Source organism: Mercenaria mercenaria, chromosome 11, assembly GCF_021730395.1.
Source record: "Mercenaria mercenaria strain notata chromosome 11, MADL_Memer_1, whole genome shotgun sequence".
In the NCBI taxonomy this organism is placed as follows: Eukaryota; Metazoa; Mollusca; class Bivalvia; order Venerida; family Veneridae; genus Mercenaria; species Mercenaria mercenaria.
The window spans coordinates 72,121,361-72,193,449 of NC_069371.1; the positions used below are offsets into that span (position 1 = coordinate 72,121,361).

Below are 72,089 nucleotides of genomic sequence, written 5' to 3' on the forward strand. Positions count from 1 at the left end.
TGTACATTTTTATAGTATTACAAGATACAGACATCCACTTAAATGACAGAATAATGTTTTATACAAACTTCAACTACTGAAGAAAAACAGCTGACACAAAATGTTCTATTACACTCGAGATGACAAGAATTTGAGATAAATACATTAAATGAAATGACTTAAAGACACATCTGACACTTTTCTATAAGTAAAATTTTTCCTATGGACAAAATTTCTTTAGACTTTGTGTACTGACTGAGGATCAAGTTTAAAACGGAAATATGTATTAAAAACCAGAGGTACTGGTGACTGATCTTGAATTATCTGCCCTTGAAAATCAGAAAATGCTAAAAAAAAAAAATCAAATTGTAATGGCAGATACTTAAAGATTAAGGCAAGGGAACTATGCATTTCAATTTATATTTCTGTTTAATTCATCATTTGCATTCAGTGTACAAAGTTAAAAGAAATTTGGTAAATGGGAAAGACCAGGACTTTGATGTCATTTTGTCATGTTCATAGTCAAGGACATTTGCCTCAGTGTATAACTGACATAGGGCAAATTTTCTTACCAACAGAATTCTTCTTTAAACAGTATTTGCTGACAGAGAATCAAATCAAAAACAGAAATATAAAATAAACCAAGTCATAGGTACCCAGCCTTGGTCCTTGAAGGTCAGAAAATACTAAAAAAATCTATTTTCAAGGGCAAATAATTCAAGATTAACCACCAGTACCTATGATTTTTAATAAATAGTTCCATTTTAAACTTCATTCTTAGTCAGTATACAAAGTTTAAAGAAATTCTGTCTGTAGGAAACATTTTGCCCTATATACATATAGAAAACTGTCAGATATGTCTTTTAATATATCACACAATTACTAGTAAGATTTATATATAAAAAAAAACTGGTAAAAACAAATGCAGTCATTCCAATAATGGTTCTTACTGTACAAAAAATGATGGTTTATTAATAATGAATTTTTTAAAATGGTCTCATTATAATTAATTTTTAAAAAGTGCTGAATGCTCACTGTTTGATCTACAAAATTTGTAACAGGGTTACTACCACAAAGCTCTTTAAAATGGTATATTTCTAATATTTAAAGAAAAATCAAACTAAAACTTTGTGATGCAAGATATAAGTCTAACTGTAGGCTCTTACATATCAAATGAACAAGCACTGTGGACAATTGAATAAGAACCGATTTGAGGTGCGCCATGAGAAAACCAACACAGAGGCTTTGTGACCAGCATGGATCCAGACCAGCCTGCGCACCTGCACAGTCTGGTCAGGATCCATGCTGTTTACTAACATTTTCTCTAGTTGCAATAGGCTTTGAAGGCAAACAGCATGGATCCTGACCAGACTGTGCAGATACGCAGGCTGGTCTGGATTCATGCTGGTCGCAAAGCCACCATGTTGGGTTTCTCATGACGTGGCTCATTTTATTTTCATAAATGTATAATTCAATAAACTGTTAATTTCAATAAGACACTATTATGCAAATTCTTTCCTCTAGATGGTATTCCTGCCTTTAAAAAAGTATTTTAGGCCTTAACAAAATGATATCAAACACCTGAGTTTATAACATAATTATAAAGTTCTTGAAGTTGCTGTTTCATGAAGTATTGTCCCTTCTGATAAAGTACATGCTGTATATTATAAGCTAATGGAAACCCTGTATGTTTTGTCCTAAACCATAGCATTAAAATAGCCAGGTTATTCAAATGCCTGGTCCAACATTAATCTAAATAAATGATGTTTATTTTTCAAAACAATAACATTTTTCTTAATTCTCATTATTTTTTTTTTATAAAGTCTAAAGATGCTCTTAATTTCATATAGACGATTTTTACAAATCTGTGAATATAACAAAAATAAAATATTTCGGGCAAACTGTGGCGAACGACCAATACTAAGAAATATAGCTCACATTCATAATCTCATTTGTTTATCAAATTTGTGCAGCACATTGTAAACTCACTTTGTGTCTTTAAAAAAGGATTAGAAGTCTGTACAATATTTGTCATTCTTTTCACTACTTTTGTTTGTTTGTTTGACTTCTACATCCCACTGAAAAAATCACAGGTCTTATGGGGACTGTCAAAGATGGAGAGACCCCCAGTGACCTATTCTGCATTATTTCTGACCTGATCAGACACCTGGGTAAAATCAGAGAACTTCTGTAACCTTGCTGGATGGTTTCCTCAAATTAATGAGAATCTACACACCACAGAAGATTTCCAGTCCACAGCAGAGACCAGTCAAAGGTAAGCAATTCAAAGTCATTAAAGGCCTAGATTTTGGCAGTGGGCCAAGGGATTTCTATCTTCACCAGCACAGTTGGGGGCTAATGACCATCACAGTATGGTTCCAATAAAAAAGGGTCATTGTTTATTGGAGAGTCAGTCTACCTTACAAGTGTATCAATTAGTAAGAAGGGGAAACAATGTAATTTATTTTAAATTAATGAATAAATGATAACTTTTTAAGTTATACTTTTTTTTTGGATTTCTGTGTAAAGAAAAATATTTGTTGATCAAACACAATAATAAAATAATCAGAAACTTATTTTCCTAATAATGAAATAATGAGAAACTTACTTAAACCAACTTGGCCATGACAATCCTCTCTGATTGCTTGCTTTCAGATGTGCCTAACAGTGTATTACAAAACTGAATATTGAGTGTAAATGATCCTGCAGATGGTAAATGGCATAAACTATGAGAAAAAAATGTGACAATGTGACAAAATATCAAAGCTCTCGAGTACAATATCCAGGATGGTAAATGACCCTTATTTGTTCTAGACGCATAAAAGCTACAGTAAAACAATTTACTACAATTTAATCTAGACATACACAACAATTATGGTAACTCTTACCCAAGCTTGTAAAAGATGTAATGACTCGAAATATTCGACACATCGTCTGAGCAATCAGTATGTTCCGCAAATGTCAATTAATGGTACATGTTTATTATACAAGTATTGCATTTTAACATGGTAGATATGAATATTGACTGGCCTGGCTAAAATGGTATCAATCAAAGGTCTGGAGAAATGGTATCATTAAAGTGTCTTGACAAAATGATACTGACTATGAGTCTGGAAAAAGTGCTATTGATTAAGCGTCTGGAAAAAATGTTATTGACCAATGGTCTAATGAATATGCAATCATTTCTAAGTCTTAAAAGTATCTGTCAGAAAAAAATGTTACCGTATTGATCAAGGGTCTAGGAAAATGTTATTGATCAAGGGTGTAGCCCGAAGTTGACACTTCTTTTCTCAAGTTTGAACATCCTCATAACAACTAAACATAAAAGAGAGAAAAACAATTCTATTATTAGACGCAAAAACTTGTGCAAAAGATTTGTTTATTCCAAACATATGCAGTAGTTGGTAAATGTCATGGTCTGTAATAAAACAAACATTGTTATAACATCACAATGTTATGACATCACTATTTTATAACATCAAGATGTCATGACATCACAATGTTATGACATTGCTGGAGGCCATTATGTCTTTTTGTTTCCTCCACATCACCCATTTTAATTGCAGAAACTCACAAAATGTAAAATGCTGTAAGGGTTTAAGGTATCACAAGACTAAAACATGGAAGACAATGCATATACACATAAAGCTCACAATAACGGAAGAATGTGTGTATTAATCTCCTAGAAATGACATAGTTAAAACAATACAAGTACTGGCTCATCTCCTTCATGATATATTGGAAAGTGTTTAAAAATTTAAGCACGATTATAAAATGTTAATTTTCCTTGCCTTTTTTTCTAGAAAATTTCTAATGCTTTCATTTTCTCATACACTAGTTTTCTATAAATAGACAACTCTTCCATAAATAGAATCTTATTCTCCAAGAATTTAAGTTTCTAATTTTCTATTAATAGAATCTCACACAACTTAAGTTTTCATAGAAGAATGCATGATCACACAGGAATAGCGGAGTTTCATTACAGGTCCAATACCTTAAACTGTACATTATGAATCACAACATAATTTAGAATGGCTGAAAAAATGAACAACAAATACACAAATTGATATGTACTACATGTAACAACATTTAGATGAATTTTTTCTTCAAAATTTGCAAATATTACACTAAAATAACAAATTACTAGTACAACATCTTTTATTTCTATTAACAAATTACAAACACATAAAAATAAGATTTACAGGATTAAGTTTTGATTCACTCCCATATATTTCTAACCTTTTTTGTCATTTATCCTCTAGTTTCTCTAAATTATAAATTCAAAAAAGTGTGTGTGTGTGTGTGTGTTTGTGCGTGTTTTATAAGCTTCTCTGGTTCTTTAGCAAGCAAAATGTAACAGTAAGACACCCATACAGGGGACTCTTATCCAAATGTTACATTTAGTACTTTCAGTTGGAGCTGCAGGAGCTCAAACTTACAACCCCTGGTTTTGCAGGCAGACAGCTTAACAATTGGACAAGTTCTTCAGCTCTGAATTTGAAAAAATATTAATACCCCTTTTAAATACAATTGGCATTTTCTCTAAATCTAAGAGCTCATAACTCTGCAATTTCTCAACTGACCCTAAAAAATTATGTCACACACACATTTACGCTTTATGTATGAAATTTATCTGGAATCAATTTAAAACTAATGACTACATAAAACAGCACAAATTTAAGATGACTCAAATATACACATTGTGCATCCTTTAACTTCATTTGGTGGGTAAAAAAAGTGCAAAATAATATCAATTTTAAAGTACACCAAGTCTTATGAAGTTTTCAGATGAAATTAAAATTCTAAACACATTTTCCTGTAAAAACAGTTCTTAAAATGACATCCCCATAACATAAGAAATATTCAAAATTTAAAAAGATCCTAAGGTTCTATAGCCATTTATGGAGGAAAACCATACCTGAATCATAAACATAATATGAGCCGCACCATGAGAAAACCAACATAGTGGCTTTGCGACCAGCATCCATGCTGTTCGCTATCAATACCTATAGCAATTAGAGAAACTGTTAGCGAACAGCATGGATCCTGACCAGACTGCGCGGATCCAGACCAGCCTAGGCATCCGCTCAGTCTGGTCAGGATCCATGCTGGTCGCAAAGCCACTATGTTGGTTTTCCCATGGCGTGGCTCATTTCATTTTGTGCTCATTATCTATAAAATTGTGGAAAACTGCCAATGCTGTGAAAATCTTAATTTTTACAACATTATATGCTTCAAAATGTTTGAATTTCAGCAAGTAAGTACTGACAATTTTTCAATTATCCCTGATAAAACAGCAGAAATAATGAGAACCGAGAGTATTGATGTAACACATTTCATTTCAATAGGACAACTTTATACTGATAAAACTCTTCACATTGTGCAATGAAACAGATAGGTGGCAAAAAAAAAATCCCTGAATTTCTTGTGGAGCCTTTTGTTAATATACTTTTCCCATTATGCTTACCAGATAAGTTAATATTGGTAACCATGTTATTGTTTCTAAATGTACTGCGAAATCATTTTTATTCGCGTGGGACGAATTTTCGCGTTTTTCGCGCTAGGACCGATGCGCAAATTTAAGACCGCACTAATATTATTTTTCAATTTTGTTTTTTCATTTATAAATTGAAAATGTGCGAATTAAAGCCCGCGCGAAACAGTCTTTTTTCATGTTTGCGCGAAATTTCATGCGAGCGAACTTAAATGATTTCACAGTACTTAATTGAAATCACGAAAAATACATGTTCATAATAAATACATAGAAATGATTACGGCAACTTTATATACGGGACCAAACATACAGTTGATACATGTACAAACTTATAGTCAGCCATAAAGGTTTTGTTTAAAATTTATAAGACCTTAACAAAAAGAGTAAAAACTAAGATTAAAATGTGACTACAATTCATACTTTTGACAAATTATGTTGTTCATAATAAATACATAGAAAATGATTATGGCAACTTTATATACAGGACCAAACATACAGTCGAACTTTGTTTTCGCCGATTCAGATAATTCAAACACTTCCTTTCACTTGAACTCGTCATCCGGTTCCGGCAAAATCCCTGTACAAATAGAGGATATTACATGAGTCTTTCCATATTGAAATTATTAAACGAGTTGAATAAAATAATAAAATGCGAGGCTCTGCCAAGCATTTTATCAATTTTATTCAATGAGTTTAATAAATTCAATGTGGAAAGTCACAAATGTAATATTCTTTTTATCACATGTTAGGCTTTCTTGTGGAAACATCAAAAATCATCTTTCTTTTACTATATAAACATGACAATTTGACCGACGTTACCTATACTATAAATGACGTCGACTTCAAAGCTTTATTACACTAGTGTATTATCATTTTTATTAAATGGCTTTATTACACTCCCATGACGTCAAACATGTGATAAAGTGTATTATTTGATGGCACGAACTGCTGATAACTAGAACCAATTTTGAAGATTCCGTCGAGTTTGGGGGAACAAAGTTCGACTGTATTTCATGCTACATCTGATAAATATATGTGTAATTGCAGCCTCCTAGTCATGTATACATGTAACACCCTATAAAAACATGTATAAATATTACACCATAAACACAAATATAAAGCAATACCCTATACACATATACACAAAAACAACAACAAATACACATATGAATTTATGAGACCTCCATTACATATATCTTTGGCTGTGTAACCCGATTCACATTTTAATCAATATCACACCCTGTAATTCACTGAAATCTGTCAACTTCCCTCGGCATACACACCCAGGAGCCGTAACTTTGTTCTTGAAGTCGTCTATGTAACGCCATCTTGGCCTGGTTATAGTCATCTGCCTCTAATTTGATCTGCTTGTATGAAGCGTTTACGTATGTTTTACTGTCAATTGTCTCCCTATACAAACTAAGTAGAGATTTTTTACATAATCTCGAAGGTCCTACAGTTCTATCTACCCTGAAAAGCAGAAAATATTCCAGACATAAGTCTGAGAAAGTTGGGAATAACACACCATTAATACATTTGTACTTCAATACCATTTAATAATACATTTGCTTTACAAAAAAATTTCATGTACCATTTCATCACTGTATTTTTGACGCAATATAATGACAAAGACTTGAAACAGAGATTAGAAAAATATTTGTTTTTTTTTAAAATTTGAAAGAATTTTTCAATGGCTGATAGTGTGGATTGAAATACCTGGCTCAAGGTTAACTGTTTAAAGCCTCTTTACTATAAACAGTTACCTGAGAGATGGATATCTCCATCTGCACCTACAACCAGTGACTGATTCTTTTTCTAGAATAATCATACACTGGAGAAATAAAATTAAATGATTATTTCTCTTTTTATACATTTTACTATTATGTTTGTTTTGGGTTCAACACCGTTTTTCAACAGTATTTCAGTCATGTAACGGCGGGTTTACTATTATGAATTTACACATGTAAGTATGTATTCAGTCATAAAATTACAGCACAACAGTCATATTACAGCCTACACAGTATGACAAGTTTTTCTAGCACTGGCAATTCTTTTTCAGGACGTAAGAAAGGTTAGAAACCCATAAAAATTATAATAATTTTTTTTTTTTTTTTTTTTTACCAACCTAATGACTCTAAATGTCTAGTTTACATATATCTAAAGGAGCTTTGAACAGGTACCTTAACACCATAAGGCTTATGGCAGTGTAATAAATCAAAATGATCTTACGTTTTTATAGTTTTGCCTATAGTTCCATCTGTAATCTCTGGCTCCTTATCACCAAATGACCAGTTGATACTCAATGGACGAGCCTTCTCTACGACCCGTGTTGTATCCTGATGTAACAAAGTCAACAGACACAGATTAAGGTAGCGCACCCATAGCGACATTTTACAATTTCAGTATTATGACATACTCTCCTACTGTTTCAGCATCCTTCGCATTTTTCATAAGAAATGGAGAATATGTGAAATTGCAAACAGAAAATCACAAACACACCATGTCTAAATCTTATATGTGCACTGTCAAAATGGCATACAGTGTTTGTCTAAATATGCAGACTGTCAAAATGGCATACAGTGTTTGTCTAAATATACAGACTGTCAAAACGGCATACAGTGTTTGTCTAAATATACAGACTGTCAAAACGGCATACAGTGTTTGTCTAAAGTGTTTGTCTAAATATACAGACTGTCAAAATGGCCTACAGTGTTTGTCTAAATATACAGACTGTCAAAATGGCATACAGTGTTTGTCTAAATATACAGACTGTCAAAATGGCATACAGTGTTTGTCTAAATATACAGACTGTCAAAATGGCATACAGTGTTTGTCTAAATATACAGACTGTCAAAACGGCATAGTATTACAGTGTTTGTCTAAATATACAGACTGTCAAAACGGCATACAGTGTTTGTCTAAATATACAGACTGTCAAAACGGCATACAGAAATGTCTAAATCTTATATGGAGAATACGAAATCGAGAAATGCTGCTTATCATTTCAGGTCAACTACCTTTTAATCTATAATGGCAGACATTAAAAACCCTTTGAGGGATTGAGAAGATAATGTGTGGATACAAAGCTAAGTTATCTGATCTTTTATTTGAGAATCAAAGAGTGACATTGACCTGGACCAAGTAAACTGGGCCATACATGGTGGCATAAAAGCTATTGTCACATTATTTAATTTCACGGGGCATGGCATAAAATTTCATGATTTTGGCAAAAAAATTGCTGTTTCATTATTTCATGGGGACATGAATTTCGTGCATTTAAAATATTGAAGATACAGTAACTGGGAATTTGGTTGTAAATTGGGATTCAATTTCCTAGATTAATACATCCGAATGTGACCTTGACCTCCGATCTATTATCTAGAGTCATATGTCATTCTTCTCATATTATGACGGTAAACATTATATGTTTACTTATTTGAAAATCCATTAAAAGCTGTTACTTGTATGTCTCCAGCTAAGAATTAGACAGCAGGATGGAAGGATAGAGAGACCTATCGAAGGACAGATGTGCTTTTCTTCAATATAATCAAGACCCATATACATGACTGTGTACTCTGCACCTCAGAGTATAAAAAAATATGCAAAAGCTTGTAGAACACGCAATGCCCCCTTGATGCATTCAGTAACTGCACTAGGAATAAAAATTATTAGGTCACTGTGCACTCAAATACCAAAGCATTCCCCAGTAGTAGTTATTTGGTCCAAAAAGTTCTACTGCTCTCGGTCAACCTTTGACTACTGAATCAAAAGGGGTTATCTACTGCTTATGACCAACCTCCTTATCAACTTTCATGATCCTAGGCCCAAGCATTCTTGAGGTATCATCTGGAAACCGACTGATCTACAGACTGACCAAATAACAGACAGATTGTCATCAGCAAAACAATATCCCCTCCTCCTTCAAAGGCGGGCATAATAACACATGTTGACATAACATTTCTAAAGGTAGCCAAACTAAATAAAAACTGTTCACTTCGGTCTGTACAAATGCTTATCACTCATTAAATTATTTACAAAGCTTGACTACTTTAATTCATTACCATTCATGATCCTTCGAATGAATTTTGACACCCTACATGTAATATCAGTTTTTGAAGACATTTTACAAGAACAATATTCATGAATCATGGTTTGAATGCAAACAAACTTTGTCTTACCTGACAGGAAGTGACACCTAGATCAGGATGGTTGACATGGTAACCATTAGGAAGTTGAGACTGTAATGACGTGTTTCCGTGATCTATACGACAACACACTGCTCGTGCTAAATGACCCGCATTATAAAGATTCCCTAAAGAAAATACAAAATATTAATAATTTAAAGTTATTTCATATTTCACTAATATTGTATTTCCGCAACTTATTATTATTATTATTATTTACCAGATTGTTTTATAGCGCTCTTTTCATCTATAAAATAAACGTTCAAAAGCACTGTACAAACTACATATCACAGAATGATATGGACACACAATACAACACAAAAAATATATCAACAATAAAAGGTATTTAGCCTGAATCAGGTTTTACTCTACATTTTAATTGTACTAGATATTGTAAAGAACATTTAACATTAGGAAATAATTTCCATTGCAAAAGCTTGTTTTCCAGTGCAAGGTGAGTTTCAATAGACCTTGAAGAAAAAGTGTGTTTTCAATGATCGTTTGAAAGCATCCAAGCTTTTAGCATCTCTAATGGTAGCCGGAAGAGCATTCCATAACTTCGGTGCAGCTGATGAAAAACTACGATCACCGTACCTCACAGTTTTGCTTTTTGGAACAACTAGTTGTTTTGAGTTGTTCTTGGATCTCAAATTTCTTGCTGGCTGATACAGTTCCAGCAAGTCTTTAACATAGATCGGTGATTGGCCATGCAATGCTTTGTATCTGTGCACTAGAATCTTAAAGTCAACTCTATGAGTAACTGGTATCCAATGCAGTTCTTTTAATACCGGCGTAATGTGATCATAACGCGATATTCTCGTTATAATTCGAGCTGCAGTGTTCTGAAGACTTTGAAGTCTATTCAGCAAGACCTTCGGAACACCATACAAGAGCGCATTGCAATAATCAAGGCGTGAAGTAACGAGTGAATTTACTAGAGATTTTGTAGCATCTGTATTTAGATATTTCCTGATGTGGCCTATTTGACGTAGCTGTCCGTACCCTGATCTACAAACTGAGTTAATATGTTTTTCCATGCTCATTTTGGAGTCTAGAAAGGCACCAAGATTCCTTACACATTTAGATGGTTTAATGTTCTCTTCTCCAATTTTCACAGTAACCGATTCAGTATGTTTTTCGTTTTTTTGAGAGGTAAATACAATGACTTCAGTTTTATCGGCATTGATTTTCAAAATGTTGCTGTTCATCAAAGATACGATTTCTACGAGACAGTTTTCAACACAGCGTAAAGCACCCTTTTGAGAGACCGGATTTGTTGGTTTAAAAGATAAATAAAGCTGCCCATCGTCGGCATAAAAATGATGATTTAGTCCATGTTTCTTGCATATTGTACCAACTGGTTTAGTGTAAATTGTGAAAAATTTTGGTCCGAGAACGGTTTTAACAATTCACTATCTATGGTCACTGTTTGGTAGCGGTCGCTCAGATATGAAGTTATCCATTCAAGTGGTTTCCCTGCGATACCAAAGTGGTCGTGGAGGCACTGCAATAGCGTCTTGTGGTCGATAGTATCGAAAGCAGCCAAAAAGGTCAAGCATCACTAACATTGTTACATCATTTTGGTCAAGGGAGTTGAGAATGTCATTCTGAACCTTCAGTAATGCAGTCTCAGTGGAGTGAAATTTTCTGTATGCAGACTGGTGTTCTTCGTGGAGACTGTTCAAAGACAAGTGGCTTTCCAAACGAGCATCGACTACCTTTTCAAGTATTTTAGACACGTACGGTAAATTAGATACAGGTCTGTAGTTCTTCAGAACATTTGCATCTAGATCTGACTTTTTGATGAATGGTCTTATCAACAAACTTTTGAACTATTTCGGTACATATGCTTTCTCCAAAGAATAATTGATTATTTTAGTGAGAAATGGTAGCAGTTCTTCTAAGCATTCTTTCAAAAGCCATGTTGGAAGTGGATCTAGCTCACACGATTTACTTGCAGATTTTGAAATAACTTTTTTCACTTGATCCTGTGAGACTTGAGTGAATTCAACAAGTTTATCTATTTGCGTGTTCGAAATTTCCTCGGTGGTAACACCGGTTTGTAATTCTGTTTCTGACCAAATTTTATTTCTTATTCCATCAATTTTATCGATGAAGAAATCGCTGAAAGTTTGCGCTAGTTCTTCAGGAGAGGAAGATGTTGGCAGCACGGCCTCATCGACTCTACCAAGAAGAATCTTTGTCATTTTAAATAAAGTTTTCTGATCTCGTCCGCAGGACTCTATCTTTTCAGAATAGAAATTTACACGTGTTTGTTTCAGCAATTTATTCACAGAAGCACAGTGATTTCTGTATATCCCATGATTCACTGTCAGGTTTGTTTTTCTCCATTTGCGTTCAAGTTTTTGTTTCAAATGTTTGGCTTCATGTAGTTCTTCATTATACCATGGACAAGATGGTCTAAGCACTATTGTTTTAGTAAGCCAAGGGGCGTGCTGGTCAACGAGTGATATCAAGCTGTTGTTTAGTGATTCCATGTGCTTGTCAACATCAGAAATTAACGTGTTCGCGTCAAGAATCTCCAAAGATTTTATTTGGAGATGCAAATAACACTTTGAATAATGTACTAATTTTTTTTTCATAAAGATTTTTCCTGCAGGACCTAAACAGACAGCTTACAGAAAACTGTCATTTACTATTTTAGCCCTATCTGACATGCAATAGACACATCATGTCAAGACGATACCCTACCCTGTCGAATTGTACCGACATCAGCCTGAATGGTACTAGAATTATCCTTTTAATACAGAGTGCCAACAAATTACCTGCCAGTACAAGTTTTCAAGCCTTTGTTTATGACCTAGTGAGTGCACTAAGCTAAGACCTCTGGCACTTGAAGCAAGATATCTACAACTAGGCTATCAAAACCTAAATGACTTTATCCGAAAAAGTTGAAGACTAAAGCAGTACCAATTCTATAGAAAGAGAATTATCCTTATTCCATTCAAAAATTCAAAAACATTTTGAGGATTTATTTTCGCATGAATTTAATAAACTGTTAGCAATGTGGCAACAAACTATGGACAGATGCTTACCTAATGTTATTGACTGTAAAAAGACAGGTTCGTAGACCCTAGACAAGAGAGCACCCTGTAGACCCAACACATTCCACTGACATATCTTGTCACTACATGACATCACACGCAATCGTCCCCCTTGCTGTATTCCATCATATGTCTGATCCACAAATTGTGGCTCTACTGGAATGGTTCCCTCCCCTGTTTGAAAAAAGATATATTGCTAAGATTATATGAAATGCATTAGTTCATGTCATTTAGATTACTAAAAACTAAACATATCAATCAGCTTTTTCTTTGAAATTATTTACAGTTGAGGGAACGAATTTTCATTGATTTGGTACAAAATGCTATTTCTTGACTACATGAATTTGTGGATTTCATCTTTGATCACAAAATGAAAGTGAGTTTTATTTGTTTTTTGGAATTTAACCCTTATCATGCTGGACATGATTGATTCTGCCTTTGCGGCCAGTGTAGATAACTATCACCCTGAAGATCCGTGCAGTCTGATCATGACCTGCACTGTTTGCCATTCAGTCAGTATCTCTTTGGTATGCACCCCTTTTAACAGTCAACGGCACTGTCCAAATTAAAAGATGGACAAGTTCATTATAGAAATTTAGCAGGGTAAGAGTCAGCCTTGCCGATTGAAGCAAACAAACAAGAGGGCCATGATGGCCCTATATCGCTCACCTGAGTTTAATTGCTTTCTTGAAAAAAATTCTTTGCTAAAGCTAAACAAATAACCCTATGGGGTGCCAATTTGACCCCGGAGGTCATGATTTGAACAAATTTTGTAGAAGTCTACTAGGCAATGCTACATGTCAAATATCTAAGATCTAAGCCTTCTGGTTTATTTTTAGAAATTTTTTGAAGATTTTCCTATGTAAAATAAAGTGACCCCTGGGGTGGGGTCAATTTTAACCCCGGGGGTCATGATTTGAACAAATTTTGTAGAGGTCCACTAGGCAATGCTACATATGAAATATCTAAGCTCTAGGCCTTCCGGTTTATTTTGAAGATTTTTCTATGTACAATCAAGTAATCCCATGGGGCGGGGTCAATTTGACCCCGGGGGTCATGATTTGAACAAATTTTGTAGAAGTCTACTAGGCAATGCTACATGTCAAATATCTAAGATCTAGGCCTTCTGGTTTATTTTTAGAAAATTTTTGAAGATTTTCCTATGTAAAATCAAGTGACCCCTGGGGTTGGGTCAATTTTGACCCCGGGGTTCATGATTTGAACAAATTTTGTAGAGGTCCACTAGGTAATGCTACATGTCAAATATCTAAGCTCTAGGCCTTCTGGTTTATTTTTAGAAAATTTTTGAAGATTTTCCTATGTAAAATCAAGTGACCCATGGGGCGGGGTCAATTTTGACCCCGGGGTCATGATTTGAACAAATTTTGTAGAGGTCCACTAGGCAATGCTACATGTCAAATATCTAAGCTCTAGGCCTTCTGGTTTATTTTTTGACATTTTTTTAAGATTTTCCTATGTAAAATCAAGTGACCCCTGGGGCGAGGTCAATTTTGACCCCGGGGTCATGATTTGAACAATTTTAGTAGAGGTCCACTAGGCAATGCTACATGTCAAATATCTAAGCTCTAGGGCTTCTGGTTTTTGAGAAGAAGATTTTTTAAGATTTTCCTATGTAAAATCAAGTGACCCCTGGGGTTGGGTCAATTTTGACCCCGGGGGTCATTATTTGAACAAATTTTGTAGAGGTCCACTAGGTAATGCTACATGTCAAATATCTAAGCTCTAGGCCTTCTGGTTTATTTTTAGAAAATTTTTGAAGATTTTCCTATGTAAAATCAAGTGACCCATGGGGCGAGGTCAATTTTGACCCCGGGGTCATGATTTGAACAAATTTTGTAGAGGTCCACTAGGCAATGCTACATGTCAAATATCTAAGCTCTAGGCCTTCTGGTTTATTTTTAGAATTTTTTTTAAGATTTTCCTATGTAAAATCAAGTGACCCCTGGGGCGAGGTCAATTTTGACCCCGGGGTCATGATTTGAACAATTTTAGTAGAGGTCCACTAGGCAATGCTACAGGTCAAATATCTAAGCTCTAGGGCTTCTGGTTTTTGAGAAGAAGATTTTTTAAGATTTTCCTATGTAAAATCAAGTGACCCCTGGGGCGGGGTCAATTTTGACCCTGGGGTCATGATTTGAACAAATTTGGTAGAGGTCCACTAGGCAATGCATTGCTTCACACCAAATATCTAAGCTCTAGGGCTTCTGGTTTTTGAGAAGAAGATTTTTAAAGTTTTTCCTTTTCGTTGCCATGGCAACCAGAATTCTGTATGGAATTCAATTCTTTGAACAATTTTTAAAGAAGACCATCCAAGGAACAACCCTGAGAAGTTTCATCAAAATTGGCCTGTTGGTTTAGGAGGAGATGTTGTTTAAAGGAAAGTGTGGACGGACGGACGCCGGACGGTGAGCGATCACAATACCTCACCCTGAGCACTTTGTGCTCAGGTGAGCTAAAAATCAATGAAAATTCATTTGCCATGAAAATTAACAATTTCACAGTATGTGTCTACTGACTCCATGAAATGGCACGGTAAACAAAACACTGTTTTGCAAAATATTATCAGTCCATACGTAACTTTCATACTTTACAAAGACATAAAAGTATAAAAATTCACGGCCTGATAAAAACAACACAAGAAATAAGAAATAACATTACTATTTCATACAAACAGGCTCCTTACAAACACTGGTGTTGTCCATCAAGGCAAATAAGTTTAAGCTGAGGAGACCCACTAAATGTTCACAGAATGGAACAGTGCATTCTAAATTTACAAAAAATTTGTCACTGGAGATCTCTAAAGAGCAGCTTATCATGAAATCTAAAAAAGTATGGTCTATGAGGACATACTAATACGTACCATTTTCTTGTTTAGCTCGAAGCAGACCTTGAGTCCTTGCATTGGAGAACACAGGACGGTGTTCAGTTCCTTGGCAACTAGAACCCTCTACCCCTCTGTCACTGTAATTCAAATGTTTATTACACAAAAATACAGATTTAACTGTCAGACTGGAAATCCAATGTATCTGTTTCATGTAAGGAAGAATGATGTTGAATAAACTTAAATTCATCAAATATTTGATTATTGTATAAGATAGCGTCATAACAGAATCAAGCAAAATCTTGCTAAACCTTGTGATAACTGCTTTCTGCTCCACACACAATAAGCAATTTGATGTACTGACCGGGGGAAACATAATATGAGCCGCGCCATGAGAAAACCAACATAGTGGGTATGCGCTAACAGTTTCTCCAATTCCAATAGGCTTTAAAAGCGAACAGCATGGATCCTGACCAGACTGCGCGGATGCGCAGGCTGGTCTGGATCCATGCTGGTCGCAAAGCCACTATGTTGGTTTTCTCATGGCGCGGCTCATATTTTGTTTTGAACGAAATATGTATCCCCCTGTCAGACCTTTATATTTTATTTAGTATTTTTATATCACAATGACAATGTTACATCATATTTTGCCTTCCAAGCCTTATATGGTCGAAGAAGACCAAAGTATGGCCCTTTTGGCACTATTTTACATATGGACCTGGAAAAAACCACCAACCGTATAAACTAGCCACATGGCTTCCTCACACGGAAATATGTTACACCCTAAAAAATGTTTTGAATCCGTTATGGTTAGAGACATGAGATTCAAACTATTCTATCAAGTTTGACAAACCTGTGAGTAAACAAAGCCCCATCCCCACAAGGAGCTGTAGATATATACAGATGAAAGCTGATCCCATCCTTGAATCTGATTTTTTTCTGTCTACTTAAGGCCAGGATAGGCAGATCTTTTGTTCTATATAACCAGTATAAAAACCTGTAAAGAAAACAAAGGTCTAACATAAACTGATTCTTTAAAAAAAAAAACTACGTGCAATTCGCTATATTTAGAAAATGCTACCATCTAGATGTTTCTTACCATTAATCATTCTAACACGACCAGCAAATAACCTACATACATGTAGAGAAAAATCTATCTCGGGTTATTCTGCAATATACCACTCGCGTGCAATGGCGTCATCTGATCCAGGTGCGTAGCGCGGTCATAAAAAGTAGTTACCATTTTTTTCTAACACTGTTGATACCAGTATGTCGTGTTAGAATCGAAATAAGTTCCCAAGTGTGATTTATCATAGAATAACCCAGAACTTATTATTTCTTAATTATATGATTCTAATGTAAAAGAAAAGCATAATGTTTGATGGTTTTGTTATTTGACCCAGTGTAATAATATAAGCTACTGTAAGGTGTCACATTATTATGACACCATATTTTTGTTGCTGAAAAATTATACCAGTGCAAGTTTGCCCAATACGAATTTCACAGGACTGGTATAAATCTGCATGAAGTTAATACCATGTTTTATTATGTATGTGACCATGTTTCACACTGCAATAAATTATAAACATCTCTAGGACACCGGGCACATTTTTATGCAATCTGACCAGGCATAGGTATATTTTTGACAACACAGAAAATAATGTCACACAACCTTCAGCTATTTCCAGATGTAAAGAAAATGAAAGTAGACAGACTAAACTTGAATACAAGAGGACCATGATGGTCCTGAATCGCTCACCTGTCTCCACATGACCCAATTTTCATGAAGATCCATTGAAAAATGTGGCTTCTAGAGAAGTCACAAGGTTTTTCTATTATTTGACCTAATGACCTAGTTTTTGAAGGCACATGACCCAGTTTTGAATTTGACCTAGATATTATCAAGGTGAGCATTCTCACCAATTTTCATGAAGATCTCATGAAGAGTATGGCCTCTAGAGAGGTCACAAGGTTTTTCTATTTTTATACCTACTGACCTAGTTTTTGACCACACGTGACCCAGTTTCAAACTTTATCTAGATATCATCAAGGTGAACATTCAGACAAATTTTCATGAAGATCCATTGAACAAGAGGGCCATGATGGCCCTATATCGCTCACCTGTTATCATTGCACTTGAGGACAAGAAGGTCCTCAGAAAAAATATCTAAGTCCAAAGGATAGGAACAACAATGGGAAGAAATTTAACCAAAAAGAAAAAAAATTCTTACAAGGTATAGATATGTCAAAATATACCTAAAAATTGGAGGTACCATCCATGTAGTATCAAAGAAAAGTGGTCTCGGTTTTTCCCTACGGCCAATAATAAAAAAGTTACTAAAAATAAGCTATTTATAGTAATGTAAATGTGAAGTAATAATAAAAAAATATTATAAGTGAACAAAAGAAGGATCTGCCAAATAAATCTGTTAACATAAATGAAATTTCAGATCAGTATCTTCATTAGTTACCGAGATATACCCATTTTAATTTGAAATAAAGGGAGGTAATTTGACATAAATCATTAAATAGTTATCTACCCTGATTGTCTCAGTCCAACTAATAACAATAATGAAACTTCAAATAAGTCCTGTAAGTATTTACTGATATAAATCCATATTTATTACAATCAGGGGAGGTAATCAGATAAAAAATAACTCCTACAACTGGATCTGATTTGTCATGGAATCCAAAATTTATTGTTGTTGAAGATATTTTGGAAGTTTGTATCAAATAAAACCATAAATGAAGTCTCTATATGGCTGCAAAAGCCAAAATAGCCAATTTTGGACCTTTTAGGGGCCATAACTCTGGAACCCATGATGGAATTTGGCCAGTTCAAGAAAAAACCAAGATCTTGTGGTGATACAAGCTGTGTGCAAGTTTGGTTAAAATCAAATCATAAATGAAGCTGCTATTGTGCAGACAATGTCAAAATACCCAATTTTGGCCCTTTCAGGGGCCATAACTCTGGAACCCATTATGGGATCTGGCCGGTTCAAGAAAGGAACCGAGATCTTAATATGGTGACACAAGTTTTGTGCAAGTTTGATTAAATTCAAATCATAAATGAAGCTGCTATTGTGCAGACAAGGTCAAAATAGCTAATTCCGGCCCTATCAGGGGCCATAACTCTGGAACCCATTAAGGGATCTGGCCGGTTCAAGAAAGGAACCAAGATCTTATGGTGACACAACTTTTGTGCAAGTTTGGTTAAAATCAAATCATAAATGAAGCTACTATTGTGGAGACAAGGTCAAAATAGCTAATTTTGACCCCTTCAGGGGCCATAACTCTGGAACCCATAATGGAATCTTGCCAGTTCAAGAAAGGAACCAAGATCTTATGGTGATACAAGTTGTGTGCAAGTTTGGTAAAAATCAAATCAAAACTAGAGATGCTTTTGAGAAAAGCGCATGTCTCCCACAACTGCCCCTATGTAAAATGTATGTTTCTTTAGATGGTTTAGACGAGTGGATCCAATTATATGGTCTGGATGAGTGGATCCAATCAGTAATTCAAGGGCCATAAATCAAAAGTGCTTGGGTGGATTTGGCTAGTTATCGAACCTGGCTAAGGTCTTATGGCCAAACGCATTTTGTTCAAGTTTAGTGAAGATCGGATGAGAAATGTTGGATTTAGAGAGCGGACAAGAGTAAAAAGGCGGATTTTTCGGTAATTCAAGGGCCGTAACTCCAAAATGCCTAGACCGATTTGGCTATTTATCAAACCTGGCCAAGGTCTCATGGTCAAACACATTTTGTTCAAGTCTGGTGAAGATCGGATGAGAAATGTTCGACTTAGAGTGCCGACAAGAGTAAAACTGCCAATTTTTCGATAATTCAAGGGCCGTAACTCCAAAATGCCTGGACCGATTTGGCTAGTTATCGTACTTGGCCGAGGTCTCATGGTCAAACACATTTTGTTCAAGTTTGGTGAAGATCGGATGAGAAATGTTCGATTTAGAGTGCGGACAAGAGTAAAACTGCCAATTTTTCGATAATTCAAGGGCCGTAACTCCAAAATGCCTGGACCGATTTGGCTAGTTATCGAACTTGGCCGAGGCCTTATGGTCAAACACATTTTGTTCAAGTTTGGTGAAGATCGGATGAGAAATGTTTGAATTAGAGTGCGGACAAGAGTAAAAAGGTCAATTTTTGGTAATTCAAGGGCCATAAGATCTTAGCCATAACTCCAAGACGCCTGGACCGATTTGGCTAGTTATCAAACTTGGCCAAGCTCTTATGGTCAAACACATTTTGTTCAAGTTTGGTGAAAACTGGATGAGAAATGTTCGACTTAGAGTGCGGACAAGCTTTGTGACAGACACACAGACAGACACACAGACTGGAGTAAATCAATATGTCTCCCACACCACTGTGTGGTGGGAGACATAACTAATGCTGCTATTGTGCAGACAAGGTCAAAATAGCTATTTCTGGGCCTTTCAGGGGCCATTACTCTGGAACCCATAATGGAACCTGGCCAGTTCCAGAAAGGAACCAAGATCTTATGGTGATACAAGTTGTGTGCAAGTTTGGTAAAAATCAAATCATAAATTAAGCTGCTATTGTGCAGACAAGCTCAAAATAGCTAATTTTGGCCCTTTCAGGGGCCATAACTCTGGAACCCATAAATGGATCTGATACAAGTTGTGTGCAAGTTTGGTTAAAACAAGCAAATTCGATGAATTGGTATCCCCCGCCGAAAGGGTTTGTGGTGAGGAATGGCAAAAAGATATATCCGGCAAAAAGTTAAGGATGTTAATAAGAAGCAAATAATTTCTTAGTCAAAATCAATTTAACAGAAAACAAATGTTTAATTAAAGAGTACATAATAAATATATGATACTTTGATCCTGACTAAAGAATTTATTTTGAATGGGATATGCTTACTGTAATAAGCTTAGCTTTTAAAATTAAATGCAGTTAATTGAAATGTGAGCTTGAAGTTTAACTGGAACGAAATATTGTCTTTGAGTGGTTTGGCACCAGGTGTTGCTGTTTAACATGTACATTTGAACTTAAAAGAACAGATGTCCTTAAGAGAACACAGGTAAGGTATCTTGAACATGGCTGAGGGCAAGGTTTGTGCAGTCACAACTTAACATGTTGAAGGTTTGAACATTTAAAAAAAAAAAAAAAAGGAATTGAAATATATATATCTATATATGTATATATTTATTTTTTTAGGGGGTGGGGGTGCAGGGGAACGGGAGAGGAAACAAAATTTCACATGTTGATTATAAATATTGATTGAAAATTAAAAATGAAAAAAAAAGGGTAAAAGGGTTAAGCTGGGGGGGGGGGGGGGGCAGAGGATGCATGATCAGTGGTGGGCATGACTGGGTGGAGAAGTGAGGTGGGGGAATGGTACAACTTGGAAGGTTTGAAAAAAATCTAAAATAAGAAATGAAAAATTTGGGGGGGGGGGGGGGGGGTGTGTGACCAAGGCAAGTGGGTGGCCAGGTGTGGGGGCGCAACTTCACATGTTTATAATAAATGTTCAAAGAAAAGAATGAAAGAAATTTAATGAAATTCTGCCAAATGGTAAGTTTGTTATGTACAAATATGTGGATTTTTAGACAATTAAAGAGCAATAACTCTGAAGTTACAAAAGAAATCTGTACAAAATTGTCTGTGCACAACCACATTATAGTGCTTTGAATTCTGTTTAAGTTTCATAGTTCTAGGTCAAATATATCAAAAGTTATGATGCAGAAATTGCTATATCTATATATCTATAGTACCCTATATAGTTAACACTAGAAACTTCTAAGGGCCATAACTCTGGTGTTACTTGGGCAATCTGTCTGAAACTTGATGGGCCCCATAACCTCATAGTGGTGAACTTGTATATGAAGTTTGTTTGAAAAAAATATAAAACAAGGAATGAATTTTTTTTTTTTTTTGGGGGGTGGGGGGGGGGGGGGGGGTTGCCGGGGGATAGGGGGGAGGTGTGTGATCAAGGTAAGGGGGTGACCAGGTGTGGGTACACAACTTCACATGTTTACAGTAAATGTTCATGGAAAAGAATGAAAGAAATTCTACCAAATGGTAAGTTTGTTATGTACAAATATGTGGATTTTTATACAATTAAAAGGCAATAACTCTTAATTTACATATAAATCCAAATGAAATTGTGTGTACACAACCACATTATGGTGATCTAAATTCTGTTTAAGTTTCATAGTTCTAGGTCAAATATATCAAAAGTTATGATGCAGAAATTGCCATATTCATAGTACCCTATATAGTTAACACTAGAAACTTCTAAGGGTCATAACTCTGGTGTTACTTGGGCAATCTGAATGAAACTTGACGGGCCACAAGAACTCATAGTGGTGAACAGGTATATGAAGTTTTAAATAAATATTCCCAACCATTTCCTAGATATGGCTCCGGACGGACGGACGGAAAGACGGACGGACAACACCAAAACTATATCCCTCCGACTTTCGTCGGGGGATAATAAAATCATAAATGAAACCACTATAGTGCAGACAAGAAATTGTTGACGGACGGACGGACGGATGACGGACAAAGGGTGATCACAAAAGCTCACCTTGTCACTATGTGACAGGTGAGCTAAAAATATGGCCTCTTGAGTGGTCAAAAGGTTTTTCTATTTTTATGATTTGAAATACTGACCTAGTTTTTGATGGCATGTGACCCCGTTTCAAAGTTGACCTAGATATCATCAAGGTGAACATTCTGACCAATTTTCATGAAGATCCGTTGAAAAGTATGGCCTCTAGAGAAGTCACAAGGCTTTTCTATTTTTAGACCTACTGACCTAGTTTTTGACCGCAGTTGACCCAGTTTCGAACTTGGCCTAGATATCATCAAGATGAACATTCAGACCAACTTTCATACAGATCCCATGAAAAATATGGCCTCTAGAGAGGTCACAAGATTTTTCTATTATTTGACCTACTGACCTAGTTTTTGAAGGCATGTGACCCAGTTTCAAACTTGACCTAGATATCATCAAGGTGAACATTCTGACCAATTTTCATGAAGATCCATTGAAAAGTACGGCCTCTAGAGAGGTCACAAGGTTTTTCTATTTTTAGACCTACTGACCTAGTTTTTGACCGCAGCTGACCCAGTTTCGAACTTGACCTCGATATCATTAAGATGAACATTCAAACCAACTTTCATACAGATCCCATGAAAAATATGGCCTCTAGAGAGGTCACAAGGTTTTTCTATTATTTGACCTACTGACCTAGTTTTTGAGGGCACGTGACCCAATTTCGAACTTGATTTAGATATCATCAAGGTAAACATTCTGACCAATTTTTATCAAGATCCATTGAAAAGTATGGCCTCTAAAGAGGTCACAAGGTTTTTCTATTTTTAGACCTACTGACCTAGTTTTCGATCGCACTTGACCCAGTTTCAAACTTGACCTAGATATCATCAAGATAAACAGTCTGACCAACTTTCATAAAGATCCCATGAAAAATGTGACCTCCAGAGTGGTCACAAGCAAAAGTTTACGGACGGACGCACGACAGACGCCACGCAATCACAAAAGCTCACCTTGTCACTTTGTGACAGGTGAGCTAACAAAAGTCGCATTTGCATTGGGCAATAGTCAGGGGTCATGCAGGGGTTACCTTGTCTAAATGTATGCGCATGGTCTTCTTTTTTTCTTTGCGAATATGAAGTAAATTTTTAACAATTTGCAAATACCTGGGCTTTAGCACAACATGTCAGCTATTCGTGTACGAAAAAAAAATTGAACTCAGAAAAAAAAAAAAATCCCACAGGGGCCCGTTACAGAGCAAGGTTATAAGGAGATTTTTGGAAGTTAGTCAAATAATTCAAAACGTCCTCAGAGTTCCCACTCTTGTAAAATACTATGTAAATCACGTAATAAAAATAAAATTCACACAAGTATTTTTTACCCGGTGCGAGATCGCGCGCGTACGAAACTGCCAGGGATGAATCCGCTAAGCTGGAATCCTACGCTATGTGTACAAAAATAAACCTTGGAAATACTGCCGCAGTGCGTCATCTGCGAATCGACTGGCTTACAGCTCTCCGACGTCAAAAAATGTAGACGGGTTGTATCTTTTAACGCATTGGTAAATGAATGTACACTTATTAAACGGTTACCGATCTACATCCGGGTCCCTGGGAACTGTCTCGTCGGCAAAAGTGTCGCAGTCGAAGCTTTCAGCGTTTGGCTTCACGGCAAAAGACGCACAAACACATGATGCTCGGCAAGGATCGAGTGAAGAGTGTCAGCCGTCGACCAGTACAGACACTTCTTGTTCTAAAATCCCCAAAAAGTACCCTAAACGTTTTCAAAATAAGTGGTTGTCTGAGTTTTCCTGGCTGAAATTTGATTCCGAGAAAGGAACTATGCACTGTTTGACTTGTTCAAAACCTAATGTTAGAAGTTAAGCTAGTAATTTCATCACGGGTTGTAAAAATTTTCAACGGTCAGCACTTGTTAGACATCAGGATAGTGATGAGCATCTTGAATTTTCATACCCCCAAAATTTGTGTTTTACCCCCCATTTTTGTACCTTACCCCTGAAAAAAAATCTGAGTGGGAACACTGGTCCTTTTTGATGTTGTCAGAAAGTGTCAGTATATGCCTCGTATGTAAGAAATTTCCTTATTTGAGAGCTGCAGACAAAGACATTTCAGAAATATTTTCAAACTGAATTTTATGTAATAAATGCTGATTCTATGGAAGTGTGAAAGGGCCATCAGACACTAATATGTTTTATTACTTTACAGGTGCAGAAAGGATATACACTATATTATGGCACAAAGGAAATTTAAAAATATGGGAATAAGTATTCAAAATTGGTAAAATACAGAAAGTTCCCAGAAATACTGGAAATCTACCTAAGATACATGAAAATATGTGACAAGAGGAATAGGTCGACCTCCTGAAAAAAAATGTAAGAAAATATGCTTTTGAGGACAACACGTCACATTATAGACGTAATTATTCCAACATAGTGTGTGGCAGTCAGGTAGCTTGGTTGGTAGCCCATCAGAAGAGTATTCTGAGGCCCCAGGTTTGAGACACACAGTCTGGCTGCAAATATTTCTCCGAGTTTAAATAATCAGGACCTTAGTCTTATACCATGACAAACATTTCCTGTAAAGATTACCTTTTAAATCCTCTCCTGGCTAACACTTCTGCATGTGAATCATGAAGTACAGTCCCATCATCTGTTATGTGACTACCTTTAACACATCTGTTACCTGAAATATTGAAATTTAAATATTCTTTGAGACTTGATTACTGAAAATGAAATGCATAGAACAGTTAACACATACTGAATACTAAAATTTACTTCTGACAGAATAAACACTTTGTTGACTTTATTCCTAAATGCTAATGTCAATGTTTGGCATTCTCAGTAAAACAAGATTACATTTTCAAAAAGTTGACTGTTAAACAGATAAAGGCCTTTTTGGATTCACAATTTTTTATCATATTAATTGGTTCTATAAAGATGTAAAAACTGCAAACAGATAGAGCTTTTCAAGACGAATAAAATGACAACAAAGTCTCAATATTGCTATTAACAGACCTACAGCATTTTGAAATTAATCAAAGAGTTTGGTTTAAATTAATGGAATCTTGTAAATACCTTCACCAAAGTAATCATACAATGTATTCAATCACACACGAACCTGCAACTCTAATATTAAAAACCAAGTGCACTCATCTTGGTCAGGCAATCCTTACAACCTGCTGTCTGAAAATCTATAATATGAACTACATTTTTTCAGTTGCATGAAGATCAAATTAATAACTGTCATAATGTTGTAAACTGGAGTAAACTGGAGTCACACTGTCATACCTGAACCAACACTGACCACTCGATATAGTCCTTGCTCTTCATCCCTCATTACAATGGCGGCAATGACTTTTCTACCAACCAGAGATTCTGGTGTCTGCAGCAACAGTTCATCAACTTTACGCACAGCCGCGCAAGCTACTCTGTCATGGTGGGTGTGTGTAGCTGGCATGATGCTGTTGTTAAGTGTGAGCTGAAAGCAAATATAAAGGATTGTTCCTTCTCTCGAGAAGATTAAGATTCAATAAGTCACACATGACTGAGCAACTGATCTCGAAAGCTGTTGTAATTATAGGCCGGCTAGTCAAACTAAGTGACCTTAGCAATAAAGCAATAACCTCTGACATTAGAATTATTTTTCCCTAATTGAGGTGACTCTCTGGCTGAACGCGCTCTGCAGATTACACATTACTAAACCTAAGGATGGGAAAGTGGTGTTGTTGAAACAGGTCAAACATCTCATTTGTCACAAAGGTTAAAATATGTCGTTACCTTTGAATGCATGTTTAATATGTGATAATAAACCCCACTGCAACCCTCTCATTGTGTGCAACAAGTTCACGAATCATATGCCCGGATGTCACATTCACGAGATTTAGGGCAGATACTACTAAATTACTAAATCAATGACCACTAAGTTTGTTGTGTGCGAGGTCGTAACCTGTTAGGGCATCAAATCACTCTTACATCAGGATCCCACCATATATCTAGCACAAAAATGACTTACCAGCTTTGAAGAGGTGAAGGAGTCGGGCAAAAAGTAACTGATTAAAATCAAACACTTCCGTTAAATATCCATTTTACATGTTAGTTGAAAAACAAGTTCGGAAAATGTCCACTATTCACTTTTAATGTTCCCTACTCTCATAGTCTGCTGTCACCTCTATAAACTTTTCACACTTTATCAGTAACACATGGACATTTTCGGACTGAGTTTAAATCAGGTCAATGTGTACAGCCAGTGTTTCTTAACTGCCGTATTTACTCAACTGAAAGTGGTAATGGATTTACTTTGTTGTTGGATTTAACAACTTATGTTAGAGTACACACTGGGAAATAGCGGACTTGGTATTTTTCAGGCAATAGAAAACGAAATAGATCTTTTTCAAAATTTTAGTGTTTTTTTTTTTTTTTGTATTTTGGTGCAGAATTAAATGCCCCCTTGGTGCAAAATGTATTACCCCCTCCCCCGGGGTACTTAAAAGGGTGATACGGAATGTCAATATGGAAAAATGGTCTTGTCAATACATCCTATTCTAGGGTTCCACATATTTTAAACAGACATTGCAACCAAAATTTACAAGATGATCATTATACATGTATATTTATATAGATGTGCCCTAGAAGGAACTTTTGCTATGCTTTAACTTGTATTATCATTAATTTATCAAGATCTATTTTCAACCCAGTAGACAGGTGCATACAACTAAATCATTAATATTTATGGGGACAATTTTTTTTATTGACTTGGTGGTTGCATCAATCCATGACTTTGATATAAGATCCTAATAATGAAATAAAATTTTCATTCATTCTATATACACTTAAGGCCATAAGTTCTGCACGGTGCATAAAAAGTAAAATAAAATAAATTAACGTATCCGTTTTACCTGTATTTTAATTTGATACCCAAACGAATTCATTTTCACACAATAATCCCAAATTAGAACAAAATTTATCCATTAAAAACATTTTATGCAGCTTTTGTTAACACTACCACCAAAATCAGTTTATCACTTCAATTTCAAGTACATCTGAACTTAATCCCCGCTAATAACGGGTATGTCCACCGCCTGCATTGCATACGGCTGTACATCTTCTTCTCAGAGAAGAAACAAGTGTCTGCAAGAATCGCTGATCCAAAGCAGCTCATTCACGCTGGAGAAAGTTCCTTAATTCCACTGCATTATGGAGATTGTTGTCACGGAGTTTAAGCTTCAGGTCCGCCCAGACGTGCTCTATTGGGTTCAAGTCCGGGCTCATGGCAGGCCATGGATCAATAAAGTCGATGTTATTTTGACCCAGGAAATTTCTTCTCAACCTCGCTGAATGGGAAGGTTTATTATCTTGTTGTAGAACGAGTCCAGGATTCCGCCGCATGTATGGGACGACAACAGGACGTAAAACTTCATCGACGAAACGCTGAGCTGTTAGGCCACGTCGTCTAGCTCCAGGGTTAACGTTATCAAAAAAAAAACGTGTTTTCCCATGGTACGTAAATCCAGCCCATACCATTGTACTTGGGCCACCGAAACGATCTTGTTCCATGACACAGGCGTTGGCGAACCTCTATTATGACGTCGGTAAACGTACTGACGTCTGTTGTTGAAATCAGTCTGAAATTTGCACTCGTCAGTAAAGAGGATGTGACGCCAACGTTGTAATGGCCATCTTTGATGACGTCTAGCAAAGTCATTACGATTCCGACGGTGCCTAGGTGTCAAACGGACGCCACAATATGGTCGTCTTGCACGTACTCCAACTTCACGTAGACGACGTCGAATCGTACACGCGCTCACATGACGACGGGTCCTGCCTGGCGTGATCCTAGCAGTATAAATAGGAACTTCAAAAGGTCTTCGTAGATGAGTTAAAACTATCCACCTGTCCTGCTGACGTGTAGTTTCACGTGGACATTCTGTACGTCGACGGTCGTTTACTCTCCCGGTAACGCTGTATCATTGTCTTGGACGACGAATGGTATGTTCGTGAACTCCAAAGTTTCTTGCAACTTGGGCCGCAGTGATCCCACCTTGCAACTGGCCTATAGCGCGCATACGTTCCTCATTTGAGAGTTTCATTGTGACGTTAACGTCAAGATAAATTAAAGATATGCACTGGCGAATGACGTGTCAGGTTTAGTCAAAGCAAGATAAGCATAAAAACTCAAAATTACATTGTGAATCTACACGTTGTACATTGCACGTGAAATTCGTGCTCACCATGACCACTCAACCGAGACATTGTCGCTTACTTGAATTTTTACAACAATAACGTGTATATTTGTGTAGGAATTGAAATAAAACCGGTTTTAAGACAATTTGTCAAAATTTGAAAAAGTTATTGCACTTCTAAAACCCGTGCAGAACTTTTGGCCTTAGGTGTATATTATCCCTAAGTTAAAATCCACAAATTCATATCCCATAAAATTGCTGTTTTGGCAAAAACCATTGAATTTCATGGCCATAAAATTAAATGTTTGTACAGGTATATTTCAATATTCCTTGCTCAAGGAAAAACACTGTGTTCAAGCTCAAGACCAACAATAGCAAATTTTAGGTACTAAATCCATACCCAAGAAGAGACACAAACAGGTAAAGGTGTTTCTTCTTTCCAAATAATCTTTGACAACTTGAAAACATTTACAGTTTAAACACTGGTATCTCAAATTCAAAGAGATCAACTGTTTTACTTTAAGATAACCAAATTCAACTTAAAATAATGATATGTGCACATTTTTTTTTTTCAGGATGGGACTTGAAAATGTCTTCGAGATAGGAAGCATTTTGCGATAAGTGAATTCAAGGTTATAGAGTTTCAGCTGTAAATAGCACAGGTGAGAATATGGCAATCTCAACTAATTTTACAAGTTCAGTATATATATTCCAACTAAAATGTAGCTGAACACAGAATGGCACATCTATATGCCTCTAACACCATTTATATTGACAAAATTATGACAAAAATGTAACCTGTCCAGAAACAGCCTTTGGCATTGTGTACTGTCCTCTCTCTTCTAGAATTTTAAGCACAGTCTCTGCAGCCTGAACATTTCCTTCTTTCTTGCTTGCAGCTTTCACAGTTGGGAAACTCTCCTCCCCTAGTATAGCCCACACATTAAATCTGAATAAAATTCATTGTATCATATAAACATGATCTGAAAACAAAAAGTACTTAATACTTTCTCATTTTACAACTTATTATGGTACTATATTTGCAACACTTAGGCATCCCAACGCAAAACCAGAGCTCCAGATAAGGGCCGTATTTTCGTATTTAAGAATTTGTTAAGGGTCGGATACAAATTTATTTTAAACTTATATTGGCATAATATCTTGGTTCTTTTCGAAAACTGGCAAGTTCCCATCATGGGTTCCAGAGTTACGGTGATCTAAATTCAATTTAAGTTTCATAGCTGTAGGTCAAATATGTCACAAGAAGCAATATTGCCATAATTATAGTACCAGTATAGAACTATCATTGAAGGTGATGAATGTACTGACACAGTACATGGCAATATCACATGCACAAGATTGTATAATTACGTGGACTGTATGTATATAGACTCTATACATATAGTATGGTAAAAAAAACAAAGTCCCATAACTCTGCAGAATATTTTTCTGAAAGAACCTAGCATGCACCATGCACAACTTCTGTTGTTACTGATCATTTGTGTGAAGTTTCATTAAATTGTGTCAAGGGGATGAGGAGAGTTGGTGTGCACAAGATTGTGTCTGCAGACAGACAGACAACCTGTATACCATCCTCACAACTTTGTTGTTTGGGGGGTACAGTAAACAAACAAATTCACAATTACTGTATCTTTAAAACTTGGAATCCATGAATTATTGTCCTCTTCTGAAGATGCAAAATGTTAAATCATCTCACAGTTTTTTGCCTACAGTCAATGATTATATTATCTGCATCTTTCACCATCATGGTAATACTTACACAGGTTTATGTGGGGGTCCTGTTTTACTGGACTCAAATCTCAGCCTGGTACTAGATTTCTGAGCATATTCATTAAGCACGCTGACTGGGTTCTTTCCTGGTATACCTAGAGTTGATTTTGTCTTGATTTTACCAACAGGTATCGCTGATGACTAGAAAATAAAATATACGAAACAGTAGACACTGAGAATGCCCGTCTTAGTAAGTTATTTAGTGTATTTTTTTATAGGTTTTTTTTGTTATTACTTTAGGTTTAGGAGCACTTTTCAGTAGTATTTCAGTTATGTAACAACAAGAAGTAATCCTGGATTCTGTACCAGTACTAAACTGTTTGCTGAAAACTAAGCTAAGTGGGTGGGCTGTTTTTTGATAGAAAGAAAATGTAATTTCTGATACATCTAAATTTTCTCCAACGTTGCACTATAGTAGTACACTGAAAAATACCTGCTTCTACTACTCCAAGATAACATGTGGTAATTGGTCAGATCTAAATATAATAGTTTTTTTTAACAAAATAAAAAAAGTGAAAAAAGAAAAAAAAGGCTAGGCATTTTGTTTCACTATAGTCCATTATACTAATCGCTAAAACTACAGAACAACTGGGACAGTCCAACAACCTTCAAATATATGTTGTAACAGACTGTAAATATTTAAGTTCTGACACGGACTCAAACTCAGGACCTCTCATACCCAAGGCAGACACTCTACCACTTTGCTTTAACAGCACAGTCCATAGCTAGGTAGTGTAAATGTGAAATTATTCCCACAACTGTATTACATGAACTAGAACAATTTTGTGACTATAGCATTCTCCAAGAACTTGATAATTGATGTATCGACTCTATTAGGTAACAGCAGTTTTCATGTTAAGAAAAAAATAAAATCTAATTTTTGTAACATTTTAAAATGATCAAAACTGTCCAAATTTCTCTGTCATGTTTTTTGGAGTATTAACTAACTAACTGGCAGTACCAATAAAATTTAACTTATACGGAATGTTTTATATTTTCCCTTTCAACAGCTGGTAAAATGGAAAGAGAGCCAGCTTTGTCCAGATTTCAGCAATCGTTTACATGTTTCAAGAGAATTTCAGTCAATAGGAAATCACAGTTACAAACTTTATACCTCTCTGCATCACACAAAGTCATAAGCATTTGCTGTCATTCATTATTTTGACCCAGACTGGCTGTCATTCATTCATTTATTCATTCACTCATCTATTCATTCTCTCTCTCACTCATTCAATTCATTCATTCAACTGAATTCAGTTATTCATTCATTTATTCATGCATTTGAATTCAGTCATTTATTCATTCATTCATTCATTCATTCACATAAAGTCCATTGTTTACACTTTTACTCAGTAACAGTGCGTGACTTGTATAAATCTCATTCCAGTGAGCAGATGATGTCCTGGATAGTGTGTTCAGTGCTGCATGATAAATGTAAACTGATATGTTTCTAGTTGTGTGGACCTAAACTGTATGTTTGAACAGTAAATATGAAACCAGCAACCGGCTGGACTTAAAATAAGTTATTCCATCCTTTCCAGCTGCGGCCATTTGTCGACTATTTTTGCTACACTGGAAACTTGGACTATGTATTTTTATCGCACCTACCTTTGTATCAGGGAATAGAGCCTGCAGAGCACCTTCCTTCTTTAACATATTAAGGGCCATACAGGCAGCACGTTTTTTGGTTTCCTTTGCACTTCCCCCCTTCACAGTCGGACACACCCGAGTACCTAGTTTCACAGCCATTGTAAATCTGAAATGGACAGGATCTATCTTTCTAACACAAGTACAGTTATTAGTTCTATTCAAAACAAGATTAGTCAATGTAGGGGAAAATACCATTATTTCCATGGAAATAAAGCATTCGTATTCTATATATGAAAATTCAAAACTTTTATTCTTGCAAAATCTGTAATACTGTGAAATTCTTATTGTTTTTTTTTAACTAATTTTTGAGAATTGTGCAGTTGAGCAGCACTTGAGTCAATCAATAAAATAAATAACAAAAAAAAAAACAATTGTTAAAAGTTGAAATCCACATTTACATCTATATTTCTCATGAAAAGATCTCAATTGCCCAAACCAAAAAATTGCAAGCGCATAAAATTTAGTCATTGCACTGTACTTAAATACAACAGTTACTATGATATTCTCTTTTTTCATTTCAAATTTTCTCTTTACAAGCGAAATAAACACCACAAAATGAAAACATATTAACATCAAAAGTTAAAAGGTTGCAAAATCTGAGTTTCCTGGCCATTAATGTCTTCAAAATGGTCTCCAATGTAAATCTACTGAATATAAAAACAAATTAAAGGTCCATAACGCTTTTAAATTTCATCTTTCCAAATAGATGTTATGCATGCTTACACCACAGTAAATTACACATGAACTGGTATTGTTAGAGCCATAAAGGGAGGTAATAAAAACAATAGATTCATTAAAACATTCTCGTTTATTCAGCAATATTCAAAACCTTGACTAAATGTTAAAGGAAGTAATTATCAGAAATAGGATTTAACAAGACATTAATGTTCCTAAAGGAAAATGTGGCAGCACATTTAAACAAAGTCATTATGAGGCTTTAAGATAAACCAGTAGGTAATAAGCATGACTTCAATTTACAAAAAGCCCAAGTCAAATACACAGAAGTTTGGTTAATTTAAATAAACCATAAATGAGACTCAAACTTACATCGGCATATGAGGAGGTCCCTCTTGTGAGATGAGATCAAAGCTGACTTCCTGTTTAGCAAACTGTGCAAACTCCATGAGGGCTGATACAGGGTCTTTGTATGGTACAGGATTGGAGATATCCTCATCTGATGACTGGGTAGAACTGACCTCGTCCTCTCCTGTAGCGCCACCATCCTGCAACAATAATGATAAACAATTAACCCTTACCCTGATAAATTTCTATAATGAACATGTCCCACCTTAAAACTTAGACAGTACCATTAACTGTTAAAAGGGGTGCTTACCAAAAAGTTACTAGCTGAATAGCGAACAGTGCAGATCATAATCAGACTGCACGGATGTGCAGGCTGATCATGATCAACACTGGTCGCAAAGGCAGAATCTATCGTGTCCAGTATGATAAACACTTAAGTGTATTGTACAAGGGTGTGAGTGTGTTCCAGTTTACTACCTTTCCAAACACTTTTCAGTCAAATCAAGATGACAATTTCTATTTGTAGCAGTATGCAATTGCACAATACCCTGCTGTAAAAGGAGGATCCAGTGGAAATGTGCACAGTGAGAGCAGCCCCCATTCCCTCCCCCACCCTATCCCGTCCCCTACCCCACCCCCTAAAAAAATACATTTTTGATGGCCTAAAACTGATACTTCAGTCAATTAAGTTTAAATTTTAGAATCGCTTCACTCCGCTATCATCAGTAAATACTTATCAAAACTAATATGGCTATATAATTGCAGAAGTGGTGGAAAAGGAGACCAGTCGAACTAAAAACCTATGAGACCAGTCAAACCTAGTCAATTTCACCTTTCTGAAATCAAAATTCATGCTCAAACTATGTCAAATATATGTCAGATTACATTAAAGTATACTTGTCAAAACTTTTCTGAGGGGACATGACCCTAGACCCCCTCTAAAACCTCTTTTCATGGCAAAGGAAGACCCCAGGTGCCCTTCAGGTGTTATTTCATTACGGATGGTCCATCTGGGCCCAGTTGTTCAAAACTTTAACAGGCAATTAAGCTAACGGTTGATTTATTTTTTTATGGTTATTTTTCGACATTTTAGAAGACTTAGAAATACGAATGTATGAGTTAAGAATTATGAACTTTGAAAAATCTTTACAATAAAATCAAAACATCATACTAGATTCTCCCATCAAGACTAGTGTTTTGAATCATAATTTAACCAGCGGTTAGTTTAACAGCCGGTTAAAGTTTCGAACAACTGGGCCCTGGATATAAGTATCAACCCTCAGTAACTCAGCTGGATGGCTTCCTCATTATATGAAAGAATTCTACACCACAGGCCAGGCTAATCTCAAGTGATTTAACCCTTGCCCTGCTAAATTTCTATTATGAACTTGTCCATCTTTCAATTTGGACAGTACCATTAACTGTCTAAAAAGTGCTTACCAAAAACAATACTAATTGAATGGCAAACAGTGCAGATCATGATCAGACTGTATGGATGTGCAGGCTGATCATGATCTGCACTGGACACAAAGGCAGAACCAATCATGTTTAGCATGATAAGGGTTAAAGTCTGTGACCACGGAGGCCGCAGGTGAGGATAAATAGTTACGATAAATCATCAAAGGTACTGTTAACAGATGTTGTATGGTACCTGTATGCTTTGTATGCTCAACATCTGCAGAGCTCGCTCAGCTGCCTTTATCCTAGCCTCATGTTTGGAATGTCCTTGCTCACTGCACACTTCTGAACCACCAAGCCTAGCTACAGCAATAAATCTACAAAATGGCAAAAAAACTCAAGTAGGTCAGAACTTTGATAAATAATTTACATGTTATATTCAGTAAAAGCATGCACCATTTTCACTACATTAACAAAGGTATAAAAACACCCTCTGGTGGTGTTGTCATTTTATCTCTAGTACTTGTATATTTTTTTCAAGAAGGAATGTCCACGGACTAAATAAATTTCAACAAACATATTCAACTGTCACTGTGTCATTTTGAAACTACATGTATCTATAAATATGTCTGTTATCCTAGTGGTGTGAAAATAGATGAATATAACCATTAAAACATGAAAGTAAAATCATCAAATGAAGAACCTATACTGGCTGGCGACCACCAAATCCGGACGACCACCAATCTGGACAGTCCCGTAAATGCCTAATTTCTGTCTTTAACCTTGCTTATCTGTTTACGAACAAATGGACACTTGATTTTCAACAACAAAGCGAAGATACAACAGTTAAATTTAACTATTTTACAAGAAATGCTGCATGGTTTAGTAAACACTTAAACCCGGAAATACAGATCTGATAATTTAGTGCATGATTTTAATACACTCTAAAACACATTTTCATATCAAAATATCCGCATCAAACAGTGAAATTTTAAAAGATTTTTCGGGACAGATACGATCAAATCATCGTTTCAAGAGAGGTAATTTGTACAATTCTATGACTTACTGTATGACTACTTTCCCTTGGTTGAAAATAAAAGTTTAATTTAATGTTGAATGTAAATGCAATAAAGTGACACCACGCTCAGCAGCTGTACAGAAACATGGTAATATTAGACCTTAAAACAACATGATTCGGTTGCCATTCGTTAATGCGTCGAAAAAGTACATGACCTAATTTTAGAAGTTAACAAGTTAGGTCTTTAGTTGGGAGGAGATCCTAGCTTTGTTCACATGAAATTTAAACTACTAGATATAACTATTTCTCTAGTTATTGTGAAAATATTCCAGAAGTGTCCGGTTGTAAGACGCTAGCCAGTAACTGTCAATCTAAACTTCCACAACTGTTGTTCAGAAAACTTATAAATTCTTTTGTGACAAAGTAAGTCGCATGTACCACATTTGTAGCCGCAATTTTAAAAACAAACTTTCCTGAGATATGTTTAAGATCAAATATTGAATACATGTTTTACTTTATTATTACAAACCAAACACATACATAGGTCTGTGTGGGGGACCACTTGTAGATACGACTTCGACCTTTGGCGGTTGTCTATGCTGTACTCCATACTCCTCAAATGCACTTATAGCATTCTTGTTCAAATTCTTCCTGCCAGCCATAATCAAGTCAATATCTAGAAAAATAATACAGCTATACATATAACATTCAAGGGTGTAACTATTTCAAGTTATCGCAGTTTTTAACCCATCTGAGTTATTGCTTATACTTTCAAAACTTGTTTCAGTTAGCATAAAATATTACAAAGCCCTCCTGTGCCAATTCCTTATTTTGAATGAGACTAATGCAATTATTTCCTGAATCTCTGAACTTATATCTTTCCAGCTATGCAGTAAAAATTTTTACGCAAGGTTGATAAAGTTTTACGCAAAAGTTATTTGGAATTCTGAATTTCTTTGGATTAAGTAAAGTAATATAGGTAATAAGCATGCATTCTTATAGTATACAACTGTTGGCTCCACTCATCAATTCAATATTGGAAAATTGATAATTTTTTTCATGAAAATGGCTATTTTACGCGTAAAAATGAGCAAATTAAAGTCTCCCTTTAATAACCCAAATCTCCCTTAAAAAAAGCTCTGTTGAGGCATATCTCTCTTATTGAAAATATGGCATGTATGTTCAACGGGAGAATATTACCACAAGTTACTATTAGACATATGCATTTTGACAAAAATTGAAGATGTAACAGTGCTTTATGTCAAAATTAGTGTGGTAGGTCACATAAAATAGCGCAAGTGAAGAATTATGTCATATATTCTCTTTCTCCATTCAGTCAGTTGTTACTGACACAGTGGTGATACTTACCAAAAGAAACTATGTGATTTCGGCAGCTTTATCAGGGGTGTGGAAATCCCAATATTTTTCACTTGTCCACGGACAAATGAAACTTAAAAATCTACTTGTCCGCAGTCAAAACTTACTTGTCCGGATTTTCAACATTTTAGCATGCAAATAATTCTTTATTTTGGACAATAATCTACAAGTAGTAACAAAAGCGAACATAACAAGGTGTAATACTGTACTGTAGCTGTTTCAAAAAATAAGCTTTCGATATTTTAGTTTAGCTTGTGTTCGTCCACGACGTTGAACATTCAACAGAAATACCTAAGGACTGCTCATCATGCCATGTGAACCCATGATGTGAGAAAGCATGGCACTTTCTGACTGTTAGAAAAACAAACATGAAACTTCCTGACTCGTACTAGCGAGCTCTTTAATTGTGTTTTGACTATTTACTTTAATTTCTGTTGGCAGACGAAGTTGTAACCGTTGAACAAATTTGTCCAACACATTGTGATAATTGTTTACGTTTCCAGTTTCTATTCGACAAGTTACCGTGTGCAAAAATCACGCGAGATCATGATATCATGACCAATCAGAACGCAGAGAAAGAGCTGCTAAATTTAGACACAGTATGGTTTTCCCAAAACTGGAGAAATCGAGAGGCCCTTGGCGGGTGAAACATCCGTTTCGTACATCAAATTCTTTTATAAACTCCATAAAGTTTAAGTACTGTTCAGCGTTCCTAAATTATTCTTTCCTTTTTTTCCATTTCAAACCAGAAAATTGGTGCTTGTCCGCGGACAAACGGAATGCGAAAACTCACTTGTCCGCAGTCAAAAAGTCCCGAGTCGGACAAGTCGGACATAGGAATTCCACACCCCTGTTTATGCATAGCCTGAAATAAACTTCTGGTTCCCTAGCCTGGAAACAGGCTGATTCGGACCATAGCTGATTCGGCCCAGGCTGATTCGGACCAAATATTTTGGCTGATTCAGACCAAATACTTTGAATAAAAGTAGAAAATGACCATATATTTTGGCTGGTTTGGACCACAAACTTTGATTTACGAGTCAATAAGGACCATATATTTTGGATGATCGATTCAGCAATGTTCAGGAAATAATGTTGATTATAGGATTTAACTTGAAGTAACGACGTTCATGTTATAAAATATACATCGTACAAGCAGGTAAAAAGTTTTGACAAGGTAAAAGGCATCAGTTATGCATTTAAATAAGCATTTTAATTATTCTTTGCATCAGAAATTAAACTTAATACTCATAAATGTTATTTTTACTCATGATATTAGTGTCAGGAACAATTTGGGCCGAATAATCCAAGTAAATTTGGGCCGAATCAGCCATGGTCCGAGTCAGCCTGTATTCCCCTAGCCTATGCCAGTTCTTTGGCTAGAGAACCAGTTCCAGTCGAATAAGTTTGCTGTCTAGGAAACCGGTTCTGGTTCTCCAGTCACTGCATAATAAAAATGTTTTACCCATTGTTTTTAGCATTATTGTTTTTAGCATTTTCTTCTAATTACTTAAGGCCACAGAAACAAACAACTTTTGTCTTTAAATACACATAATTTGTTTTATATATTTCTGAAAACCGAGATTCTTAATGTCGTCCGAAAACATGTTATACCCGATTTTACCAACACTTTTGATTTTATACGGTTTTAAACAATATGTTTCTCACACTTTCGTTTTCAATATAGACGTTGAGAAAATGAAAATATATCCTAGATACGTCAAACAGATAAATAAAACGATCGCACAATGGTGATTTAATCACGAATATTATAAACCGACAGAACTTGCCTTTCTAGCATTGCAAATGGCGTACTTCATTAAAGGGAGGCAATCGCTGCCAGTATAATATCTACATCTACATCTTTCACCCAACCGTCGATTTCCGACTATCACTGGGCGGCGCTGTCAGAGAAACAGTTGTTAAAGAACTGATATGTTACAATGTTAAAAGAATAAAAGCTAAAAAAAGACAGTATGCTACAGTTAAAATGGGACAGAGGCAACAGAATTACATACTGACCACCGCCAGCCTCTCTCTAAAGATACTGAGACTGGGGCTAGATTTAACATGAGTTGGTAGGGAGTTCCAGAGTCGGATGGTCCTAGGGAAGTAGGAGTTAGAAAAGTACTGAGTGTGAGACATGGGGATTAAGTAATTTAGGTTTCTAGTTGGAATAAGATGAGATTGGTCGACTGCAACTGTCTGGGTCCTTATTTTATAAAACATTACTAATGAATTGTGTAACCTTCTATATTGGAGTGTATTCCATTCTAAGGTTTTCAGCATTTGTGTAACACTACTGGTGTAACTGTAGTCATACATGACGTACCTAGCAGCTGACCTTTGGACATTTTCGACTTTGCTAGTGAGGGTTTTTTGCCAAGGATGCCAGACGCTTGAACAGTACTCAAGTTGAGGGCGGACATAGGTGTTATAGGCAGCAATTTTGACCTTTTTATTATCAGTTTTGACATTTCGTTGTATGAAGCGAAGAGTGGAAGTTGCTTTGGAAGTGATATTGTCAATGTGTTTGGACCAGTTTAGATTTTTGGAAATGGTTATGCCTAAGTATTTAGCTGCCTCACAAGTTTTTAACTCTATGTTGTGAAGTTTGTAGGGGTAGACTACAGGATTTTTCTTTCTAAAAATTCTAAGGACTTCACACTTGTCCGGGTTGAACTCCATGGACCATGTCTTCTCCCAGGTTTCTAAGCTAATCAGGTCTTGTTGCAGAGATATACTATCTGAAATGGAGTTGATGGTAAGGTATATTATGGTGTCATCTGCAAACATTCTTGCGTTACATTTGACGGAATCTGGTAAGTCATTGATATATACCAGGAAGAGACATGGCCCAAGAACAGACCCCTGGGGAACTCCAGACAGTACAGGAAGTTCACTGGAAAAATGACCATCAACAGCGACTTTCTGGGAGCGGTTGGACAGGAAAGATTTGACCCATTTGGTAATTTGTGGGTTGACACCAAGGCTTTGTAGTTTATAAATTAGTCTAATGTGATCGACCTTGTCAAACGCCTTGGAGAAGTCCATGACAATAACATCTGTTTGCTGACCCTGTTCAGTGTTATTGTAAAGTTCCTGAGTGAAATTAATGAGCTGAGTCTCACAACTGTGACCTGATCTAAAGCCGTGCTGGAACTGGCTAAGTAGCTTATGCTTGTCAAAATAGGTCATAAGATTGGAAACAACAATGTGTTCAAGGAGTTTGGAAGCAATGCAAGTTAGGGAAATTGGGCGATAGTTGCTAGGTTTAGACTTGGGACCTTTTTTAAATACGGGGGCTACGGTGGCTTTTTTCCAATCACTGGGTACTAGGCCAGATTCCCATTCACTTCACGAGAGATGCACTTTTTTATTTGTTTTTTTCTCTCTCTCTCTCTCTCTTAATTAGAAGTTTTGTAATTTGACGGATCAAGGCATCTACAGCTACACTAAGACATAGGTATTCTTTATACAAATAGCTAATACGTGCAAGACTAGTTAATTAAACAACATCATGCAGTGACTTTATTACAGTAGTACAAAGAGCTATAAAAATAAAGTATTTTATACTTCTTTGAGTAGTAAAAAAAACATCTGCGCACTTGTAATAATTAAAACGTGCGCACGTATTAGTTAAAAAAAAAAAAAAAAAAAACATCCACGTACGTGTATATTTTACCGTGCGCATGTAATATTACGTGCGAACGTATTACTTATTAGCCAAGATGTCTGGTATACTTCAACATGAGCTCACGCTGATAATATTGTGCGCTGGTGTTTTTTTCTATACTGGTACGTGCGCACGTATTAGTTATTACGTACGCACGTATTAGTATATAAAAAAAACACCTATGTCACCTCTGTGCCTCCGTATGATACCACGGTCGCGCCTATTATTTTTATAATTATAGCTCGAAAGTATGATATTACTGACATTATTTGAACTGAAATATCTTAAATATATTTTGAATCTGAAGCACAGCATACCAACTTGAATGTTTTATAGCGAATTGGTAATATTCCACTTTCTAATAGTATGAAAAGTAGAGTTTTAAAGTATTGATTTCAAAGAAGATGTTTACAATATTATTTATAAACATCTTTTTTTCTCTATGAAAAACTGAATATCAATTTTAGTTGGATCTCCATTGTCCGAGATAATTTGAATAATCTGGGTGTGTCTAATCATTGGTTTGAATAAAAATACTCCCTTATTTATCTCATTTAAAAGGATTGTTTATTCTAGACTTAGCGACCAGTGTATACAAAACTGGTCTAGTATTGTTTCAATTACAGAATATACAAGTAAGAATTTGTATTTGAGAAATATTTCAAACTCCTGCAAATCGATCTTACTGTCGCACTATGTAAATTCACGTTTATGAATCATAAATTATGTGTAGAAAAAAGAAGATTTTACAGTAATGCCAGAGAACAAAGAAGTATGTCAATTATGTAACGATAACTTGTTAGGTGACGAATTTCATTATCTCTTCAACTGCACTTACTTTGATAATGTTAGAAAAAATATATAGACAACTCTATGATTACTTTTAACAACGTAACGTTATTAAATTTTACAAACTAATTAATTGTAAAGACAGACTGACTTGACTTGAATTGGTAGTCTTTGGTAAAAATATAATGTTTAGTTTTAAATAATTTGCAAGTTTTGGGGTGGTGATCTTGTAATCACCCATCGACTGTAATTGCGAGTCCACTACCTTAATAACATTTCTCATCCTCCTAGTAAATTATTAACCATAAATGTATCTTGTTTTATATTCCATGTGTTGTATGATATGTTATAAGGGCATTGACTTTCAAGAAACTTTGAAGCAAGTAAATATTTTCATTAATCATAAAAGTTTCACTGCTTCTAGACATGTTACAAGATAGTAAGCACAAATAATCTGGATGATGGTCCAGAAATGAGCCACACCATGAGAATACCAGAATGAGAAAAGTGCATTTGCGACCAGCATGGATCCAGACCAGCCTACACATCCGTGCAGTCTGGTCAAGATCCATGCTGGTTGCTTTCAAAACCTATTGCAATTAGAGAAAACATAAGCGAACAGCATGGATCCTGGCCAGACTGCGCGGATGCTGTTGGTTTTCTCATAGTGCGGCTCAAATGATGAATCAGAAAACAAAATTATAGATTTTTCATAGGACATAACCTTTTTAAACTTTGTTTTCTTATAAAAGATCACGGCATTCCTGTATCTAAAAATTCTTATATGCACAATTTCAAAATGAAAAACCGAATAATTACACATATGAGCCGTGCCATGGGAAAACCAACATAGTGGGTGTGCGACCAGCATGGATCCAGACCAGCCTGCGCATCTGCGCAGTCTGGTCAGGCTCCATGCTGTTCGCTTTTAAAGCCTATTGGAATTGGAGAAACTGTAAGCGAACAGCATGGATCCTGACCAGACTGCGCGGATGCGCAGGCTGGTCTGGATCCATGCTGGTCGCACACCCACTATGTTGATTTTCCCATGGCGCGGCTCATATACACTTGTTCTTCCACGTCACAAAGGATTTCATTTATTATTTGTGTATTGATAGATCTAAACAATATCTGAAATCATTACAAAGTCACTACTTAATCGAAAGACCATGAACATGGCAGCACGTTTCCAATGACCATTTTTCGAAAGGATCCGATAGACAATTCTTACAATGAAAAGACTTTTCGATACGTCACGGCAACATATGGCATCAACTTTTGATTCATTTTTTTATTTTGCAGCCAAAAAAAAAATAATAATAATGAAAGTGAGTCAAAATACCTGGGAAAAAGATGTCCGTACTCCCTACCAGACTCTACTGTCTGTTCTAGAGATACGGATTCTAGCGAGCTACTGCCTTATTTCATCATATGAAAATCACATTTATTTTCCTATAGATATTTATACATTGCCGGTCATTAAGTATCGACAAAAACAGAAGAAAAAAACTGTAAGTTTTCCACAAATCTGCACTAGTGTTTAAAAGGTTTATATGTGTTTGCACTATGACAAAGTACGTGTTTTTATAGCGGTACGGACTTTATTACGTAAGGGAAAAACATGCGATAGACAGTCGGTTATCTATTGAAACAATAGACAATTTAATGTTAAATTAATATGAAACAATACGATGAGGTTATATGCTTGAGGAATGATTGCACGTGAGCGTATATATATGTATTTTATTTCAACAAGTAGATGAAATAGAGGGCACTATTTCACGGCGCATGCATGACGCCAAATATGGTAACTCGACGAGAAGTAAAGTACGGGAAGTAGCACGTCTAGCGGAATAACTTAGACTTGCGTAGACGCCTGATAAGTTATTTTTCGCACCTAAATATAAATAACCTATACTGTGTGTGTGAGTAAGTGTAACACAATGACTCCGTTATATAACATTTCGATTATGGAACGCCTTTTATGTAAAAAAGTAGATTAAATATAGTAGCACTCAGTTCTTGCATGGTACCAGCTTATACGTCGGCGCGACGTTTCAATCCGTGCTTTAACGGAAATGTGCAAGGATTTTCGTATAAGAATTAAATAGCCTAAAATAGAATTAATAACAAAATCTTTATGAATTTTTGATCTTGACATGTTTTGCCATATTGTTGTTTTATGTCTGTATTCTCTTATGCCCTCTCGGGTCATGAAATCAAACAAATCTTTGAATCATTTACGTTACGTCGACTATTTAGCGCCATCTACGCACCGAGAAATAGCGGGCATAAGCAAAGGACCTACCATTTGGCGCCATGCATGCGTGAAGAATTCGAAACAGTTCTATCATATTGATCTAAATTTTAAAACAAAAGACATATTAGATTCGAAATAATTTATAGCAAAGCAGTGTTTGAACACTATGCACTCGGGGGAGTATACGTCGTTCGATATAATTTCACTCGAGCTGCGCCCTCGTGAAATTATTACGCCCGACGTATAACAGCCAATTGTGCATAAATAGTATTAAAACACTGCTTTGCTATAAATTATTTTAAATGATATATCTCAAACAGTGATTTGTCATTGAATTAAACTCATTGTTTATTGTCAAGATGGGAAGAAATTTAATCACAAGGGCGCAAACAATATCTGGAACTCATAACAAAACGTAATCGAAAGACCATGAACATGGGCGCACTTTTTCAATAACCATTTTAAGAAAGGATCCGTAGCGAAAAGATTTTTTTGATACGTCATGACAACATTTGACATCGACTTTTTGACTCATTTAATATTTTGCAGCCAAAAGGACACAGTGAAATCTAATTGAGTCACAATACCTGAAAAAGAAAGACGTCAGTACTCTTTCTAGACAGAGTAACCCTAGACAATCCTCCAATATCTGATCTAAAGGTATGGATTCAGGCGATATAATTATCAGCAGCTACTTCCTTATGACATCATATATTTCGACCTTGTCGGTCATCAAATATGTTAGTTTTCCGAAAATCTATGCCTGTATTTAAAAGGTTAATATGTGCTTGCACAACGACAAAGTACATTTTTTGTATTTGTCTTGGCTCGGGACTTTTTCACGTAAGGTGAGAAACTGTGACAGATAGCAGATAAGCTCGGTCCTGCAAGCGAGGGATCCTTGAATCGAGCTATAGATTTGACTGCACATTTTCTTCAACCTATGACATACGCCAGTTTCTTACTGTGTGAGCAACTTTTGTCCACTTAATTATAAATAAAATATGTTAAAGATCGTTTTGAAAACATGGAGCGCAACCAAGCAACATGTGCCACACCCATCACGCCCTCTGGTGCTGGCTTATGCGGAATTCTATTATCATAGTGCAGATGAAAGCTCGCCATATGATCGCAACGGACGAACACCGAATCCAAGTACGGAGAGACTTTGAGAATAGTACTTATTATTGAGTCTGCCTCTACGACTCTACGACAAGTGCAGACCAACAGATCAGCCTGTATGACCATGCTCTGCATTGTTCGCAATTCAGTTAGTATATTTTCATTGAACGTCCATTAGAATAATAAATGATACTGCCGAAATCGAATGGTGGTCCAGTCCATTTAGAAATTTAACAGGGCAAAGGTAAAATACTGTTTTGTGATAGTTAATAAAATCTGTGAAGGACCTAACTTACCATCATCATCATCTTCATTTTCATCAGAATCAAATTCCAAGTGGTAACTAGTTTGCCAGGCTACTTTTGTCTCCCTCTCATTTATCGAATCAAACTGCTGACTTGGCAAAGAGCTGGCCAGAGTGAGGTCTCTGCGGGTGTGGCCAAACCATGGGTATGTCATGTCATTCTCACCGTTAGAGCTTGTGTCCGATTTAAACCCATGACATGACTGTTCTGTAACATATCTTAAACGAGACATGTCACGGTCGTGCCCTGAAAATAATACATTATCATCATCGTTGCTAGAGCTTTCATCGGATTCAATTCCATTACCCACATAATTTGAGTTGGAGTCGAGTTTCAGTCTTTTATGCTCGCTCAATCTGTTTCCCAGAGGGTGAACCCCTGCGCCAGTTCTGATATACGGGGACAAAGCGTTTACGCCAGAATTTAGATCTCTACGGTCTGCCACATGGCTTCTTACTTTCTCCCGATACACATGACGTTCCTTGGTTTCTATGTGGGTTGTTTTCTTGATAAATTGAAGTACCGACCGAGTATTTCCTACTCTCCACACAGGCTGACGATCAGTGCATTCCAACTTATCAGGTTCTATGTGATTGTGATCAGGTCTCCGTCTTTTGATACGGCTTCCATCACTTGAATCACTAGAAACCGTTACATTGGTTCCTCTATCGCTGTCTGTCGAATAACTTCTTTCTCGAGTGTAGGTTCTCCTGACTGCAGATTGTTCATAACTATTCCCACAAAGTCCTATGACCTTTTGTTTAGAACGGGAAGTTGCACGTCTTTGTTCATGACACCTTTCACTGCTTGGCGAAGTCTTCGGAGATTTGTTAAAGCGTGATAGCAGGCTCTTACTTGTGTTAGAACTAACACTTAGTGTTGATGCTTTCCTATCTTTACGAGATTTGTCATGGCCATCATTTCCATCTCTTCTTTCAGGACTGTCCCGAAATGAAAGTGGTGTCCTTGGTTTGCGAGAGCTCAAGTAGCGCGGGTCCTTACTTTCCTCTCCCCAAGACTTACGGTCAGAGATGTCAGAACCTGTGATTGGACTTCTGCTGCTCCGTTCACGAGACTTTCCCCGATGTGAATCAGATATCGTTCTTTCTCGCGATCTACTGCGATACTTACTGCGGCGAGAGTTTTTCCCGCGTTCAAGCGAAATTTCTGGTGATCTACTGTAGCGAGGATCGATGTTCCAACTTTCAGAGAATTTGTCCCGAGTCCGAGTCCTACCGTGTCGTGATTTGTAACTCATTCTTACTCATAAAAGTCAATTCCAGGCATATCAGTGCACTAACTTGTATATATAAATATAAAATATTTTAAAATATGGAATCGTATATCTTCTCTGGTATAAATCTTACAATTCCCTAGCAAAATGTCACGGGCTGTATATTGCACTGATAGATCTATATCTATTTTCTAAAAATGCATTAGATAGTTTATAATAAACATGTTCGAAAATACTTAATTATCTAAGTATTTCGTGTCTACATTTTTCGAAATTCTATAAATAGTGCAATCGTTATAAATTATCTCTTCACTTTGTTTACAATAGTTGAGGCGGAACTGTACAGTTGAACGATAAATGAGTCGTGCCATGAGAAAACCAACATAATGGCTTTGCGACCAGCATGGATCCAGACCAGCCTGCGCATCCGCGCAGTCTGGTCAGGATCCGTGCTGTTCGCTTTCAAAGCCTGTTGCAATTAGAGAAACCGTTAGCGAGCAGCATGGATCCTGACCAGACTGCGCTGGTTTGGATCCATGCTGGTCGCAAAGCCACTATGTTGGTTTTCCCACGGCATGGCTCAAATGTTCTGCGTTTCTGATAGCAGATGGATTTTTAACTACCGGTAAAAAGGCTGAAATTACATTAGTTTAAAATCATTTGTCTTGCCGCCACAGGAGCAGCAGTAACAACAAAAAAAGAGCATCATCATCCTCTACCTCCAACTCCTCAACACCATCACCATCATCATCAACAGCAGCAACAATGATTTTAAAAAATGTAATCACCTCAAAATGGTAGCAACAATGATTTTTAAAAAATGTAATCACCTAAAAATGGTAGAAACAATGATTTTAAAAAAATGTAATCACCTAAAAATGGTAGCAACAATGATTTTAAAAAATGTAATCACCTAAAAATGGTAGCAACGCATTTTCGTAGTCATTGCCTAAATTCGGCCGAGTTTTGGTAGCGACAAAATACGTTGCAAGAGTACATAAAATTTCAATTTCAATTTTATTGTTTATTAGAGTGTCACATGTATAACTATACAAACAGTATATACAATTTTTCAGCATATATAGTTAAAACTTAAAGAACCACATCTTTTTTTTACACCCAGCCAGATAATCAGTTCGGCATACATATTTAAAACTAAAAGAACCACATCATTTGTTATATGGCTTATGCGAACAGTATATACACAGTTCGGCACATATAGTTAAAACTAAAAGGACCACATCATTTGTTATACACCCAGCCAAATAAGGCTTATGAAACACATACATATGATGTGTTAAGGATTATGGAATGGGACGTATTTTGGTAGTTTTTTCTACACCAGGGACTGTGCTGAATTTTACAATACGCACAAAAGAGAGAGATAAAGGAGGGAATGTCTCCTATTAAAATAGTATGGGAGAGGGTTCGGAATTCCATTTTTGAGATATAGTTTTCGTATAAAAACAACCAAAATGTAGCTTCCTGGGCATGTGAAAGGAGCCTCAAACGACTGTCTATACAATAACATTGTATTGTTTTATTGTTTTAACGTGCTAGTGTCGCCGGGGGATAGTCCACCGAGATTTTTTGAAGTACGAAAATGTTGAATTCTGTAAAACGAAGTGTGAAAATGGCACGTTGGTCCTCCACCTAGATATATTTTTAAAACATCCCACATAAACATAAATCGTGAAATCTTGGCGTGTTTTAGGGGTCTTAGATAACTATTATATCGGCAAAAAAGATGTTTAAAGGTGAGGAGTTTCGAAAGCCCACCACAGATATCTTTGAAACATAGCATAAAAGAGTTAAAACTACGAGTGCCTGATAATTACTCGACCAACCTCGGTAACTCTCGGCGAATAAATTAATCGGTAACCATCGAAATTTAATTCACTACCGGGTTGATTTTTTTTTGTAGATAAAGTTTGCATGTTTACCTTGCACATACTTTTAAAGGTATTATACAACCCGTCTTCTGTGACCCTTTCTCGTGAATCTACTGCATTTTAATCTCAAACAGTCTACACTTACTTATGGGCGTTTGTAATACCTGTCCCAGGGTCATGCGCATCAGATAATTGTGGTGAAAAGTCGTGCACAGTTTCTTTAATATCTATCGGTACATGTCAAAGTTAGAGTTGCATTGACCTCTCTCACGTGTGTTCCAATGGTCCTGCTTGACCAAATCTAGGGCCGTTATATTTTCAAGCTCAAAAGGTCATGGTCAGATGAGCGGTTAAGTTCCATCGTGCCTCTCTTCGAAATGATATTGTTTATTCATTACAAAATATTCTTTTTGTAAATCATGGGATTATTAATACCGTTTTGCGTAAGATGTGTACATGCCCAACGCACTTTGGTACAACATTTTTGTAAACTACCAAATTGCATTGTCGGAGTGTAACGCATTTTGGTAGTGACTACCAAAACTCGGCCGAATTTTGGTAGTGACGTTCGGCGGGAAGCAATAACGACGCTCGTCGCTGAACGAAATGGCGTTAATTAGCCACCATATTTTCTATTTATTATGCTATGCTTTGAATTCGATAAAGAGATAATTAAAGTCTCAAGACGTCTGGTGGTGGTGGGTTTTTGGTTTCATAGAAACTGTTGCGTACCTCAATGCCTTTCATTGACAGCTAGATAAAGCTAAGAGCATCTGAATTTACATTTCGTCAATTGTAACGTTATAAAATAAATAAAAAAATGTCGGTAAAACCGACGGATGCTCCCCGAAATATTTATTTTACATATTAAAAGAACAAAAGTGGAATTCGCTGACGATGATAGAGGTTTGGTTTACTAATGTTTAATAATCAAAATGCAATTACTCAGTGACAATCATCTAAAATGAAACAAGAAGATAATATGCGCATGGAAGCGAAGTTTCCTATGAAGATTTAGTTTCAATGAATTCCAGCCAGTGGTGGCTTGGGGAATACTCCGTACAAGAAATTGTACTATAGTATACTATGTTCAATACTGAAAGGGCAGTAACTCAGTGAAAAATTATCTGACCAGAACATAAAGACAATATGCCTATCTCCTTTTGTGATTCAAGCTTCCCATGAAGTTTTGATGAATTCAAGAAAGTGTTGCTGAGGAATACCCCGCATAAGAAGTTGTACTATAGCATACTAATGGTTGATAATTAAATGACAATATCTCTGTGAAAAATCATCTGACCGAAATATAAAAATAATATGCGCATTGTCTTTTAATAGTAAAGCTTCCTATGAAGTTTGGCTAAATTCCAGCCAGTGAATGCTACAAGAAATGTACTACAGCACATTAATGTTGAATAATCAAAGGGCAATAACTGAGTGAAAAATCATCCGACCAGAACACGAAGGCAATATACTCATCTCCTATGAATATTGAAGCAACTTATGAAGGTTTGCTAAATTCCAACCAGTAATTGCTAAGAAATACTCTGTACAAGAATTTTACTATGATATATTAATGTTAAATAATCAAAGGGCAGTAAGTCTATGAAAAATAATCCAGCTAAACACGAAGACAATATGCGCATTTCCTCTTGACAATTAACATTCCCATGAAGTATGGCTGAATTACAACTAGTGATTGCTGAGAAATAGTCTGGACAAGAATTGTCTATAGTATACTATTGTTGAATAAATAAGGGCAGTAACTCTGAAAAAATCATTCCACCGGAACACGAAGATAATATGCGCATTTTCTCTTGCTGGTGAAGTTTCCTATGAATTTTCGCTAAATTCCAACCAGTGGTAGATGAGAAATACTCCGGATAAGTATTATACTATAATATGCTATTATTGAATAATGAAAGGGCGATAAATATTTCTACGAAATATGGCTAAATTCCAACCAGTAGTTGCTGTGAAATTCCCCTGACGAGAACTGCGGGGCGGACAGATGACGGAAGGACGAAGCGGCAACTATATGCAAAGCAAATACAGTATACATGTATGAGAAACATTTGAACTTTATTTGTTTTCACAAAACCATAAATATATACTAGTTAGCCAAATACAATGTTTGGCAAATACTTTTTTTGGTGACCTTTAACCTAATTTTGAGTACAACGTCATTGCGTCATAACGTTTTACGTCTTCAAACGTTTCCGGTACGACATCGCCTAAGTTACAACGTAACGTCCTGTTATAGGTTGTTAAAAGTTCAGTGGAGCACATACCCAGTTTCGAAAACTACGAATGCTTAAGTGAAGAATTCTATTTAGTTCACAGAAGCATATCAGAAAATATTGAATATGCAGGGCACATATGCCGAGGCGTTGCCATCCTTGAAAATCCCAAATAACCTAGTTCATCACAGAATTACTACATCATCAAGAATTGAATCTGCGCCACTTAGTGGTTCCCTATCTCTCTCCTCAACACCGGAAACTCCAAGGTTTGATTTTTTGTTTGTATATGTATCTGAACTGCGCGGTTTATCAATGCAAAGGAGAAAGCTTGAATTAAGCCAAATGTCCCGGTAAAGGCCAACGAAAGAAATTTCTAAAGGCAAGTTTACATAATAATAATTCACTACATATGAGCCGTGCCATGAGAAAATCAACATAATTGGTTTGCGACCAGCATGGATCCAGACCAGCCTGGATCCGTGCTGTTCGCTAATGGTTTCTCTAATTGCAATAGGCTTTGAAAACGAACAGCATGGATCCTGACCAGACTGCGCGGATGCGCAGACTGGTCTGGATCTATGCTGGTCGCAAACCCACTATGTTGGTTTTTTTCATGACGCGTATCATATTTAACTATTCGTATAGTAATGCAGAACGTTTGAAAAGCCTGAAATCTTGCAGTAAATCCATTAGTATGGCCATATATTGGCCAATTCCAGCAATGTAATGTCAAAAACAAAGATTTTCAGCCCGTTTTCTTTAACTATCCATTTCTTATAAGGAAAAACAAACGGAATAAAAGATTGTTGATGTTTTAGACTAGAAAAAAACTCCAGAATATTAAGTGTTAAACTATTTTTTAGTCTTTTTAGGGGAAATGGTCCCTGCTGAAGGTACAGTAACTTGGGGACAATTATTGTCGAGGCATTTAAAATCTTTCAATGGTAATGTACGTATCTGAGGACGAAATTTAAACAACTTAATGCTCATATTTTCTAAATAAAATTTCATTTGTATTCTCTCCTTTAATGGGGTCATATCGGCTCAAGAACTACAGTCCTCGTTTTGATTCTTTTCCCAATATAGCATAGCCGATCCGTTTTGTTTTATTTTTTCAATTCGACTGAATTCTAGTAGTGAAATGCCCACTAATCCTTAACGAAAGCACGCATTTCAGAACCACGTACAATGTACATAGTCGGGCAGCAATAAAAAAATCAACATTAATATTTTAAACATATTATAAAAATATTATGTTATTCTGTCAAAATGAATCCACAAATTTTGATCTAACGGCTTTGCTACCTTTAGACAGTACATATCTCTCAATTTCATTTTTAGGTATACTAGTATCGCATTTTTCCCCCTTTTTTATATATGACATTGCTTAAGTTAGAGGGTGTATTTTACAAATTTATCTATTAATCAAGATCTATATATCTGATTGCCACCGTTTCAGTCCTTGTAGGCAACCGAATTTTATATCTTTTTAAAAAATAGATTCATTCCTCTTTTATTTACAATACAGTCTTTTGATAGATATGGCTAATGAAATGGCCAGAATTTTTAGTCAATGCTTGCAAAAAGTCAATACTTAAAGGCATTACCGGCGATATACTTAACATTAAATACATTTTCTACTACGTTATATTTCAAAAATATAATTGAGCCACGCAAAGAGAAAACCAACATAATGGCTTTTCGACCAGCATGGACCCAGACGAGCCTGCGCATCCGCGCAGTCTGGTCTGGATCAATGCTGTTCGCTTTCCAAGCCTATTGCAATTAGAGAAACCGTTAGCGAACAGCATGGATCCTGACCAGACTGCGCGGATGTGCAGGCTGGTCTGGCTCCATGCTGGTCGCAAAGCCACTATGTTGGTTTTCTCATGGCGCGGCTCGTTTGTAGTTGGGGCACTTATACTTCCTTGATATTGAGATAGTTTCTATAGCAACGCGTTAGTGTGTCCACCTTAGGTGTGAAAGGTCCCGGGTTCGAGTTCCCGGTCAGAACTGAATTATTTTCAGCAGGTTACATATACCTTATAGTAAAATTGTAATTACAATCTTTTAGGTTAAGTAACAATTAAACTGCAAATTTTAACTGATAAATATGTTAAAGATCAGACAGACAAGAAGATAGTGTCTGTATAAAACAATGAAATAGCTGTTTTAATCTCTCACGATAACGCCTGTGAACACACAATTTGAAAAATTTAAGGAAACTATTTTGAGTTTTATGATATCTTATCTGTATTGTTCAAAAGTTTGTTAGTCGGTAGTTAAAATGAGATAATTTACAACTAACGTTCTTACATGCAGGTGATAAATCACACTTTAAGTGTATAAAATTTAACCATTTTAAACGCAAATGTCAACTGAATAAATTTCGTAATGTTTTTTTCCCCCACATATTTGTTAAAAACAATGAAGCAAGCGGATTTAGACACATTGTTCATGTTCTATTTAAATAGATTCAAGGATATTCAGTCAAATGTGAAGTAATTACAAACTAAATTGTGTGTCTTAAGTTGCATATTGTGATGAAACTGCAAAACATTGCACTTTTTCAAGAAGTCTAGAGGGCGACAGTAATAAATACTAACCTGCAGTGAAGATCAAGTAGTGGTGAACTTACTTTTTCTCAAACTGATTTCCAAGTTTTTGTCAACGTTCCCTGGAAAATATGTCACGGTCTTGTGAATATATGTGACAATGTGTGTCGATTTGCGCTGGGTTCCAGTCATGCACACGTGCTGCCGCTGTAACTGGTAGAGTAATTGTTTTGTTTTTTTAAATGCCATCAATAAAAACATCAACATTTCATTTTATAAGTTCCCCGAACTAAACTACGCATATAATCCTCTGTCCGTCCGTCCGTCCCGCAATTCTTGTCCGGAGTAATTCTCAACAACCACTGGTTGGAATTTAGCGAAACTTAATAGGAAGCTTCACTATCAAGAGGCAATGCGCTTATTTTTCTGTCGGATGATTTTTGCTGGGTTATTGCCCTTTGATTATGCAACATAAGTTTGATTTCTTCAAACTGACTTATTTCCCTTTATTAGTATACTACAGTCCAATTTCTTGTCCGGAATATTACCCAGTAACCAACGGCAAGAATTTAGAGTAACTTCAGCCCATAGGATCTTTTTGTTGCGGTCGAATGATTTGACATTTGACTTTTTTAACATAGTGAACTATAGTACAATTTATTGTCCGGAGCATTGTTCAGCAACCACTTGCTGGAATTCATCAAGACTTCATTTCTAAGAGGAGTTGTTCGATAAATTATCGCTGAGTTATTGCCCTTTGATTACTCAACAATAGTGTATACATAACCATTTCTTGTCCGGAATTATTGCCGGAATTATTGCCATTTTAGTATTCAAAATTATTAGTAGGAGTATTCCTCAGCAACCAATTGCTGGAATACACCAAAACGTCATGGGAAGCTTTATCCCCAACGGAAGATGCGTGATGTTTTCTGACTTCGGTTGGATGATTTTTCACCGAGTTTTTTGCCCTTTGATTATTCCAAAAAGTGTACTATAGTACTATTTCTTGTCCGGGGCATTCCTCAGCAACCCCTGGATGGAATTCATCAAAACTTCATAGGAAGCTCCACTTTCAAGAGGAGAGGCACATATCTTGTGCATACTTCTTACCACTACTCGTACTTGTTGGGGTTCAATGAAATTTTTTTCGAAGCATCATTTCGAAAGAAAAGTTGTATGCTTAGTCGATGAATTCCAATTTTGTTCTTTTAATACGCAATAATCATCATTTCGTGGAGCATAAATCGGTTTTACCGATATTTTCTTGTTCAGAACTGATAACAACTGATACAGTATATCTAAACTGATTGTAAACTATTACTGCCTTTGTATTTTAAATCGTGTGATATAGTATTTTAGCAGTTATTATATAAATTGCCTGATTGTTAAATGACCTAAAAATCAACCATAAACATGCATAAGGGAAGCAATTCATCATTCACGTTGCACACTTGATGATTCCGAGTTACCGTTCTTTACTTAGGAAATGGTTCACAAGGTCAAACGTTTGTTGAGCTGTTGATAATTCAACGTAACCAAATACAACTATTTGAGATAAACAAAACGCTTTCTGTTGCATTAATTGTATTGCTCTTTATCAGATCTTTAGGAAAGACGCACTTTACACACAACTGTGATATCACTACACAAAATCATGGCTGGTCTGCAGTGCCATGTCGTATTTTTGTCATTTATGTCTATCCTGTTGTCAACACCAAACTATTTCATAAATTTCTGCAAAACGTGTAATTCTAGGACAGGATGGAGTAAATAAATTAACCCATTTTCAGACAGGCAAAGGATTCAGTCTATCTACAAAAATATATTTAGAATGATCTAAACATCACATGCATTACTAATTTTAAGTATCTCAAGTCAAGTCAAGTCAAGTAAATTTTATTTACAAAGTCAGTGGTACAATAACAATATAACATAAGCTCTTATATAAGCTGATCACTACCAAATAGAATGTAAGCCTCCGCAGGTCTGGTCTGGTCACAAGTAGTCCAAATATAAATAGTACTAATCTTTTTTCCTTTCCTATAGTGCATTTTCTCGGCAGCAACGTGCTTACTTTTACCCTACCGTGTTTCAATATATATCTCTTTGCATTCTATTGAAATCGGCATGTTCCTATCGCATGCTAGGTAAAAATGGCAGCGTAAGAATTTAGGTAGCAGGGTACACTTCGAAATTTGGCCCCCGACAATATTTGTTATAAATAGAACTTCGTGATTTTGGATGTCTGTAAATTAAGGTGAGAGATAATGATTATTAAATCTTTAGAAAATTTATACAGCTGATACATGTAAAATTCTGATGTCAGTTGGAAAACTAACTGCTGGTAGCTTTGTATGATTAATGAGACACCTTTTTGCGGAAAAATTCAAATCACAGAAGGGTTCTGTGCTTGTTGATTGATACTCAGGAAACTTTTCGCTTTTTTGTGAAAAAACGAGCTGGATGGGCCGCCATTCCGTTTATATCCTGGCGTTCAGTAAGGACTTTTAAATTGAGAAATGCAATAAAATTGGGCATTGTTCCTGCAGCGGGATCATTGTGGGCTGTTCAAAAAGTGCATAATTGATGATTTTGGCAATCTTTTTTTCATGGATGGTGTAAACCTTCCGTTTTGATAACTTTCTTTATTCTTGTATGAGAATCCTGATCTTGCCTTTAATTAAAAGCACAAAACATGCACGCAATTTATAAAATGGCCACCCTGAGTTTGCTCATAAGGGAAGTGCAATATTGCGACTCGCTACATGTAAGACCGTCCGTGCCCAAAATTTTCGCATCTCAGTGTACCCTGCTACCTTAATGTCTCGAAAAGTTATTGAAAGAAGCGAAAAGTAGTAAATTCAGCGGGTTGTATTTAACGAACTGTAGTTTTCTTATATAAAAGTTAACACCCCCTTTTCTTTTTTGTTTTTCTAAAGTAGCGATCTAGTTCTTTATGGGAATTAAATATAAGTCTCTTTAATCTGATATGTTAGAAAATGTCGAAAAACCGTTATGAAGTAAGTGGAATTTATATGAAATAAAGAACAGCTGGATTTAGTGGTGTTCAGCCTAAAAATTATAAAAGGCATGGTCAAACGTATTAAAATCCTAGCATAGGCACATTAAAATACAATTCTAACACCTTAAAGATTTTATTTTACATAAACAAAGAAGGATTTTAACCGTGTTTTGTCATGTCAATTAGAACACGTTTCGCAAAATGACCCACGTACTTTTGGCTATGCCGGTTTACTCCCTCGTATTTAAAACCGCATTTTATTCCAGATTAGTACCTTATTGGTGTAATTCGAACGTGCTAGAATGGAAATAATAAATTTCAGTTTTGCGTGCATTGTTGGTCGATGCTGGTCAGAAATTACAAGTTCTTATGGTAATTATATTGTATATTACAGTACACAATTTCCAAGGGTTTCTAAAAACCCCCGAGGTGTGAAGAGAATCAACGGGTATATCCACAAAACATTTGCCTATGGTTCCCCAGAGCTTGGTAAGCATGTTCTTTTCTTTTGGGGTTGTCTCCCTTACATCATTCCTGAACGGCTAATGGCGGCTTATGCCAGCGCCGCATAATTCTGCCTACGCCGGCAAATAACAAAAGGACCTATCGAAATTGCTCAGAAGGTGTTCCGGCCCTATCAGTACCTCCAATGAAGATGTCTGGGAAGGAAGTGCCCTGGATAATATTGTACATGTAATAAGTTTTGACCCACTCCCTGTGCATGATTGTATAATACATGTAACTTCTTCTTGTTCGAAATGATAAGTATCAACATAAATTCACGCTAATTAGTATTAATAGGCATTCATCGAGTTTCTGATATTATCAATATTTTCAATTTGCAGAAAGAAATAAGAATTGGATTCTCAGGATAAGTCAATCAATACCGGCGGAGCAAGCAGTGAACACTGGTTCAGGCAAAAAAAGCTAAAAAATCAGAGAATCATGCATATTGTAGTTAGCTTTTAGGCTTCACGAGCGAAAGATCGTTTTATTCAAACCAAATCGTAGGCTGGACTTTCTATATAAAATCACAAAATAAAAATATTTTGGAGTTCATATTAAAGTGAGGGTTTTGTTTTGGTCTCAAGTTTACATCTCAAGTTTGAGAATTAGGGGAAGCTTTTGATCTGAAGCATCTTCTGTACCTTGCATTGTCCTTAAAAACCTAACATAGCTGACTTTGTTCTTGACGAGTCTTTCATAATATGGGCAACCGATTGCTGTATTAAAAATAAACAGTTGTTAGAGTTTTCAGCAGTAAGCTTACGCCGGCATTGAACTTAGGGCGTATGCTAGATAAAATTTTCACGAGGCAGAAATCGCACGACACACCGATTACGAAATCGTTTCCGATAAAGTTGCACGGTTTCGAATAATTGGAAAATCGGCGCGTTTATTTCTAACGCTTGATCAAAACTGGTCCAAATGATAGGATGTACGTTTCGGGACAGCGTGATAACTTTTGACTGATACTGTCCCGTCATGCCCAAGCTTATTCTGAGTATTTCTGTAAGGAAATCCCCAAAGAAAGCGTACGCAAGATAAAAATTTCACGAGATAGAAATCGAACGACGCACCGTTTCCGGTAAAGTTGCATGGTTTTGGATATTTGGACAATTGCCTCGTTTATCTATAACGCTAAATCAAAACTAGTCCAAATTAACTCATTTGAAGTTTCTTTATAGATATTTATGTTTAATTTATTGGAGTCTGACCAGACTTTTATGACTTTTTTTTTATTTTTAACGGTTTTTATTTTGGCATGAAGATCACAAACCAGCATCATAAAAGGGCAATATTTCAAAATGAAATTGTGAAAACTCTAATTCGGTGACCACCCATTTTCATTTTTTTTATATTTTTAAAGTAAACATTATATTCTGCTGTTCTTGCAAGTTCTATCATGTAGATGTAGTTTATGTAGATTTGGAAATATTTACTGCTGAAGGAAATATACAATATTTTATAATTATGATGCTTTTTTAACTTCGAAAACAACAACAACAAACAAGTGTCATGCAACTATTTCTTGAATCACATTAAATTTCTTTTTGTTTTGAAGGGAAATAATCATGTCTTATGAGATTTGACTATCAGTTATACTTCATGAGTCATTTATTTGATTCCTTGATGTTATATGCTATGGCAGACACGCTCTAGATTTCATGAAACACTTTTACCCTAGTCATGCATTATAACCTGAAAAAAATGGAAAGGAAGTCGGTGACACGGAATTATCGTTCTGTTCTCTTTCAAGATTCTTCGGGGGTATCTGCAAAACGTAGAATTCGTTGCCTGAAAAAAAAAGAAATTTAATAACTTAACACCACTGACTTCGTTGTTTTTTTTTTATTTAATATGAAAACTAAAAAGCATGCACTGGTACGAGAAAATTTAAAGGAAAGACGCAAATAGTAGGTATTCAAATGAAAGGAAAAGATGAAAATTATCAAATATTATCTTTCCATCCTATTTTAGTGGAGAAGATCTTCACTGGAAAATTAACACCAACGTATTTCAACGACATCTGCTATGGCAGACGACCTACTCCACAAGAGTACAGATACAACACTCCAATAGTACGGACGACGGCTTTATGGGAACCGAAACACGTGTCACGTGAGAAGACTCGTCACGTGATTAGAGATATACAAGACGCAAGGTATAAAATTTGGAAACATTCAAACTTTTTTCTAAAGGCTATGATTTCTATGAAGGATACAAGTCCGAAAAATGAAGGCTGTCAATACCGAAAGAAAGATGCCGTGCATTTAATACATTTGATGTATATAAGACGCAAGGTATCAAATTTTGAAACATTCTTGTTTTCTGAGGCCGCTTCCTGCTTATTTGTGCCCGATAGGCATTTTCCCTTTATAAATTTCTATGAAGGATACAAGTCCGAAAAATGGAAACTGCCGATACAGCAAGGAAGATGCTATGCATTTAATGAATTTGCACGTTTTGTTCTTCTGGATGTTTGTATCAGAGTAAATTTGGAGTATACTGTTTCGCTGGCAGACCAGGACATTCCCATTGACTTAATGTATGTCTCACTTTGATAACATGTGGTCGGTGAAAAACTAAAGATACAGAGTTACTTCCCTTTATGTTTCGTTGACAGTATTACTGCCCTTTGGTTGTGACCGAGAAATGATTGCCGAATCCAACGATATTCTTTTTTTTTGTAGTCATAGATAGTCTGACTTAACATTTTAAAGACCTACATCAAAAAATTGCTGGCTAATCTGTACGTAATAGTCGGGTTTTCGTTTGGAAGTTAAAGCATAACAGTACAATATTTACTACATGTATATAATTTTGAAACCATGCTCATGGTTCTGATTGACTGCAAATAAAATAAATTTTAGCGCTTTGTTTAGCTAAGAGTCTTATATTCCAAAAGGTTAACATGTAGAAATTTTTTTTTCAGGTTTAGGAAGCATGATATGTTAGAGAAAGCAACAGTCAAGAAAGAGAAAGAGCACACGCGCAAGATTGAAGCGGCTCTCACGCGCGAGGCAGAACTTGTTACCCGTGGAATTGCCGCATATCAGACCAAAATAGAACGTGAAAAACAGAAATACGACGCTAAGATCGCTGCTAGAAAACAGAAACGTAAACCAAAAACCAATTCTTGTTAATTAGGATAATTACATTGAATAATGAGTTTGTTTGCTAATTCAGGGTCTTATTTTACTTACTTTGTGGTTTTGATCGATGACTGACGTAAAATTTTCTTTTACTTCCGGAAACAAGGGAAATACTTTTTTTCTATATAAGCAGGAAATGTATTTATTATACATGTATATGATATCCATAAAAGAGTATAAATATTCTTTAAAAATTCGACATGTATTTCTCAAATAAATCTGAACTGTCAGTAACCTATATTGCACAAGGTGGAAATCCGGTTCCTTGTGTTTCCTATACATGGTGTATTCCACCAATATTCACTGAGCCGGTCAATGAATAGGTCTCTGAATCCTTTCCAGGTGGTGACTTTCGTCGACTACCCAGGTTAAACAAGAAACCTAACTGTAAGTGGTCAAAGCCTTGCAAGATACATTTCAGCCAAGTACAACAACCGAAACAAAGTTATTGCTAAATAACCCCAATACTGTTTTATTCAGCATTTATAGTGTTAACCTTTACCTTTGCTAAATTTCCAAAATGAACTGGTCCATCATTAAATTTTGGCAGTTTCATTTATCATTTAAAGTGGTTTTCACTGAAAATTAACTGACTGAATAGCGAACAGTGCAGACCATGATCAGACTGCACGGATGTGCAGGCTGATCTTGGTTTGCACTGCTCGCAAAAGGCAAAATCATTTGCCACCTGCTGGCTTAATATTAAAGTTAAAGTACGCTAAGATATAAGATGAATACAGGAGCACCAATGTCCAGCAGTTTTAATGTTACATAACATGAAAGTGAAACGAAAGACAGTGTCCGTATGATAAAATTTATCAAACGGTTTCAATGTACACTTGGCTGGAACAAAATCAGACGTGACACAGACTAAGGGAAACTGCTCCTTCGAGCCTTTTTTTTAATATAAGTTGAAAAGGCATACAGACACTAAATAGAAAAATGGTGCGATAAAAAATGGTAGTCGCATAATGGCTGATACAAATAGTTCTCAGATATATTTTTTTTGCTCTGTAGATCTATTTTCCTTATTTTCTTTACATTTATTTGCTAAAATCACATGATAGATCTATGCTTGACATGTAGGAAACATTTTCATAATGAAATAACAACATGACAAAATTTTTCATGGAAACTTAGATCATACGCCACCAGTATAATTTGGGGTCTCATTTTTAGCTGATTTTGCAGTTTGTGTGTTTGACTGAATTTTTTTCCTGGATCAAACACGACCCTAACTTTTCTTTTGATTTTGAGTTAGCAAAGACAATACTCTTCAAGAAAACGTAGGTTACAGACATTTAAAATGGGTCCTGATGTGTGCTGCGGCCATCGAAAATAGGTCAATTTTATATAGAATAAAGAACAACAACTATAACTATAATGTGTTATAACCAAAAACATTATGCCGGGTTATGTTTTGACGCAGAACTTAGATTTTGATTAATACATGTTAAAATCTTATACATTGTTTTAAATGAGTTTACAGCACATTCAAAATGCTTATTATAATTGAAAAACATATCATACGTATTATCAAATGTATATAGTATGTACACTTGAGCCGCGCAATAGAAACTCAACATAGTGCGTCTGCGACCAGCATGGATCCAGACCAATCAGCCTGCGCATCCGCGCAGTCTGGACAGGATCCATGCTGTTCGCTTTCAAAGCAATTAGAGAAACCGTCAGCGAACAGCATGGATCCTGCGCGGATGCGCAGGCTGGTCTGGATCCATGCCGGTCGCAAATGCACTATGTTGGTTTTCTCATGGTGTGGCTCATTTGTACTACAATGTGTATATAGTATGTATGTTTTACATATAAACACTGAAGGGACTAAGATAAAACAAAATTAAAACTGATAAACTTAAAATTGCAGAAAAACAACAACAACAACAACAACAAAAACCAAAAAAAAAAAAAAAAAAACACCAACAACAACATCAACACCAACAACTACAACAACAACAAAAATTAAAGAAGAAACCTGTTTTAAGTATCTTGACTATCTCTCATTTTCATTTACTACTGAAAAAGTAACAATTAAACAGCCTTAAGACTTTCGTGATATCAGCACCATCATAAAAACAAAATAAAGTGAAATAAATTTTATCTCTGGTTACAGGACCATTCTTTTACATTATTGATTATAATACGCACTTGAAAAAGAATAAAAGACCAAGCGACACATGTTTAAAAACCATTAAATACATTGAAAAAGTTCTAATGGGATATATAGATTACATTTGACATCCCATTGTACTGGAAGACAATAGGTATAGAGGTTTTATCTTAAATTTCTGAAACATATGTAAATATTTGTCTATCGGTAAATGAGCCACCGACGCAAATATTCCATTTACTAATGAATGAGGACACAATCCCATCTTTTTTCTGAATGACTATCATATGAAATAGTATGTTCTTTTAACTATATGCAAGTGTCAGAGCGTTTTTAGTAAAAGTCAAGCAGGACAATTTGTACTCTGTGATCTATCTGCTAGAGTCAAGCAAGAATATAATATGTAAGATGCTTATATTTATATAGGCAAAACTTGCCCCAAGGTCAGAATTTCTGTAAACTTTGCGTACTGACTGAGAGACAAGTTTAAAACGGAACTATGTATTTAAATCATAGGTACCCAGGTTTGATCTTGAATCATCTACCCTTGACAATGAGAAAATACTAAAAAAATCCAATTTGCAAGGACAGATAATTCAAGTCAAAGGCAAGAAAACTGTTCATTTTAATTTAAATTTCTATTTCAGGCTTCATTTGCAGTCAGTATACAAGGACCTGGACTTTGCTGTATCATAGATAAGGACATTTGTGACAGTGTCCATATTGACATTGGGCAAAATTGTCTTACAGACAGAATTTCTTCGTTAAACTGTGTTAACTGACAGAGTATCAATTCGAAAACAGAAAAATGAAATAAAACAAATCATACGTACCCAGCCTTGGTCATGAATTATCTGCCCTTGAAAGTCGAAAAATACTGAAAAAAATCTAGTTTCAATGGCAGATAATTCAATATCAAGCCTGGTTACCTACGGTTTTAATACATATTTCCGTTTTAAACCTGATTCTCCGTCAGTACAGAAAGATTAAAGGAGTTCCGTCCGTAGAAATTTTAGCTATGACATGACATGACATGGTATAACATGACATGACATGACATGACATGGTATAATATGACATGACATGACATGACATGATTTCTTCCATTGCACATGATCTACGTCAAAGGCACCGAAGCGTGTAGTGTACATGAAGGACAGTCACATGACAAATAAATTGCGTCATGTTTCCAATCTACTGCATGTATGTATGTCCATCAAGAGAAATTTTAAAGAGCACTGTTCTTTTTCTGTTACGAGGAATGTACACACAGCATGAAGTTTGTGATTTTTGCATGGTTTGTTGTTGTCGAGTGTCATTGGCTCAAAAATGCATCTGAAAGGGACTAACCCACACATTTTAGACGAAATATTAAAATCAGTAAAAAAGTGAGTACTCTTCAAGTGACTAGTGTTACAATTTTATTGACGACATAAACTTTTTGCAAGATATTCTTATAAATAACCGAAAATATCTCGCAGAAGGTTGTAATTAACTATTGTAACGCTTTTGAAATAATACAGAAAAATTACATTTATTCTTGCATTTTTACCAGTGTCGAGCTTTTATTCTCAACCACTTTATAATTTTACAGTCTCATATCTATATTCTAAGCAAAATTCGGTGGAAATGAACATGATGGAAATTTTCACCCAAATTGTGAGCGAGTAGCTAGAATCAGATCAAAACGTAAGACAGTTAGACTGTATATTTATTGAATCAACTATCAAAAGATTATTAGAGGTCTTTGTTCTATATCAAAATGTCTTAACACTTACATGAACTTGGCAGTCTTTGAATTTGGACGGTATAATTAACTGTTAAAAAGGGTGCTTACCAAAAAGAGATAAGGATTAATGGTTTTGCAGCGAAAATAAACACGTATAACCTACTGAGGCATTCCACGTTTGAAATGAAGGCTAGCTTTCTAAAAAAAAATTAAGACAGGGAAAAAGAAAACCAGCACGCAGCTCTTGCTTTTAACATGGAAATTAGACATGTGCACATTCATGTTTGTTCTTCAACACTTAACGTTTTAAGGGGATTTCAGAAATTTAAGAAAACAAAAAACACTTGTTACCCTACATACTTAGATTAGATGAATAATTCTCGTAAATCTATATAGAATATTCGGCCATCATAGACTAACGGCTTAACGAATTTTCTTCAGAATGTTATATTATATCCTCTGTCGCTTGAGATGGATTTTAGAGGATTTGTTTGGACATTGAGATGGTATTCATCATGATTAATACCCGTGTGCTAACTACTAGTAATCAACAATATATATGACTGTTGTTACTATCAGCAACTTCACAGAGACATGTAATGTAAGCCTATAAATTTGATAAAATTGTCCACAATATATATGTGTACTGTATATAATATACGTTTACTATATGTTTATGCATTATACATAATAATTGTTCATCCTACACATCTGAATGATACTGCAGATTGTTAAACAATCACGCGTTTGTTTGATATCTTTGTTCACGTTACATTATTATAGTAATATGTTGTTTATTATGTATAGCGATGTACCATGTACAAGTTTGTAATGAAATTTTGTTCTGTTCTATTCTGTTCTGTTCTGTTCTGCACTTCTCTGTTCTGTTCTGTCCCTTTCTGTACTGTACTGTACTGCTCTGTTCCTTACTGTACTGTACTGTACTGTACTGTACTGTACTGTACTGTACTGTACTGCACTGCACTGCACCACACCGCACCGCACCGCACCGCACCGCACCGCACTGCTCTGCTCTGCTCTGCTCTGCTCTGCTCTACTCTGTACCTTTCACTGCACTGTACTGCACTGCACTGCACTGCACTGCACTGCACTGCTCTGCTCTGCTCTGCGCTGCGCTGCGCTGCTCTGCTCTGTTCTGTTCTGTTCTGTTATGTTTTGTTTCTTTGTTTTCTGTTCTATTCTTAATATGAGAGACAGGCCTCTTCATGCAGTATACTGTTTTCTAATGTTCTGCAGATTGACGTTTTCTCGTCCGAAAACAATTACCAGAATGCCTGCCAATGTAGTAATGCTAATTTTACTTCTAGATATATCAGCATTTTGTGTTTATTTTATAGCTCAAAAATATTCATATTAATATTTTGAATGCATATTTCATGCTTACTGATCTTATTGAGCTTTGCATTGGTAGAGTAATTATAAATTTGAAACATTGTAACTAATTATGGTTCAAACAATAATCGTATCACACCCAGGGCGGGATTGATTATGTTCTTTCATCCGCAGATAGTCCTTTCTCTGTGGGTCACCACGGGTATTGTTACGAACATATTGACATATCCCGTACAAATATTTAGCTGATTATTTGCTTTAACTATTTATTCACTTTACACCAAGCGCGCCTACCGATTGTAAATATGGAGACGATCAACAGGTTTTCGATATTTGAAGAGGAAAACCAACGTATTTTATAATGTTTTAACTTCAAAGTGACAGATATAAGGTCGCTAAGAAGTTCAAAGCTATAAAATATCCTAGTCTTAAACATTAAAATCTTAAAAGCAAGTTGAAAAAAATGTTTATGGTTTTGATTTATATCGTCATATTAAAGTGTAAGCAAACGCGTTTTCAATTAAACGAAATGGGGATTAAAGAAATAAATGTTTAAAGATTTTAAAGTTACATAAGAGGTATTTTATAAAGTTGGATATTTTGCCAAAATCGCCTTCTGTCATAAAGTTTGCAACTTCGAACGGGCACTTTAAGAAGATTAAGGCAAAAAATATAAGCCAAACAGGTGTTATCTGCCTGTGGACGTATTGTATTTTATTTTAATGCTTATTGAACAATAAACATGAAAAGCGGACAATATTTGAAATAACAAGATCTGACGTATGATCTGAGACAGTCTAAAAAAAACAATATATATCCGGGATAAACTTTCTTTTCGGACAAAAGTGTTTAGTATACACATTGAAAACGAAAACTAATTGGTGAATGTTTCTAATATTTTCAAGTGGTTAAGGAAAATTGTTAAATTTTTCTGTCGATTAACACTTTCTTCGGATATTTGTACATTACATACGCCGTTTGGATTTGAAATAGATCTACTGTATAGTAAAGTGCTTGCTGTCAAAAGGGAATAACTGTGATTCAATCGATTTGATAGCATTGTCGTATCTTTTTATGTGTAATAACCGAACTGAAAAAATGACAAATTTGTTGGAGGATATTCAACTGGTTCAATAGAAGACGATTTTTCACACAATGCGGAAAATACCCAGCAATGAATAGATTGAATGCGGGGTATATCGTTTGACAGAAAGTTAAAGTCGTATTTAATATGTGATCGGCAATTCCTTTTGATTCGTGATACAAAATAAGTGAAAAAAGAATTATTTGAACCGTGGTGTGAGTGTGATTAACGTTTGTTGAAAGCAGAAGACTTACTAATGTTTCATATTCATCTTTTTACCTAGGAACGGGAGGAAACAAATAAATTAGGAAATGAAAAATACATTTTGCACTCAGCGATTAAGGAAATGAACGAAGAAAAAACAAACAAAAACAAATAGATTAGATTTCTTAAGTGCAGATTGCTTGAAGTACACGACTTAAAATACTGTTTAAAAGTGGTTCAAAAAGTGCAACTCTTTTGAACTGGTTTAATTAGTAAAACCAGTTTCTTTTTCAATTTGAAGAGTTTCCCACCGACGAGGCAGGCATAGCTTTAACAAAGAGTCTGGAGAAAATTAAAATGTATCTATATAAGAAAAATGTGTACGTTTATGTAAAAGTTGAAAAAGAGTGGATATAGCGTATAACCCCGCTATAAACGCCGTATTCAACAATTGTCGATAATCGGGGAATGCAGGACTTAATTCAACCGAAAGAGCTTCACAACTGTGGAATGCAACAAACTGAGGTAAGAAAAAGTTACATTTCATTTCCTGAGTTAAAATAATTAAAGTGGAGCTCATTTAGTACTTAAGGTTTACGAGTATTATGCTTCATTTTATAAAATAATAAGTACCGAGGTATAGGTATAGGTCATTGTGAAATGAAAAGTGTATCATCTGGTCTTTCCTGTGAGTAATTTGGTCACCGTGAGAGTTACTTTGGAAGTGCCACGGTGTGAGTAAGTTAAACAGAGTCGCGGCGACAGTAATTTAGGCAGCATCAAGGTAAGTGTAGACAGGACAGAGTCACCGCTAGAGTGAGTGACACGGCGAGAGTAAATTATGTAGAGTCACAGTGTGGTTAGTTGAAGCAGTCATGGTGAGAGTAAATTATGTAGAGTAGCGGTATGGGTATTTATTATATACCTACATAAATTCTGTAAAAAATCGGCTTGTATTTTACAATTAAATATGAACAGACAGACAAAAATTCCGTATTGTACCTTTTAAATTCCGTATTGTACCTTCCGTATTGTATGCTGCCGGACTATTTTCATTAATATGCATGACCCGACACATTTCTATAAATAGCGCACATAAAAATTTCACAAAGTTCCATTTAATATCGATAAACATTGAAGATTTCGTTCAAGAACAAAACAAGGATCAAAATGGTAAAGGTATATAATAAAAGGGTCATTATAACAGTAGCTGGATCTGGGACTTTGTATTCGGCTCTCGTGGATTTTGCAAGGTCGGATCACACTCGGCGCTTGCGCGCCTCGTGAGATCCGATCTGGCAAAATCCACTCGAGCCGAATACTGCATCCCAGATCAAGCTACTGTTATAATAACCCTATTTTATTATTACTATTATTGTTATTGTTATTATTATTATTATTATTATTATTATTATTATGCCAGATTTTTAGTTAAAGTAAATTATGTAGAGTCAGAGTGTGGTTAGTCGAAATAGAGACACGGTGAGAGTAAATTATGTAGAGTCGGAAGCAGACGGTCACGGTGAAAGTAAATTATGTAGAGTCGGAAGCAGAGTCACGGTGAGAGTAAATTATGTAGAGTCGGAAGCAGAGTCACGGTGAGAGTACATTATGTAGAGTCGGAAGCAGAGTCACGGTGAGAGTAAATTATGTAGAGTCGCGGTGTGGTAAGTCGAAGCAGAGTCATGGTGAGAGTAAATTATGTAGAGTCGGAAGCAGAGTCACGGTGAGAGTAAATTATGTAGAGTCGGAAGCAGAGTCACGGTGAGAGTAAATTATGTAGAGTCGGAAGCAGAGTCACGGTGAAAGTAAATTATGTAGAGTCGGAAGCAGAGTCACGGTGAAAGTAAATTATGTAGAGTCGGAAGCAGAGACACGGTGAGAGTAAATTATGTAGAGTCGGAAGAGGAGACACGGTGAGAGTAAATTATGTAGAGTCGGAAGCAGAGTCACGGTGAAAGTAAATTATGTAGAGTCGGAAGAGGAGACACGGTGAGAGTAAATTATGTAGAGTCGGAAGCAGAGTCACGGTGAAAGTAAATTATGTAGAGTCGGAAGCAGAGTCACGGTGAGAGTAAATTATGTAGTGTCGGAAGCAGAGACATGGCGAGAGTAAATTATGTAGAGTCGGAAGCAGAGTCACGGTGAAAGTAAATCATGTAGAGTTTCAGTGTGGTTAGACGAAACAGAGTCATGGTGAGAGTAAATTATCACGGTAGAGTCGGATGCAGAGTCACTGTGAGAGTAAATTAGTAATTTTAGCAGACTCACGACGAGAGTAAAGTGGACAGTCATGTAAATACACGCGAGTGTAATTTTGGCAGGCTCGCAACGAGAGTAAAGTGGACAGCCGCCGACACGCGGTAGTTATTTTGGCAAATTCATGACGAGAATATTATGGACAGCCGCCAACACGCGGTAGTAATTTTAGCAATTTCACGACGAGAGTAATGTGGACAGCCGCTGACACGTGGTAGTAATTTTGGCAGACTCACGACGTGAGTAAAGTGGACAGCCACTGACACGCGGTAGTAATTTTGGCAATTTCATGACGAGAGTAATATGGACAGCCGCCGACACGCGGTAGTAATTTAGGCAGACTCACGACGTAAGTAAAGTGGACAGCCACTAACACGCGGTAGTAATTTGGGTAATTTCACGACGAGAATAATGTGGACAGCCGCCGACACGCGTTAGTCATTTTGGCAGACTCACAACGTGAGTAAAGTGGACAGCCACTGACACGCGGTAGTAATTTTGGCAATTTCACGACGTGAGTAATGTAGACAGCCGCTGACGCGCGGTAGTAATTTTGGTAGGCTCACGACGTGAGTAATGTGGACAGTCGCTGACACGTGGTAGTAATTTTTGCAGACTCACGACGTGAGTAATGTGGACAGCCTCTGACACGCGGTATTAATTTTTGCAGTCTTGACGACGTGAATAATGTGGACAGCCACTGACAGGCGGTAGTAATTTTGGCAGACTCTACGACGTGAGTAATATGAACAGCCACTGACACCAGGTAGTAATTTTGGCAGACTCACGACGTGAGTAATGTGGCGGCCGCTGACACGCGGTAGTAATTTGCTGGCAAGTGGCAGTAATTTTGGCAGACTCACGACAGGTGTAATGTAGACAGCCGCCGACACGCGGTAGTAATTTTGGCAAACTCACGACGAGAGTGGTGTGGTAATTTTGACAGACTCTTGACGTGAGTAATGTGCCCAGTCATGTACATACACGCGAGAGTAATTTTGGCAGACTCACGACTGGAGTGATGTGCCCAGTCACGCACATACACGCGAGAGTAATTTTGGCAGACTCACGACGGGAGTAATGTGCCCAGTCATGTACATACTCGCGAGAGTAATTTTGGCAGACTCACGACGGGAGTAATGTGCCCAGTCATGTACATACACGCGAGAGTAATTTTGGCAGACTCACGACTGGAGTAATGTGCCCAGTCACGCACATACACGCGAGAGTAATTTTTGCAGACTCACGACGGGAGTAATTTACCCAGTCATGTACATACACGCGTGAGTAATTTTGCCAGACTCACGACTGGAGTAATGTGCCCAGTCATATACATACACGCGAGAGTAATTTTTGCAGACTCACGACGGGAGTAATTTACCCAGTCATGTACATACACGCGAGAGTAATTTTGCCAGACTCTCGACGTGAGTAATGTGCCCAGTCATGTACATACACGAGGGAGTAATTTTGGCAGACTCACGACGGGAGTTATGTGGTAATATTAACAGACTCACGACGTGAGTAATGTGCCCAGTCATGTACATACATGCGGGAGTAATTTTGACAGACTCACGACGGGAGTTATGCGGTAATATTGACAGACGTGAGTAATGTGCCCAGTCATGTACATACACGAGAGAGTAATTTTGGCAGACTCTCGACGTGAGTAATGTGCCCAGTCATGTACATACTCGCGAGAGTAATTTTGGCAGACTCACCACGGGAGTTATGTGGTAATATTGACAGACTCACGACGTGAGTAATGTGCCCAGTCATGTACATACACGCGAGAGTAATTTTGGCAGACTCTCGACGTGAGTAATGTGCCCAGTCATGTACATACACGCGAGAGTAATTTTGGCAGACTCTCGACGTGAGTAATGTGCCCAGTCATGTACATACACGAGAGAGTAATTTTGGCAGACTCTCGACGTGAGTAATTTGCCCAGTCATGTACATACACGAGAGAGTAATTTTGGCAGACTCTCGACGTGAGTAATGTGCCCAGTCATGTACATACACGAGAGAGTAATTTTGGCAGACTCTCGACGTGAGTAATGTGCCCAGTCATGTACATACACGCGAGAGTAATTTTTGGCAGACTCTCGACGTGAGTAATGTGCCCAGTCATGTACATACACGCGAGAGTAATTTTGGCAGACTCTCGACGTGAGTAATGTGCCCAGTCATGTACATACACGAGAGAGTAATTTTGGCAGACTCTCGACGTGAGTAATGTGCCAAGTCATGTACATACACGCGAGAGTAATTTTGGCAGACTCTCGACGTGAGTAATGTGCCCAGTCATGTACATACACGAGAGAGTAATTTTGGCAGACTCTCGACGTGAGTAATGTGCCCAGTCATGTACATACACGCGAGAGTAATTTTGGCAGACTCTCGACGTGAGTAATGTGCCAAGTCATGTACATACACGAGAGAGTAATTTTGGCAGACTCACCACGGGAGTTATGTGGTAATATTGACAGACTCACGACGTGAGTAATGTGCCCAGTCATGTACATACACGCGAGAGTAATTTTGGCAGACTCACCACGGGAGTTATGTGGTAATATTGACAGACTCACGACGTGAGTAATTGCCCAGTCATGTACATACACGAGAGAGTAATTTTGGCAGACTCACCACGGGAGTTATGTGGTAATATTGACAGACTCACGACGTGAGTAATGTGCCCAGTCATGTACATACACGAGAGAGTAATTTTGGGAGACTCACGAAGGGAGTTATGTGGTAATATTGCCAGACTCTCGACGTGAGTAATGTGCCCAGTCATGTACATACACGAGAGAGAAATTTTGGCAGACTCTCGACGTGGGTAATGTGCCCAGTCATGTACATACACGAGAGAGTAATTTTGGCAGACTCTCGACGTGAGTAATGTGCCAAGTCATGTACATACACGAGAGAGTAATTTTGGCAGACTCACGACGGGAGTTATGTGGTAATATTGACAGACTCACGACGAGAGTAATGTGCACAGTCATGTACATACATGCGAGAGTAATTTTGGCAGACTCACGACGGGAGTTTTGTGGTAATATTGACAGACTCACGACGTGAGTAATGTGCCCAGTCATGTACATACATGCGGGAGTAATTTTGGCAGACTCACGACGGGAGTTATGTGGTAATATTGACAGACTCACGACGTGAGTTATGTGCACAGTCATGTACATACACGCGAGAGTAATTTGGGCAGGCAGGAGTAATGCGGACAACCGTCGACACGCGGTTATAGTCTTGACAGCATCTCATACTGTTGGTATTTATTTATGAAAATTCGCGTCGAAAGTAATGTAGACAGTGATATACATCCGGGGTAATTTTGGTAGTCACGACGAGAGTAACATACAGTCAAGACAAGACGGGAGGACTGAAGGTAGTAACTTATGCAGAGCAATAACCGAGTCAAAGCAAGTTCTTTGATATTGCCAAATGCATCTGGTCACTTCAGATCAGGTGAAAGGATTATAAGTGACTTAAGGTAAGATCATGGCGAAAAAGTATGCCTGAGAGACTTCCTAGGTTTGGTAAACTAGTAATTAGAGAGGAAGTTATTAGAGAGGTTCTGTAGACTTAAACATTGAATGTTGAATGTAACTTGGGGTAACTCTGTGCTAATTCAAACACATACATGACAGCTAAATTTTATAGACAGAACATGTAAGGTCTGGGTGGAAACTTATGAGGTAATGTTACGATAAAGCTGGATTAAGGGAGATTCTATGACACAAAGGTAATTTAATTTTATTCATAAAGAGACAGCTGTTCCTACTTTACACACCTGTTGAATAGGCAACGTGTTTGTTTTTACAGGCTTTAGCAACTTATCTTAAGTCTTTTTAAGCTGATGATCGGAACTTTATTGTTTTGAAAGATCCCACTGAAACTTCAAACAACAAAATCAAAATCGGTGTTGAAATAGAATGGCCCAAAAGGCTTTAAGCGTACATTCCGAAATACCCGTCCAATCTATTCTGATAATATTGGTATATCTA

The 72,089-nt window shown here is 36.4% G+C and overlaps 2 protein-coding genes across 4 annotated transcripts; one reads left to right on the forward strand and one right to left on the reverse strand.

Moving 5' to 3' along the window:
* Nucleotides 1-1,845: 1,845 nt before the first annotated feature.
* Nucleotides 1,846-46,074, reverse strand: LOC123531101 (double-stranded RNA-specific adenosine deaminase-like). Of its 2 annotated transcripts, none has more exons than XM_053517702.1 (15): nucleotides 44,697-46,074; nucleotides 35,717-35,852; nucleotides 34,412-34,535; nucleotides 32,785-32,960; nucleotides 31,696-31,843; nucleotides 30,077-30,228; nucleotides 29,095-29,245; nucleotides 25,406-25,595; nucleotides 24,707-24,800; nucleotides 16,418-16,561; nucleotides 15,604-15,704; nucleotides 12,714-12,896; nucleotides 9,652-9,785; nucleotides 7,703-7,809; nucleotides 1,846-6,943 (listed from the first exon to the last, which is right to left on the reverse strand). In XM_053517702.1, exons 1-15 carry the CDS (start codon nucleotides 45,961-45,963, stop codon nucleotides 6,721-6,723), a joined length of 3,330 nt encoding a protein of 1,109 aa, XP_053373677.1. In that variant the 5' UTR covers nucleotides 45,964-46,074; the 3' UTR covers nucleotides 1,846-6,720. The 2 variants fall into 2 exon arrangements, with proteins under 2 accessions (XP_053373677.1, XP_053373678.1); XM_053517703.1 differs by lacking the exon at nucleotides 44,697-46,074 and adding an exon at nucleotides 42,361-42,538.
* A 4,000-nt stretch (nucleotides 46,075-50,074) lies between these two features.
* On the forward strand, nucleotides 50,075-59,507 carry LOC123532732 (uncharacterized). 2 transcript variants are annotated; one of them, XM_045314293.2, is made up of 4 exons: nucleotides 50,075-50,340; nucleotides 56,049-56,143; nucleotides 58,136-58,319; nucleotides 59,091-59,507. In XM_045314293.2, exons 1-4 carry the CDS (start codon nucleotides 50,198-50,200, stop codon nucleotides 59,299-59,301), a joined length of 633 nt encoding a protein of 210 aa, XP_045170228.2. In that variant the 5' UTR covers nucleotides 50,075-50,197; the 3' UTR covers nucleotides 59,302-59,507. The 2 variants fall into 2 exon arrangements, with proteins under 2 accessions (XP_045170228.2, XP_045170229.2); XM_045314294.2 differs by lacking the exon at nucleotides 50,075-50,340 and adding an exon at nucleotides 52,408-52,845.
* The last annotated feature ends 12,582 nt before the right edge of the window (nucleotides 59,508-72,089 follow it).

What these genes read in the sequence shown, in the direction of transcription:
- LOC123532732 (XM_045314293.2), top strand. Translation starts at nt 50,198, where the DNA reads ATGCAGGGCACATATGCCGAGGCGTTGCCATCCTTGAAAATCCCAAAT. An exon ending in TCAACACCGGAAACTCCAAG is followed by an intron (nt 50,341 to 56,048) that starts GTTTGATTTTTT and finishes TGTATATTACAG; the next exon opens with TACACAATTTCCAAGGGTTT. An exon ending in CTATGGTTCCCCAGAGCTTG is followed by an intron (nt 56,144 to 58,135) that starts GTAAGCATGTTC and finishes ATCCTATTTTAG; the next exon opens with TGGAGAAGATCTTCACTGGA.
- LOC123531101 (XM_053517702.1), bottom strand. Translation starts at nt 45,963, where the DNA reads ATGAGTTACAAATCACGACACGGTAGGACTCGGACTCGGGACAAATTC. An exon ending in AAATGAAGATGATGATGATG is followed by an intron (nt 35,853 to 44,696) that starts GTAAGTTAGGTC and finishes TTATTTTTCTAG; the next exon opens with ATATTGACTTGATTATGGCT. An exon ending in TGAGCATACAAAGCATACAG is followed by an intron (nt 32,961 to 34,411) that starts GTACCATACAAC and finishes TTATTGTTGCAG; the next exon opens with GATGGTGGCGCTACAGGAGA.